The 72,089-nt window shown below is 30.6% G+C and overlaps 1 protein-coding gene, 2 long non-coding RNA genes and 1 pseudogene across 3 annotated transcripts; 1 reads left to right on the top strand and 3 right to left on the bottom strand.

Annotated features, from left to right (window-relative positions):
* Positions 1-7,855: 7,855 nt before the first annotated feature.
* LOC125608777 lies at positions 7,856-9,013 on the bottom strand. Its single transcript, XR_007339430.1, has 2 exons — positions 8,467-9,013; positions 7,856-8,210 (listed from the first exon to the last, which is right to left on the bottom strand). It is a non-coding gene; the product is annotated as an uncharacterized LOC125608777 (long non-coding RNA).
* Positions 9,014-18,273: 9,260 nt separating this feature from the next.
* On the top strand, positions 18,274-21,082 carry LOC106352822 (phosphatidylinositol/phosphatidylcholine transfer protein SFH4). The gene is given in 8 exon segments (XM_013792459.3): positions 18,274-18,568; positions 18,670-18,787; positions 18,891-18,979; positions 19,055-19,101; positions 19,196-19,287; positions 20,015-20,059; positions 20,062-20,147; positions 20,293-21,082. Coding segments are annotated over 8 exon segments (1,203 nt in total). The 5' UTR covers positions 18,274-18,493; the 3' UTR covers positions 20,944-21,082.
* Positions 21,083-27,107: 6,025 nt separating this feature from the next.
* Positions 27,108-32,708, bottom strand: LOC125575597 (annotated as a pseudogene).
* An 8,438-nt stretch (positions 32,709-41,146) lies between these two features.
* Positions 41,147-41,650, bottom strand: LOC125608778. Its single transcript, XR_007339431.1, has 2 exons — positions 41,562-41,650; positions 41,147-41,477 (listed from the first exon to the last, which is right to left on the bottom strand). It is a non-coding gene; the product is annotated as an uncharacterized LOC125608778 (long non-coding RNA).
* Positions 41,651-72,089: the final 30,439 nt, after the last annotated feature.

Below are 72,089 nucleotides of genomic sequence, written 5' to 3' on the forward strand. Positions count from 1 at the left end.
ATAGGTTATAAGAGGATTGACCGAAGGTACAAGTCGATCCTAAGAGATTGGAGTGAAAGAAAAGCGGGATGAACTGGATGTATACTTGAAAGAATGAGTTGAGAATCCAGACTTGATGGCTTGTGTAGAGTATGATGTCCTTTTATTCTGGAAGAAAAATTGTACCAAGTTTCCAATACTGTCACAGATTGCAAAGGATGTCCTTGCAATGCAGGTATCTTCTATTGCATACGAGAGTGCTTTCAGTACAGGTGAAAGGATCATAGACCCATTTAGGAGCTACTTTACTCACTTCATGGCTGAGGTACAGATGTGTACTGAGCAATGGTTAAAGCAAGACATTCATTGTGAGTCAAGGGTACTTACAAATGAATAAATCCTTGAGGACATTGAAGAGCAAGAAAAAATTGAAAGAGGTATGTCATCTTAATTGTAACATATTTGATTAAAATTTGGTTTGTTTATTGATCTGTCTCTCTTTGTCTTTGGATCAGAAGAATTTATGGCTTCTCAGGAGTAAGTTGTTCCATAATATGACCACATAATTCTTCCAAGTTCCCTCGCCACAAGCTGGTTCTAGTTTAAGTATTTTAGTTTTTATGTTGCTTTGTTCTGTTTCTTTTTGGGTTTCACATTAAAACTTTCACACATCTTCAGTTTGTCTTTTATTTTAAAACTTTGTGTTGCTATTATCGGTATTTGTGTGCTGTTAAAAACATCTCAACTAAGTTTAAGTGACATGTTTCTTATGTTTATTTGTGTTGCTATTGTCGGTTGCAACTGAATGAGTGTGTGAGAGAACTTAGAAATACAACTAGCTACGTTCATGATAAAGAGATTGAAAATATGAATGTGAATATGTGCTGATTGAACCCGTTTTAAACTTTTTGATTAAGTTACATGTCTTATGTTTCTATTGTTTTCATTTGTATTTTACTTCAGTAAAATCCGAACCGATACAGATAAAATTGAACCCAAATGATATACGGTTACTTCAGTATAATCCGAACCCAAAAACCAAACCCGATGTTGTATATCAGATCTCGATCCGTACTTAAGAATTTATTAAAATGAGACCTAGGAGGTTACAAAATAGAACTGATATCCAAAAAAATTCCACCCGAACGCCCAGGCTACTCATATGTATTATCGAAACTTCTTGTTGGAATTAGTAATTAGCGGGATTCAATCTTTTTGGAGTATTTAAATTGGTCACTCTAGAAACACTTCTGTCTTTCTTGAACCCCTCACATCTTGACTTCGCGTATTAGTCGGAATACTAGTTTATATTCGCCTACTTGTTTATATCTTCCAACTAGTTATATCATCTTTCTATTTTTTCTTATTTGAGCGAGTTTATCCATATTTTTTATTTTTAGTTTTGACATTCATATATGTTCTAATATTATGATATATTTAAACACAATATATATAACCTTATGTTTTTCTTTTAATTAATATGGAGATATCCAAGATCTCTGAAAATGCTCAGACTAATCTTTAAGGGGAGGTGCAATCTACAGATGAACCCTCTCTTCCAGTATTCAAATGAGACTTAAAATATAGTTTATATCCGCGTGACCACACATGTTTAGTGTCGTGAAATTGCTTCGAGCCTTAGTCGCTTAGTTCACTGGAATTCGCCTACCACTAAACTATCCATGTGTGGAAACTTATATCTTTTCCTTTATGTACATTTTTTTTATTTTCATCGAATATAACAACTTTTAGAAAAACTGGTAGATTGTTCTTAAAGCATTTTCATCATGAATATGTAAGTGAATATCTCATAGTAAAAATATGAAATGGGGTTCTCAAATGAGAAATCTATTAGTAAATCTAATGCTATTTTTTCACTTATTGCTAATCTATTAATGAATTAATTTTTATAAAAAAGTTAAAATTTTATTATATAAACAAAATGTATTAAAATAATAGTGTTAAATTGTTGAAATACTTGTTTTGAGATACCAAGCAATAAGGTTGCTCACTTGCTCTAACATGTACGAAGTCATAATTAATATTGATTCTTAAATTGTATTTAGAAATCGTGTTCATACGGACCCGGACATCATAGTTAGAGCACCCACAATGGTGTTATCCAAAGAGGAGTCCTTAGAAAAAGTGTATTTTGATTTTTTAAGTATTGTTATTATTTTTTCTTTTTTAGATAAAAAAAATAAATATCAACCAATCGCGGGTCGCCACATGTCGTCGGGACCCGCAGTAGTGCAAGGATTCACTAAGAAAGAGTCTTTATTTAGGAATTTTATGGACTGAATCCTTAGCTTTTGGTGGGATCCATCGATTATTTAATTATTTTTTTCCTAAGGACTCCCCCTTAAGGATTCCCATTTAGGTATGCGATGGCTGCATGCTTGACATGGACTTCATGTATAGCTTAATTGCTTAAGTAAAAGTAAGATATGTTTTTCTTTTGTCTAGCTAGAAGATCAAGTTTCATATGGTTGTTTTCCGCCGAGAGAACTGCTCCATCCTAACATTTGTTATTTTCTTTGTTGGATTCTGGGCCAACCCATTCATTGCTTCCAACGGAGGGAACCCTAAGACCATCCGCATTAGAGGTTTTAACCGGGTTCGTGGGCTCGAGTTCTTAGGCCCGAAAGATAAAAGAAAATCAAAAATGGGTTTAATTCGATGAATCGGGACTTACGAGTGAACCCGTAAGAGGCGAGTTCAAGCCACGTGTCGATCACTGACTGGCTTCTCCTTTCCGCGTTGACGACGACGAAAATAGGGTTTCCGCGTAACTCGTTTCATTTTTCTTCTCTCTGAAAAACCTAGGGTTTCTTTTCTCCGAGGCGATATTCCGTGCGACGGCGATTTCCGGAGGTTTTCTCCATCAAATCGATTCTGTTATCTCTTCTCGACGCTCTTAGGTCAGTATCGAGTAGATTCACGGTGTGTTAGCGTCGATTGTGTGTTCGAAAGGGATTTGCGATTTGGGTGATTTAAAATCGACTTGGGGATTTTTTTTAGGGTTCTTAATCGATATAGGAGTTCGATTGAGGGTTCATTTAATCATATTCTATCGTTATTATGTGCTAATAATTTCGATTTGTGGCACAGATGGATCCGGCAGAGGAGAGAAGACATTCAAAGAGGCAAAACGATTACATCAACAGGTTAGGGTCCGTGGTCGATTCAGAGTATGGGATTCCTAGAAGGTGTCCATGTGGGGGGAGAATCATTGATGAGGTTCGCCGGAAGGACGACTACGACACTCTTCCGGGGAAGCGGTTCTTCACCTGCAAGAACTACGAGGTAAGTTAGATTTTACACGCTTTGATTATCGTTTATGGGATTACGAATCGACAACTCTCTGATATTTGTTTATGTTGTAACCAAGGCTGATGGGTTCCATTATCGTCAGCCTTGGGTGATAGGTGTGCAGGAGGAGATCGAAAGGTTGACTAAGCGGCTGGAGGAGGCTGAACAAGTGATGTTGGGGACGTTGAATCTCAGTAAACAGATTGAGACACTGGAGGTTAGTCAACTTTCTTTGCTCTTTCATTCCATATACATTATAGTTTTGTAGTTTTTTTGCGTGACTAACAGTTTTTCTTTGATGTTTCCATGTCCAGGAACAGGTTAAAATCCTCTGTGGGCAGGTAGATTACCTCACCGTGCAGGTGGCTACGCTGGAGAAGGTCAGCTTCGATTGAAAAGCAAAGGTAAGACTCAACAAACCTGTAGAGGTAGTTCGTAAATGTATGCTAGAAATTCTTGATTGCTATATGTGTGTTCGATAATGTTAATGTTTTTTTAGAAGTAGAGGTAGTTCAACTTGTTTAATACAAAGCTAACCGTATGAGAAAACTTAATGAAAGCTTAAGATAACTACAATTATAACTACAACTACAAGCCAAGTAAACTACAACGAGAACTAGTAGTCTAACTACAACTTAAAAAAAACTATAATTAATTCTCAGTTGGTTGTTGGTTGCTGTGATCAATTTGCGATTGTACTTAGCTGTAGTTAATATTTGCGATTGATTTGATGTGTATTCACTACTCTATGTGAACTACTTGTTCTGTTAAAAACTTTTCTAATGAATGTTTGGTAGGTAGACTTTGTTTAATTGTTCTATCCTATCACACGAAAAACTAGTTTATAAACATAGCAAATCCACAACTAAAAACACACTAACATATAAACACCAAACCAAACCTAAACGAAAATGGAACCTTTCTCCTTTAACTCTGCCGGGTTTGTTAACCTATTATCTTCGCAGAGCAGTCCACTAATAGACGTTGACAAGGAAAAGATTGAAAAGATAATGAGAACTTGTGTCATATTACACAATATGATAGTAGAGAACGAACGACACGGGTACACTCAAATTGATACATCTGAGTTCGAGTCAGGGGAGTCAAGCAGAAGTTCCAAGGTGAAAAGGAGAACAAGTATTCATGTCGGTAATATGTTAGGCATTCGCAATGAAGTTCGAGATTCAGAAAAACATGATCGTTTGAAAGCTGATTTAATGGAAAATGTATGGCAAAAGTTTGGTAATGTAGATGAATAATCTTTCTATGTTCATGAATTTTCAATGTATTGAATAAAAAAAATTTAAAAAATATTTGGTTCATGTAGTCTATTATTAATGGATTGAATAAAAACTTTTAAAATATTTTTTAAAATTATTTATTTTATTCATGTCTTGTTAATATATTAAAAAGTTAAAAAAATATATATAATATTATTTTATTCCTATAAATTCCTTCTTCAGGTTCAATAATGCAGGAGCACAATAGATAGAGGTTCATCACTATTTATGGTCCCACCAAAAAATATTTAAAAATTCCTATGAACCCCAAGAGAAGGTTCACTAATGCGGATGCTCTAATAGGTCCGGTTAAAAATGTAAATTATGCATTCATAAATTAATATGTAAAGTATGCATGCATAAATGCGTGAGTATACACATCACGTTTTACGCTAATAAGATGCTCTGGCCTTATGTCAGAGACAACATCTCCCTGCGTTCATACTTACCAAAACGTTTTGCTGGGATCAATTCGTCGTTAGAAGAAATCTGATTCCATTTCGGGTAAACTTCTTTTGGAACCTCTTCAGACCCTGCCAATGTCAAATTATGCTACTGGTTCATGTCTTCCATAGTATGCCCAATCATCATGACCGGAGCCGAGTAAAATAGTATAACCCCAAACACTGAGTACGCCTGGTTTTAAGGGTGTTTCCACCACAACGCATTTACACCCGTGACCCAAATGTTTCATATTTTTAGCTTAAAAGGGCCTAGGTTTTGTAAAACTTGTAGTCACGGCCAGGTTAAAAATTTATAGTATATACCAAGAAGGTTTGTAAAAAATAAAATAAAAAAAAATTCAGCACAAGGCCGAAATAATAAGTTGAGCCTGATCTAATTAACATACTGGAGTGAGTTAAGGTCGTTAAGGTTGTTTTCCAGCGGCAGTTATCAATAACATTATATACGATTTTGGAACGTATATGTTAAACAGTTGTCATGTGACAGAAACTTTGGATGCAAGTGAAACTAAGATCGATGTTCTTAGACGCGATATATGTTTATGTTCCTTGTATCCGAATTGTGTTCCTAAATGAATTTTTGCAACAATATATATATATATATATATATATATAATTTTATCTAAAAATTTCCAAAAGTCTATTTTATTATTTGTATTAAAAATCTTGAAGAGGGAAAATTATAAACAAAAATGTTTTGGAAAATATATCTGTAAAAATGTAAACGAAGTTGTCTTACAAAAGAAAAGTGGGTTTCCTAAATTGTTGACTGTCTAAAAAGCAAATGACCAACCGACTTCATCAAGTAATAAATAAATAAAAGTTTAGTACTTTATAGTTCTAAAATTTTGCAGATTTTAATTGTTAAATAAAATTTAGAGATGTCGAGATCTATAAAATTTTCATCGAGCATACGTGGAATTTGTAATTGTATCATATTATATTTCGTTGCAATTTTAAAGCTCATCTAGTATTCTTTTGTGGACTCATGTTATCTCATTTTTCTTTTGAAGATTGAGAAAGAATTTGTCTACATCCAGCAAAATATTGATGCGATCTTCTTCAATCGACTGTACTTTTTATATACAGTACTCTTTCAAAAGAAAAAAGCTTTATGAATCTCAAATATTGTAATTGTCCCTAGAAAAATTAGTACTGAAAGAGATGAAGATTAACCATAGTTAGAATGCTTCACTAGCCAGTGACGACCAAACTTCAATCTGTTCTGGCGACTATCTTCATGTTCCTGCTATAACTAACTTTTTGTGTCGGCAACGCCCCTCAATGTACTGTTCTAACTTTGGATCGACCTATATTTTTTTTCCTTTTACTCTTATCATATCTTAGTTTAAAGATGTGCCGGTTGTGTCTCCATATATGATTGACGTGGGTATATTCGTCTTCAAGAAACATTTCTTTTACTTGCCGACGCTTTGTTTCGTGTTTCACATTTTCCACAACATGTTTGGTCTTGATACGTTCAACTCATGTTTCTGTAGAATCGTTAGGTTCTTAATTTCTAATCATAACACTCTTCATCGCTCTTAGAAACATGTAACCTCAGTAAAATTTAACGCATCCTGCCAAAGCATGCTCGTGTTTGGTGCAATCGAGAAAACTCATCCTACGAAATTCTTTTGAATCAAATTACCAAAACACATCCCTAGCTCCATAAATAAGTCACTTAAATCTAATTGTTATTGTCACATAACTATATATATTAAAGGGTGTATTCAATCTAAAGTTTGAGGTGATTTGATTTTTAATGAGGTTTTAGATAATTTCAGTGAATTGTAGAGTTTAAGGTGATTTTTGTTAAACTACTCTAAGATATCACCTAAAACTATGAGATTTGAATTTAAATATTTTAACTAAAAAACTTCATCCAAACATTCTAAAATCACTTGAAAATTTTAAAACTTAACAACTTTAAATATTTTCAATAACAGCGAATTTCATAATACTTTACGGAATATCAAATTCAGTAACAGCGAATTTTAAATGAATTTTTAAAATTTATATTCGAACAATAGTGAATTTGTCATTGTAATACAAATTACTTTAAGAAATTCATCTGACCCCCCCCCCCCCCCCCCCCCCCCCCCCCCCCCACCCCCCCCCAAATATTTATCTCTTAGAAAAGGATTTTCCCTAGCGTCTGATAAATAATTAAATTGTATCTCTCTTAAGTACATCTAACACATGCTAGTTTTTTTTGCTACAATTTTAAGAAATTCTCGAATTATAGCCACTGGAATGAATGTTTTGATGTAATCCACACCTTCGACATTTAATGTGGTGGCATTTATGCCAGAAGAGTGGTCTGGTTTCATTTGGTTATCTCAACCAAACAAAAATAATAATAACTAAATCATAACATTCTTTTTTGGCTTCCCTCAATTTTTTTTTCTTTAAAGAATGCTAGCTTAACTTTCAACTTATATGTATAAATTTTACCTCAAGAAAAAAACTTATAAGCACGAATAGGAAACGCAAAATAAATTCAACCGCAAATTTCCAAAGTCCAACTAATTAACGTCATCAACCGACACAAGCCAACAATCTCCATGACAATTCAACTTCTATTCACTCTCCTTTCGCCATCAACCTTAACTTTTCATGTCTACCAATTATAAGAACATATGGTACATCTTCACTTGCTTTCTTGTCACGCAGACTATTATATACAGCACATTTTCATATACACAATCATATGCTTTTAAGTCATATCTAAAGTATTTCTCCTTATAATGCAATCTATATACCAATATTTTAAGTATGCATATACGACCTCAAGAGAACCGTACATACACCAATATTGTCACGAGAGAGAATATGAACTCTCTGAACATTCCATATACCAATATAGTCGCGAGAGAGAAAATGTATAAAACCATAAGGAATTAGAATCTCTGTGTATTTATATTGTTATGTACAAGTGAGAGTAACACATATATATGAATGATTCGCCAACAATTTTCTCCTTTGTTTCGTCCTTGAGCATGAACATTCCATATATGAACTCTGAACCAAAACGAGAGCTATGCACAATGGAGGTTTTATTGTTTGGGTTGCAAAGTGTGTGGGTGAGACTCCACGAGTATAGACCACAAAACATGCACATCTTCATATGGACATGACTTCACGTCCTCGTATAATATGTATATTCCTCTTCCTGCACATTATCCATCTTTCTACTTTAACAAAATACCGCATGCACACATATACATAGGTTCATGATGCAAACAAAACTCATTTTCATAGTTTCATACAGAGAGTATATATGATCCACAAAAAAAAAAGTATACCTGATCTACTGGGTCATTAATTATAAAGATATATATGTGTGTGTGTGAATTCATATATAATGCTGGAAAATATATATAGAATGGGTAGAGAGAAAGAGATAGAGAGGGAAAGAGAGGTCATACTCTTCTTTTGAGTAGAATTGACGCGAAACCATAGTTTCTTCAAGGGAGAGAAGAAAGAATTGAGCCACCCCATTTCTCATACAGTGCCTGAGGAGGCTCTTGCAAATTATGAATATTAATGATACTATCTTTATATATATAGTTCTATAGATATATGTATAACATATATGGACCCAAATCAAGAAACAACCAATCACAGCCACCTTGGATAGTGGAGAATGAAGGCAGCCACATCAACGTGTTTTATATGTTATTTTTTTAAGTATGGCCCAAGCCACCATCTCCTTCTACATCTATCTTTTTTCTCTTTTTCTTTTTATTTCACCATACAAATTTATTGTTAAATAAGTTTCACAATACTTTTAACCATGACACATGGATACCAGCTTGATTAAATATAGTAGTTTATTAGATTTCTGTTCTTCAGTTTTGATGAAGTATAACGCAATATCGAGGAAGAATGATGAACCTGTAACTTAATGTTTTATTGTGATGGGGTCTCTTTGGTATTAGGTGTTTGTCAAACATCTTTCTCTTTCTATATCTTTTTTAAGCTCACTTGTGCCTCAAGAACAATCCCATTTCACCTATCATGTTTTCTCTTCACACTTCTTCTTTCTAGATGTATTTTAACATACATGGATTTGCCACCTTATATTTTCTCATTGAATTAGGCTTCATTAATTATATATACGCATGCATGTTTAATATTGTAATAATTTTGTTTTCTCTAGTGATTTTGGGTACCATATTTTTCTTAATTTCTATATCCATGTGTTTGTCTAAATGTAATATATATTTTACTTTGGTTAAGTAAATAAACAAGAGTTGGCCGACCAAAAGGGGTTCAGTTACAAAAAAAAACAGGGTAAATTTCTCCAAATTTTATGTCCTTAATATATGATGAGCTTCATACCAATTAATTCGAGAAGAACAATTATTTTCTATGACTCAACGCATTTCGGGGAGAACCAGCTAGCTCTGGGTTCGTATTTGGCTTTTCCATCTCAATTCTAAGTTTGGAAATTTCTTGGAGAAATATAATTTTTATCAGTGTAGACTTTCTTAGTGTACCTTTTGTAAGAATGCAAAGAGAAACAATTTAAATTTGATGTGTAATTGCATGTATATGAATGTAATTAATTGAGATGAACATTTTTGTGAAGGTGTATTTGTTATAAAATCATTTATTTTTATTCACTGAAACGTCTATTCAGGTACATGATCTATGATGTTGAATATGTCATTTGCTCAGTCACCAGTATTTTAAATATATCAGTTTAAACAATATACTTTCAGTACATAAAGGGCATAAAACCATATAACCATTATCAAATTCTTGAATAAATAGTACTAAATTTTCTTTTCTTTTTATAATAAATGTGAATATAATGGTGAGTGAAGAATTGATATCAAATGTATGTATTTTAATTAATATGGTCTTCGACCCCGCAAAATAAGTGCGTGAGCCAATCTCAGTAAGTAGACTACATAATTGTAGATTCCTGTTCAAGATACACCAGTGTGGAGTTTGGACCAACATCTAAAGATGATTATATTTTACTTAGGAGTAATTGAAATGAAAATGAAGAAAGAGTAAATATGCAAATGGAAGGAAATGACAAACGTGGAGATATAGCTGTGGTTATGTTAGGGTGCCTTAGAAGTCGTCAATCTGCTTTTTCTTTCCTTCGTTCAAAATCAATCTCACCAATATCACCATTTCTATACACACATACACGTATATGATCATTCTTTGTATATTCTAAAGATAATACGGTTTTTGCATAATAGTTCTGATATCCTTCCTCTCTTCTTTCGATTGAGGAGTACTTAACCTACAATTGATTAGATGGGTTTAGAGGATTAACAAGTATATTTATCTTAACATTGTGAGTTCTTTTGAAGAGTTGTTATGTCGTGAATGATTTGGTTAGAATATAACCGTAAAACTTTAAAATTTGCTATAAATTTGGCCTTGAATAATTGATGTTATAAATGTATATCAATTAGTTATAAAAATTAAATGAAAAATTAAAATATTTCTACAACAATATATACTATTATTTGCGAGTTGATTTTACACGTTCGAACTCTCAATTAAAATTTAGAGTGGTTAATCGTTTATACAATTAATGAATAAAAATAAAAAAATCAGCCACAAAATAAAAATAAATTTAAAATTTTATGATTTTTTATGATTAGATAAGAGATTAAAATTAATAATAGTAAGAGATATCCAAATCTAATATATATATATATATTAAAATAAAAATATAACAAATTCTATATATTGTGATATTATCTGAAAATATATTTTAATGAAAAAGTTAAAAAATTAAAAAACATAAAACACATCTCTATAATATTAATAAAATAAAATTCTTAATTTTTTATAATTGAAAGGAGATATTGAGTGATTTCCAAGATTTGTTTATAACTATGAAATATAGTGTACAAATAAATTTCAAAAATAGTACGTAAGAATTTTCAAATAAAAATATAAATAGTAATTTATTATTATAGTGTAATACATTTCTAGAAAATGTAACTTCGCTACTTAAAATATAATCAATTAATCTAACTAAAAGAGAAAATTCTAAATATATAAAACTTAATTAGTATATAATATCGAGAAGTCAAATTTCTTTCTTTTAAAAATTGGAAAAATATTTTATAAATATATATCGAAAACTAAAATTTTCTTTGAAATGATAAATTATTATAATCTCAAATTTATTAGTTTGTGGAACTTTTACTGTATATGTAACAAGATTAAAATAGTTCAAACTATATTTATTAAGGAGAAAATATTTTATAACCAACTAATTATTTGGCCAGCGTTTGCAAATTATTTGGAAGATATAAAGAATTTGAAGACAAGTTTGAACAGCTCAGAGATCATTCATATACCAAAGGTGCATAACTCAAGGGCGGACAGTCTTGCACGCAGTGCAAGAAAACAACCGTCGTTTCTTGTCCACATGGATGCAGAGCTACCAGTTTGGTTTGAAGAGTCTATATGAGTTTGTGTATGTTTATGTTAAAAAAAAAACATTACCAACTAAGTAGGATTCCGTACTATAAGGTTAATTTATTTTATTTTTCGTTGTCCAGACTGTGTTTCTTATAAGCTTTGAAATCTTATTAAGCAAAAGCAAACCAATTATAATAAGAATTGAATAATCAATTTTTGTAAACTAAAATTAAATATATAAGAGATAAAAAAGAATAAATTTTAGGTTAAACACAGTCAAAGATCCATTATTTTGGGCTTTTGTAAAAGGTACATGTTCTATATGAAACACATTTGTCGAATTTGGAATGTAAATTTTGTAATGATCAAAGAGCAAAATATATTCACAATTTTCATATTTATTTTACGTGTGTGGATTAAAATATTAAAAACATATCAATACCTCTAGTTTTATTATCGATTAATGAAATATTTTATCATCTAAAGATATACATGAATATTTGAATTTTTCGACTGGTCCTAACTCAAATGAAATTTCAGCCAAAATAATAAATGAGTTTAGCCGAAACACCTTAACTTTTTTTGTTTGTGTAACTGTCCAAACTTAGTAGTTTATATTTTATAGGATTGTGAGGGTTCGGCCTGAGTTCGGCTATAGTGTCTCTCAAGAATATATATAATGCCATAAGCAGGCCCAGTAAAGGCCTAACTAAGTAAAAAATTATCTCTCTTTTTCTGTCAACGTTAAATTATATCATTTGTGACAAAAAAGCATGAGTGCTTTCAGTTTTACTAAGGTTTGGACAGATTTGGAGTAGAAATCTGTTATCGGCATATATTTTTTTCCTGGATAGAGGGGTTTCTTTCATAGCACAAAATGTGGCTTGGTCGAATCCTACGTAGCGGCAAGCTGCCATGATTGGTTTGAGGTCTTTTTGTTAATCAAAGAACCTTGTATATGAAAGAAAAACAAGAGTTCAATTTTACCAAGGCATCGCATTATTAAACCTTTTTCCAACTTTCACTTTACTACACAACCAAATGAAAAGCTCCATTTTACTATTTTCTGCGAAAAAACCTCAATGTGTTTTTTCTTTTTTGCAATTTAACCCATGAAATCAAAAATTCACAAATTAGTCTACCGAGTGCTCTGATGACAAAAAAAAAGTCCACCGAGAGCTCTAGTCAAACCGCATTATAAACCATTTTGTGTATTGATGACGTGGCAACCGTTTACTTTTTAAAATCAAAATTACGTTGTTTTGATACTAAGCATTAAACTAAAAATTTGAATTCTAAAGGATTCGAACCTTGCACCATCAAACAAATTAACAAGCTACTTAACCATAAGGTTTATCAGACATCTCTTATATATTAATTGAGAAACACTACAACTTTTTTTTTTGTAGCACATGTTATCATTAGGATGATTCTTAAAATCATTAGAGAAATAAGTTGGTCCATCTAATTGTATAATAAGCTTTTAATTAAACTAACCATAAATTTATTATTAATGTTCTTTATTTTTTCCTTAAATAAAAGTTACAGAATTGCCTAATGTGGCTAAAATATATATGACAATTAATATTTTTGAATAATAAAGATTTGATAAAAATTAGTGTAGCTTCTATCATATTTTTTAAAATTTTGAACTATTAAAATAAACGAAACAACCACCATAAACATATAATGCTCACAGAAAAAAAACATATGATAAAATTTTAGATTTTTATGTATATGTTAAATTTTGAACTTTTAAAAACGACTATAAATTAGTAAAACTGCAAAATCATAAAGTAAAAAGTCTAATTTAATTAATTATTAAGATTATATATATATCATTTCAAATTAAACTATAAACCATATAATAAATATTTCAGTTTCAAATTTACTTTGAACAATTTTTTTGATAAAATCTTTGAACGAACATTGACAACTTAATTTTTTTAAGATTATAAATTACTAAAACTATTAATCCCACAATGAAATTTTTGTTATTAGTAATTTAAAGGTTTTGCTATTAAATATACAAATGATCAAAAAACCATATGAGTAGAAAGCATCATTTAATAGACATTAATATTAAAAATATACTACGTATGTTAATATCATTTAAATTTAATTACATATCCTATCAAATAGAAAAAATATTTTTTTGATTAATAAAATTGATTTATATGTTCGCACCAATTTAGTTATGTATGTAATATTTATTGACTTTTAATTATTCAATATATATTTATTATTTTAGAATATATAAAAATATATAATACATAAAATAATTTTTATATATAATGTTCATTCCGTGCAAGATGCGGATCTTAGCCTAGTATTCATTTATTTAATAAACGAAAAATATATATACTCTAGGTTCCATTAAAACATCACATTTTTTCATTTTAATGTTTTCAACCGAAAATAACAAGTCTTTGAGATTCTGATATTGCAATTTAGGGTTTTTAAAGTAAGGGATTGGGGCTTTCAACTCAACCTTAAAGAAATTCAATTGATTCGGCAATTAATAATAATTTAAGGTGATTCTATCAGTTATGTGCTCTGCTTTGAGAATTGAATAAGAGAATCAGCCATGACGTTAAGAGAATTGAGTAGAAAAAGAGGCCATGGCGTTGAGGTTGAAAACAATATTAAAATGGAAAAAAAATGTTGATTTAATCGAAACACAGAATATATACACACGCTTTCGTTGATCAGATAAATGAATATGTCTGATTGGCATAATGGCTAGTTAACTTGTTTTGTGTTACTAGGTTCGGATCCCTTATGATTCAATTTTTTAGTTTAATGCTTAGTGTCAAAAGCACTTGATAAATTGACTCGTGGATTTTTCATTTTGTGGATAAAACTGGAAAAAAAAAATCAAATTGAAAATTGTTTTGCAGAAAACCCTTTTACTAACATAACCTCACTGGTTGGAAACACCGTAGCCTACTGGTTAAGGTTTAAAGGCTTCTACACCCAAGTCTGTGGTTCGAATCCTAAACTATGCAATTTATTGCAGATTATATGAAATCCAGGTTTCAAGTCCCGAAGAGATTAGTTTATTAAACAATTATGGTGCAAGTAAATCTGGCAAAACGTGGATCTTCATAGGACGGCTCAGGTGATGCAGTTAGGCGTAGATCTTCATAAGACATGTAGTATTGTCGGTTGTCAAATCGTCTATGTAATCTTTCTCATATCATAATTGTAAGATCATAATAAATCAGCGTTAAAAAAAAAACATAACCTCACTTATAAATTCGAAATTGTTTATGCTTTTGTTTCTGAAGAAAAATTGGGGATATTCACTGACGGCTGGCCCATTTTATTACACATGTGACAAGTTGGAGTCAGAATCCCATTTCAACATGCTCAATTTTTGCAGAGATGGGCATACTTTGCCACCAGGCTTGGCTGTCGTTTTTTTCTTGTAACTTCATGTCTTTGCTTTTTGATATATTTTGTTGTTAAATTGTCCTCTTATATATGTATATTTTGTAATTGTTAGTTTTTTCTTTCCTTTTCTAATTTAGGGATACGGATGCATGATTGAAGGAATGTGCAATACGCAGAAATGGTCGGTGTGATTGTTGTTTGTGTGATCAAGTATAAGAACAAACGGTAAAATTAGAATATCAATGGTAATTTTTTTTGTTTATCGGGTCATATGTTTTGGGACGAAACTTGATAAAAGAAATTTTGCCAAGAATTGATCACGCCATCAAATTATTGCTTATAATTAAATCATTTTTGAATTATCATTTCAAATTGTAGTTAAAATAATATCATAATATTCATTTTTAATCTTATTAAATATAGAAAAAATAGGATTACTGTTTCTCCCAAATTAAGTTATCTTACCTTTGTTAACTTCTTAAAACGAATCATCATGCACCCAAAATTCTCCTTATGATTAAGCATCATGATTACATAATCACTTTGCATTATCCCCATTCCCCACCACTTCCACATTGTATATGGGATAGTGAGGACCATCGATGCAATAAATTATATATTCATATTTTGAATTTTGAAAAGTAGGTTAAAATTTCCATCCCAATGAACGATTTTAGAATATAATTATCTGATCTGTATTAAAAGTGGAATTAAATTGTGGCTCCGAATAGTAACAGTAGACTGAGCGGTGCGGGACAAGCGGTACAGCTGCGGTGCGGTTCTGACAGTTAAAAAAACATATAAATATATGGTATATGTAAAGATTTTTGTTATTGTTAACTGCGGTGCAGTTCATGGCGAATTAAAACATTTGAATCCTATATATCACCTCCAATTAATCTAATTTTAAAATATTGAACTAAAATTTAGAGTTAACATTTAAAACTTTGAAGCAGCCATAAATCTTTGAAACCTTCTGCTATTAGTAATACAAAAAAAATTGACTTAAACACTATTGCTGATTTTTTTAATGATTGTTAAATTTATTCAATAAAAAGCTGTGTGGTACATCAAGTGCTACATTGTTTGAATGCTATAGACTATACTGATTTTTTTGTCATTATTCCTAATAGCTTCATTGTTGCTCTTTGTCACTATTTCTAACAACTCCTCTGTTGTTCCGTGCCATTATTATTATTATTATCAACGACCACAAAGCATACAGGGTAGTTTCGACAAGAAAAAACAAAGCATACATGGCATATATATTTTAAATATAAAATTAGATACAAGAAGAAGAATTATTAATCTGAAAGATCATATATCAGGAAGAGTATACTGTATACGCTGAATATTATATTTGTTTCAGAACCTATATAGAGTGAAACTATCAACTTTTATAGTCGTCTTTGATCATTATAACAGATCTCGCTGTCGAGGTAAACTTATTTTATTCGTCACATTCTTTAAAGATTTCTTGTTGCATTTTATATGACATTTGTAGTTAATACAGAAGAGATCATCAATTGTCTTTTGACTTTCTTTGTCGGTGTGTGGACACTAGACATAAAGCATTATAAACGAGCACGTGAACTCGCTTTTGTATTATCCTTGCCTTTGACACTTGGATATAGTATGATATATTACTGGATATTTCTGTAATTTACAAAACACGTAAGATACGAGCTAGTCGCCGCCGTGACGACAACGGTCTCCTTTCTTCAAGAATATTTACTCTCACTAATTGTCTTTTGGTTTTGACCATTAAAACTAGAGTTTAGAGTTAATAAAAATGGTTTAGTAAAATTAGCCACCTATTAGCTAAACATTGCGAGGTTTAAACTAATAAATTCAATTGCTGTTGTACGGATACAATAAACTAAAAAAGTTACCCGTTTGAGTGGGGGTAAATTATGGTGTAGTAATCAACACTAATATGGGTAACTTTACAAAGCAAATACGTACCAGGTGGTTCTTCTCTGTGAGATCGCAAGTGTTTATTTTTTATTTTGAACCACCACAAAAAGTATTATAGTACATGGTGGTTTTGTAACTTAACCTGGTTAATTGTTAGAGCATTTTAATTTCTAATTTTCAAATAGGGTTTTAAATAATAATAGCAATAATAATAATAATATAAACAAAGAATAATTCATCGGTAGTTCAAAACTTCAAAAAAAATATGTAAAAATCATATGAGAATCTCAAATTTTGAAATGTTCTTATATTATTTATTATTCTGTATTTATAAATTATTAGATAACTTTTGTTGTTTATTGTTTTTGAGAGTCCTATTGAGATAAGATGTTAGTATAGAAAAAGAAATAAATTATCTTTATTTTTACCGGATGGAAACTTAACCTGGAAGAGTCGAAGAGATGGGTACCATAAGTTCAAAAAGAAAGACATGGTACAACAGTTTGGAACTGGCAGGCTATACATTGCACCTACAATCGAGTAAGAGTAAAAACAATAGTAACATTTAGTCACATCAACAATTTCTCTTTAAATTTGGAAAAAAATACAGGGGATTCTCGTTTTTCAACTAGATGAAGACTTGAATAAATTATTTAATTGTATGGAACTGTATAATCTCACTTGGAAAATATATTATATAATTTGAATGAATCAAAAACAGTTTTAAAACTGAAAATATAAATGTTAAGATAATTATAAGTCACCGTCTCTACAATATGTCAAAGTAGATGACAGGTTTACTAACGTTACCTTGCAGTTGCAGTGGATATCTCTAATGGAATTTTTTTGTCATTCTTCTTACCGAGTTATAGAAATCTTAGAGTGCGTAATTGTAGATAAGAAACCAGTTAAATCACTAATATCGGTTCATTTTAGAATCATTTGATCAGAATTGTTATTGCGGCAAAAGCATTTAATTGGCTAACGTCACAGTCGATCATTGTAAGTACGTGAGCTAGGTTATTTATAGACGTTGACTACAAAGGATCTATGTATTATTATTTTAGTAATCTACGAGCTCCATACATTATGGTGGATCAAGGCTAGAGAAACCGACTAAATTCATGTAACATAAAAATTAAATTCAATTAAAAGAAAGTTCTGAAAGAAGACATTGAACAAATTGGTTAGTACTCAACTTGCCGCAAGAGATTTACTATAATAAAACTATTTTTTTTTATTTTAGATAACAATAAAACTGTATTTTCTAAAGATTAAACCTTCTTTGTAAGTTTGAGCTCAATTATTTGTACTAATAAATGGAAATAAACAAACATTTGACTAGCGCATGCATTTTATAATTTTTGTAAAGTTGAGAAAGTTAAAAATTTACACAAGCGGAGCCATTTAACGGCGTTAGATACCGTCACTGGCGGCCAACGGTTTGTAACACATCAACGTCCGCAAAACGACATAACGGCGTCATCGGCCAATAACTCCCCCGACATTTGTAAGGATTTGGCAGAAACCGTTTCCATAACACAACGTCATACTACTCTCTCTGTTTCTTCTCTCTTTATAGAGAGAGACATACAAAGGTTTTGCTCCAATAAAGAAACTTGCGGTACACACACATATTTACAATCATCGTCAGCTTCTTCTCCTTCCTCTCCAAGAACAAAAAAAACAATCTTTTTGATTCTTTATCGAATCTTCTGTTTCGTTCATCATCAAGAAATGGGCAAGAGAGATGAGAAAGCCGAAGCTGTTCTTCGTTTACTCAGGAAACAAACTCCACTCACTCTTAAACAAGTACGTACGTCTAGTTAATATCTCTTAACAAAAAACACATATATCTTCATGTCTATCGTATGTTCCATGAATAAAGCTTCCACCTTTGTACACATGTTTAGGAGAAGTTCTGTAACAGAGACTGCGTGGAGAGGTTCTTGAAAGGAAAAGGAGATAACGTCAAAAAAGCTGCGAAGCAGCTAACTTCATGCCTTTCGTGGAGACAAAACTTTGATATTGGTATATATTTTCGATTTTACATGTATATATATAAATATGTTTGTTTTCTTACATTAAAAACTTCTCTTATGGTGTTTGTTTTGTTTGTTTTTTATAACTTAAGAGCGAATAGGGGCAGAGGAGTTCTCGGCGGAGCTAGCCGACGGCGTAGCTTACATCGCCGGCCACGACGGAGAATCCAGACCCGTTATCGTAACTTTTTTTTCGCTACCAACTTGTTTTCACCTAACGTAAGTAAATAATCACAAAGTTGAGGTTTATTTACAGATGTTCCGTTTCAAGCATGATTATCAGAAGCTGCGTAGCCAGAAACAGTAAGTTCTGATCATTTTAATTTATATATATAGTGAGCTTTTCTTATATATATATATTGTTTCTTATGTTGAACTTTGTGTTTTTGGTTTGTAGATTTACGCGTTTAGTGGCGTTCACGATGGAGACTGCGATCTCGAGCATGTCCAGAAACGCGGAACAGAGCGTTGTTCTACTCTTCGATGCAAGTAAGCAACTGTTATTACGAATTTACATTTTTGACCCTCATAACCTTCCAAGTTCGTTAGTGGGGTCTGTACTAATCCGTAATTTACTCGCCGTATTTTGGGTTTGGTTTCTTATTTTGGATTGAGGCGTGTCGGGGACCGGGTTTCGGACATGTATTATGCATTTAATTTCATGTCCGAATTGTCCCTTTTATGTGTCAACGTCAGCTTAAACTACCCACAAAGCGTTAATCGTGTGGCAATCATGACTAATCACGATTCTCGTCTTCTAATTTATTTTTGAGTAATTTGTTGAACCAAATAGGAAAATATCCCGGTTTAAAATTGTATTGCTTAAAATTTAAAAAAACATTCAAGCCTGATTGTGTTTCAAAAAAAAACATTCAAGCCTGATTATAAAATATTATCTAACTTTTTGCTCATTTTGTTTTAAAAGTATACTTTTATAAAGACCAATATTTTTACAATATAAATAATCTGTATATACGTTTACAAACAAAGAACTAATATTGTTTTGCATCACGCTTATAAAGATTTATGCTTTTCTCTTAACTGCGCAAAGTTTTAAAATTTCACCTTTTACGATTTTCATTCTTTTGAAGGAAAATGAAGTACAAATTATTCTCTGCAAATATCTTTAAACTTTTTTTTTCAAACCTGATTAGACAATTAATTATTAGTGCCACTTGATTAATATTCTCTTTGTTTTTGTTTTTTGTTAATACAGGCTTTTTCAGATCATCCTCTGCTTTTGCAAATCTGCTTTTGGCAACCCTAAAATTATCGCAGATAATTACCCATGCCGACTTCACAAGGCCTTTATCATTGACCCTCCCTCCTTTTTCTCTTACATTTGGAAGGTAAATAATGATTATACAACTAATAAGTCTAAGATTAACATTCTTATAATTAAACTCATTAAATTTAATGATTCTATAGTTAAACTCATTAAATTTAACGATCATAACTAAGATGGATAAGCTCATAATTCATACTACTCGACAGGGTGTACGTCCTTTCGTGGAGCTATCTACTGTCACTATGTTAATCTCGTCTCTAGACTACGACGAGCAGCTAGATATTAGCCACGTGTCATCATCGTCATGTCTTAGATCAGCTTCCCTACGTTTCGATCCATCGTCGATTAAATCAACGGCTAAGATTGGTTCAGCTTCTTCAAGATTCGCCTTCACCGTATCTCACAACTCAATGAAGCCGTGGTACCTTTCCTTAACCGACACATCACCGTTTCACGCCGCCGTCGACTCCACCGCTTCCAAAGTATCTCCTCTCAGCGTGCGTTCTCTATCTTTCGCGTCTCCGGCGGGGCGTGGTTTAAGAGACCCGAAACCAGCCGCATGCAGAAAGAGTTTGTTTCCCTCGACGCCGTTGCCGGAGAAGACGAAAACGGTTCCGCACCGAAAAACTCCACGTCCGTCTTTTTTTCAGTCTCCGGCGATGTTCTTTCGCGGGGAGAAAAATGTCGGCGGAGGCGAGAAGTCATCACGTGAAGCGTTCGTACCGTATCTGAAGTTTTATCGGAGACCGTACGATGAGACGGCCTATAGGTCTAAACTGCGGGGTCCACGTGGATTTGTGTCAGTCGTGTCTTCGCACAGAAGATGTCGCCACGTATCTTTATCTCAACGGTTCTAGTTATGACGTTCAAAGACCAGATTGGAGAGCAAAGTGTATATACTAGTTTTACATTTATCTGTTCCGACCACTCTCTCGTAGAGTAGCAGTCATATTACACTGGAGTATTATTATTCAACGAGCTTGTTTTATTTATTTATTTTTAGAATCTCAAAATGATGGTTAACATCCTCTCTTTTCTAATAAAATGCATGCAATCGTTTTTGTTTTTCATATCCAAATTAATATGTAGCTGGACGCAGCAAGACCACTAATCCGTGTCAATTCATGATATAACTGAATATTAAGCTGATTTGAAATTTGGTTATGAAGCGCTTAGCAAAAATATGATGGCAGTCAAATATGGTAAAAAAACATGCATATTTTGACTTTAGTGAAACCTAGACTCTCTGATTAGCCATACTCCCTATGAATTGAAAATTATCAAAGAAGAAGAACGAAGCTCGAAAAAAAAAGAGATAGAAAAGAGATTGTTAGATTTCTTGATTAGTCAATGTTTGACAACAACTTCTCTTTTATACTAGGAAAGCTGGTATCAGTATGAGTTCATCATCAATAATAATTAGTTGTTAACCACGCTTGACCAATTAATATATTTCTCATATTCTGTTACAAATGACTTGATCGGTACTAGTTATGAATTCCTTCGAAATTCGTAAATTACATTAGCTTACAATTATATGTACTCTAATTACTAACCGACTAAGAGACAAAATGTATTCTATTTCAGCCTTATTGATTTGATTTTTTTTTTAACTGAAAACATTTATTGACTTGATTTTGACAAAGCGAGTTTTTAGCGAAGATGGAAATGTGAAAACAAAATAAAAAGACCCTTTTGTATAGATTGAATTCTGGTCCCAAGGATCATTAACTTCATGTAGAATCCCAACTTGAAAATACAAAACCTAAAAATGCACGTGCGACCTTTGTAGGAATCCGAAGTCAATTGTCACATTTACATTTCTTAAGACAGCGTCGTCGTGACGTTGAACAACTAATCGAACAATATTTATATGATGTAGTAGTATATTTGATGAAAACAGACTAGAAGCCTTAATATTATTATTAAATTGTCAGTGTCGTTCTTAAAATAAATGTGATTAGCATTTAAACAAATTATGGTAACAGTATAAATATGGAACGAGCTAAGTACGGTACAGTAGTACTCCATATTTTATCTGGGTGTTTATATGTTGATTGTTATATGTTAAATGCATTATTATAAGTTACAACAGGTTAAGGAAAAAAAATGGGATGCAAGTGGTAAAGAGTCACATAAATAAGCGTTTTTAGAACACACATATATATATAAGCCTTGAAACTCAGAAACATTATGGAAAAGATTAAATATCTTATTCTCTCGTTTTATAAAGAGACTCTTTTTGGTTCCAATGTTTAATTTTGGACAAAGTTTTAATCCTTCTATATAAGTTAATTTTCTTTGGATTCAAGTCGTTATCATCTAACTAATTAATGATATACTGAATAAGAATATATTTGTGGAAACAATAATTTGTTAAATTAGTGTGAAATAGGTCAAAACGAAACTCTGTAAAATGGAAGACGGATCTATTATATAATTTGGAAACAATCCATGCAAATGATAAATAAGGCAATTCTTTGTTGAATGAATTTAAAAACTTTGTTAATGATAAGCCCTTTGTCAATTTTTTTTGTTAGTGATACTTTTGGATGCCGATTAAGGGTTTCGTTTCTTGGGCCGTTAAACAAACCCAGCTTTTGGTCTATAATCTAATTATATAAAAAATTGTTCGAGTCCCTCCCGCAGTGTCCACGTGGAAACTCGCTGCTTTACAAGGCGACACGTGTCTTTTTAAAAAAATCCCCGGCCTTTTGACTTCTAAAATGGACTTAGCGATACTGTCTCTTTTTTGATATTGGGGTTCAGTTTCGAATACGTACTTTACAGAATTCTTATTGGGCGAGATCTACCAAAATCTAAGCCTATCAAGCCTTAAGCTTCCTCCTGGTTCTTAAAATTTCTAGGGTTTATCGGCGCATCCAAGATGCAACCATCAACCAACAATGGCGATTCTGACGTTTCTGTCTCCATTCTTCACATTTCGATCGTTACAAATCAAATTAATAGACCCCCATGAACCGAAACTTAAATCTTCATCACCACTACACCCACGATCTTCCATTAAATGATTATTATTCTTCGTCCAGTCGGTGATTCTCAGCTATAAAAAGGTATGGATTTAATCCCTTTAGCATCATCCTCACAGTTCCTACTATCTAAAATAATTTTATTTTCAGTATAATGGCTGCCTCAACTATTTTGCTCTCCTATTTGAAGGCTCGACGGTGTTCTTCCACGGTGGAGGTGCGGCTTCTGAGACTCTAGGAAGCAAGAAACGCTAAACTTGGTGGAAAGTTGATAAGGTAGACATGAGCCGTCTAAACTTTAAAGTTGTTCCATGCCCGTCCATTTTAAAACAGATTCCGACGCAATTTTTTTTTTATCTCTTTCTGTCTTTAAACTTATTTCATTATTTCGGAGATAGATTCAATTTCGTTTGTTGATTAGGTTTTTCTATTTACATGTGTTTCAGGCGACTCTCATACATGCCACCGTGAATGTCCACTTTCAGACATCGCCTCACGGCGGGTTCCATGTTCTCCGTCAGCGGATTTGATGTGACTGAGTGCAACCAGAACTTCATGCTGTCAGACTCTCCTCTGGCAATCCGATTCAGTGATTCCACCACTATGGATGAGATGACTGAGCCGGTGAACCCCATTCCTGAAGAACGGTTCAGGTTCTGCAATCACAGTGAGTTGCTTGGTCTAGCCAACACCAACACCAACACCCACCTTCCAGGTAAATTCTTCAGCTTGCTGTTTCTCCCACTCTCATCTTTGTAACCAGTGCGATATTCAGTTGTTCCTCATCTTGCAGACATAACTGGTGAGCTCACTGCTGTGAAGAGCACTGTATGTGCCAACCATCAAATTCGATATGTAACTTAGGCCCTTAGAACTTTCATAAATGATGGATTTTAGTTTTAAAAATTGAATATGTGCAATTCATATTCTGTTTTCTCCTTGGCAGTACCTCTATGTGACACTTAGTTTGTTTGACTCACAATCTGTTGCGTTTCGCAACAAAATAGAACGTAAGGTAAGGTTGTAGTTGCAACCAGTATAAACCCGAAGATTGTAGGAGGTGTTTATCTTCCGCCTAGCACTAGAATTTTCTTTCTCATTATAATGGCTTACTCCTCTGTTCTACTTGCTGATTTTAACAGATATAGATGTATCACTTGGAAAGATAGTTTCTTCCCTGAAACCAAAGCTTATCACCTCTACTTTTTTGCAGGAGTGGTTTCCAGAGGCTGATAAGATCAAAGATTCAACTAGACAAAGCAATCAGCTTGAGGAACTCAAAGTATGTATTGGCGTTGTTTTCTCGGCTTTTAGTTTAAGTTTATTTTGTGCGGAAGAGTATTTGTTGCTTTGATCATCTCCTTGCATTTTCATGTAACTAAGTTTGTAACTCTCAGGAGCATCTTTGCGATTTGTTTTTTTATGGATTGTACCGTTACATAATTGCAATGCTTAATATATGGATAAGATGTGACCAAATGAATTTTTAAAAACGATTCAATCTTCTCCATATTTATTTAAGGACTTCGACTGTGAAGTTTTCCTGAATTAAGCAAGAAAATTGAATGACCATAAACAATCTATGGTCTAATATATAATATGCTAAAATCTATACATATTGACCCAGTGAATAGTTTTTGTTTTTTTATTTGCCACTGAGTGGACAAAGACAACATGGAAGAAGAAAGAAATGTTACCCTCATCTCAGATGCCAGGGAAAAGTATTTTCGAGACAATTCCTCAACGATACTCACCTAAAGTTGGTGGAACCTGTTCTTTAGTGTGGTGAGTTGCTGTATCTGGAATCACATTAATATTTTTCCTAAAGTTATGATGCTTATATATTTCTTTACAGTTAACAACTCTCTTACTCTTCATCCCTAAAGCTAACTCTCTTACTCTTCATCCCTAAAGCTGAGAAGAATATGGGCCTACCAAAGACGTTCAGAATAAAAGGTAATTGCCACATTAGCACTTATTTTAAAGCATTTGACACTTAATTTTGGACTTTTCAGGTGGGTCTTATGTAGACAATAATGACTTGCACGATTCATACAAGCAAAGTAAATTACTGACTTGGACTTTTCAGGTGGATTTTAGAACACCTCCAATGGTTAGAAAACACGAAAGGTTCCAAAATAAAAAAAATTATTAGTATCATAATCATTTATTTATTTTTTATTTTCTTTAAATAAGTTAAGCTTTTATTTGAATGACATGTGCCCTTTTTAGTATATTAGGGATTCTTAAAAATTCATAATTAATAACTTTTCTTTCTTCTCTGTCCTAATTTTATTTATTTTTCTTTTTTTTTAATACTCAGAACTCCTCCTAAAACTACCAATGGAATTGATCTTATGTATATGTATCTGGAAATACTTTGTGTTTTAGTGGGAATAGAGGATGTGCACTTAGGTTATAATTTTGAAGTAGGTATTCAATTTTTTTTTTTTTGAGAAAGTGGTTATAATTTTCTCAAAGATGAAGCAACCAATCCAATTGATGGTTCTTGAGGAACTCCGTATCACTAATTACAGAGTGATTGTGGAAGGAGATTTAATCATGATCGTTGAAGTCAGGTCGAGACGATCTAAGAATTTTGCGCTTGAGAAATAATATACTCATCGAAGGTGGTGAGAACATCGTATTTAACCATTATCTACCGAGCCGATTAATTGCTATTCATGTCTTTCTCAAAAGAGATGTTCCCTCCGAGTTTCTTTCTGCTCTCACTTAGAGTTCTTTTTTGCTACAGAGCCTTACTGAACTGAATGTTCGAGGTCTTGCCACAACACTCCAGCTCCATGGAAAGATAATAATAGTTTGGCCACCATAGTTGTAAGAGTATAGTGCTTTTAGGTTTTCGTTTTTATTGGCCAAATGGTCTTAGTTCTGAATTGTCATTTATGATCTTTTTCCTTGCTTTCTGACAATTTAACACTTTAAAAGATTTTCTGTGTAGAACTGTGTATCAGAGTTTGAAAACCTGTTATGTATAGTCGTGAAGCACACAAATCCTTTTCGTGAGGCTTACCGGTTTGCTGTAAAAGCTGCCCTATTATTGCCTTTGGTGGCATTGTGGCCTTCATTATCGTGGTAGATGAGGTAAATTAAAGTCGTAGTGTTCTTTAGTGTATTCAGTTCAATTGTTTAGTGAAACTTGAATGTCTTATAAAATCGTGGTTGCTCCAAAGTATACTGCTAAAGGTCTTGAAATCTTCAAAAAAAAAAATTAAAAATTTGAGGGTCGTCAAAGCAAACAATAATATTTTTTTGAATGAAACAAACAATAATATTACCAAGGGAATCTACACTCAGACAGGTTGGAGTTGGCTGGTTAGCTCAAGGCTCGGACAACATAACTCCAGAAGACTTCAGTTTCAATTTTGTCTGGGATAAGACTCCGTGTGAAAGCTAACTTGCGGATAAAGTCAAACAATTAATACAACAGGAAACTAAACAATATCTAACAAACAATGATTTTACCATTCTGCCATTCTGTTCAAATGGAAACGACACAAAATCCAAATCCCGCGCGAAGCGCGGGCTGACCCTAGTTGTTATTATTGAATTGTACAGTTGTCATGTCAGATTTCAAACGCGATAAAATCATTGGAAACAAAATGCGATTAAAAATGATTACCAAAAACTACTTTTTTTTCGTACGTGTGCCTTAGAATGGTCCTCTTCATTTGATGTTCTTTCCTCGAAAATAAAAAAACTTTATCGAACTTTAGTAGAGATTCTTTAATTTTAGCTTTAATATCTTATCTTGTGAGATTTTATTCCTTGAAGATACTACATAAACCTTTTTGTATAAAAACGTATATTATACTTTGTACCCTGACATTATAAAGTTGTTATATTAAATACGAATCCCACATACCAATTAGTACATTACCACAAGCACACAAACCAATAGAAATATAATCACCTTGAGCTACCAGGTGATTGGTATATGACATATGAACAATGAACAATGGATAGTAACATTAGTTAGTCTACAAACGACGCAAATCCAGACACATAATCGTAATTAAGAAAATAAAAATAAAGAAAGAGTATAAATCTCTAAATAGAAACACTGTTTGGAATCCCTTTACCAGTAAGTCCACCCTCTCTCGTGTAGTCCGTAGTATTCGGGTACAAGAGAGTGTATGGTATGTTAACCGGACCGGTCCGGTTCTTGAACTTCTTGTCATTGTTTCTTTGTATAATATTGTTCTCTATCAATTCCAAACTCTTCCCAAACCGCTTGAACGCCTCTAAAGGCTCATCATCTACCGTCCAGTTGGGTGAGTCTCTCTGCCCTAAGTAAATTTCGTCCGTTGAATGCATAGACAAAATCTCGATGATGGAGATACCAAGCAGAGTTTGTAACTGCGGCGTGATCGTCTTTAAAAACGCCACCTCCTCGTTTTCCTCCAGTTCTGTGTACTCTTCCGTACCGGTTCAGGCATGAACCGACGGCTGACGGTAGGCCGGTTTGGGAGAAACCCAGCGTAAGGGTATTGCCCGAAGTTAACTGCTGCGTGGAGAGCAGAGGCGACCCAGATGATGATGGTGCAGGCTTCCATGAGGTCGTCGCAGGTTTGCATCGACGGCCACCATGACTCATGTTGTAAATCGCCGTGCCCTTCGGTTCGAACCTCGTTCCACCATTCTTGGATCTCTGTATCGTTTTGCACAGCTTTGTCATTCTTGTAGTAGATTGTGCAGTACTCTTCACCCACGTCTTAATCGCTGACCATATCTCTAAACCATCGACTGCAAACGGGTAGTCCTCAATCAGAAGCTCAATCCCGTTATCACTGCTTGGATTTTCAACGGCAACTCCACTGCGAAAACATGATATTTAATGTTACTTGTTACACAAAAAATTTAAAGGTTACTTGTGCATCGAATAAAGAAAAGGGGAAATGACTTAGATAGCACAAAAAACATTACGATAAAAATTAGCAGAAATTGAGAAAAATGACTACATTAACACTAATTAAAAGATAAAAATGATTAAAATACTCAAATCCTATTCTCTTACCCTAATCCCATCCTTTAAATACTAAACACTAACCTTAATCACTAAACCTATTCTAAATATAAAATAAAAATGTATCTTTAACTTGTAACTAATGCTATTTATTTTTGGGAATTCGGCCAAAAAAAGCACGAACTTTACACGAATTGCCAAAATAAACATGTACTCGAGAAAAATCAAAGAAAATGCAAAAAATTAAGTTACAATTATCAGCTAAAAATTAAATTTTTTAAAAAGTTGAAAATTTTGGAAGATTTTTTTTAATAGAAAAATAATTATTTTAGTTTCAAAATTAATTTTGTAAAAAATTATTTATTTTTTCAATTTTTAATTTAATTTTAAAAATTGAAAATTTTGGAAGATTTTTGTTTTTTTTTTAAAGAAAAATAATTATTTTAATTTCAAAATTAATTTTATAAAAAAATTCTTTATTTTTCAATTTTAATTTAATTTTAAAAAATGAATTTTTTGAAAATGTTTTGATTATTTAAAGAAAAAAATATTTCTAAGTTCAATTTGTTTTTTACAAAATCTTTATTTTTCAATATTCTGTAATTTTAAAGATCTTTTATGTTTTTAGAGAACTTTTTATATTCAGTGAGTACCAAATAAAGTTAAATGTGTTTGGAACTATATTGAAAACGCCTTTAGCCCAGTGGTTAAATACATTATCATTTCACCCAAGAAACCCAAGTTCGAATCCAGGGTTCTATTTGTTTTTATTTTCAGATCATGTAAAACAAAAACGACGTCGTTTCAGTTAACGGAACAATAAACGACGTCAATTTTTTTCTGTTAAGTTACTAACGGCGTGCTAAATTGGCAAGTCAATAAAGACATTGTTAATAAATTTTAAAGTCAATGAAAAGTTTAGTATTTTTTTGGTCAGTCCAAAAGTTCAGGTTTATTTTGGCAATTCGTGCAAAGTTCGTGCTTTTTTTGGCCGAATTCCCATTTATTTTTATTATTTTGTGTGTTGATTTTGGAACAATAAAGTGTTTTATTGCTATTTATAGGGGTATTTTCTAAAGAAAAAGACTTGATATGCATACCGCTTGAGGAGATCTTTGGGGAGAGCCTGATCAGTGAAAACCCAATTCTTGTAAATTGAAGAAGACATTTCCATTGCGTATCGACCAGGGAACACCGTTCTCTCCAAAACTCCATCAGAGTTTATAAGGACATGTCGTGCCAATGCGTTGATGTTCATCGTGTCACGGAAATGAGGATGAAGAAGCTTATAGATCGGATGGACTACACTTAGTTGCCTATTCGACGCGATTATGAACGGTTCAATTACTGCATGCGTCTTCAACCTGAAAAAGACATGAAAATAACCGGTTATGTTTAGGTCCTACCCACTTAAACCAAACACTAATTGTTTTAACAACGTCTTTGTTTTTTCCTACCAGTGGCTTATAAGCTGGTGATAACCGGAATCATTAACCGCGGCGTAAGCCTTAGCAAGCTGCCAAACCGATCCCTCCACGCCTTTCTCTGCTGGTGTGAAAATCTTGCTCACCGCTCCGTGTGATTCACCTTGTGCGTGAGGAAGACTCAGCTCTATGGCTAGAGGCTTCAGTGTTCCGTCTTCTTGAAGCAACAGAAGCGTTCGGGTCGCATAAGTTTTAGTGTTTGTCGAGTTTATCCGTGTCAAGTACGGCATCAATGCATCATGATGATCTAATATATATAGCTTGTTCTGTCCCAAAGCCTTTTTTATATAACACAAAACAAAAGTTACGATATGATAAAGAAACTGTTACTTGCTAAACAAGGATTTGTATATTATACTTACTTCTTTGACACTGAGACCGTTCATGTGTGGTTTTATGTGCTCTTCTCGTATGGAACTGTGTTGGTTTCCATACCTTGTAGAGTCTAAATTGCTCTTTGGAGGAAACTCCTGCAAATTTGTTTTTGTATAATCACATTATGACTAATCATATAAATATATAACTTGGACCATTTTATACAATTGAAAGCAAAAATTGAATGATTTGATGAATGGTATGCCTGGAGACGACTTATAACCACTGGATTGAGTCCAGCCAACATTTCTCTCGCAAACTCTTCATCAGTCCTCCAAGCCGATCTACTTTCTGTAATAACAAACGTATCATTTATGTCAAAATCTATATAAAATTTTGCTCTGAATCCAATCTCTAGTTGCATCTTTATTTAATTATATACTATTTAGGTTTACCTTTAAGGACGTCAGGCAAAGGAAACTTCAAGAACCGTTCACCATCATTGCGAACGAGCTCACGAAACATCTCCCATGGGATAACATCACGTAGCTTAGATATGGTGTGACCATTGGCGAGTTTAATGCTACCGTCATAGAGATGGAAAACGTCTTCGAACGAGTCAAACTCGTTGATGGTCTTGTCGCAAACTGAGGCTATTTCAGGGACGAGCACTTGAGTCACCGATTTGAGTGCGTACGCGAGGAAATCAGAGAACTTAACATGGCTAAACCGCTCGTCCCTCGGCACGTAGATGTTCAGGTTTAGTAACGCCAGCCTACTCTCGGACTTAGGGTCTGATCAAAAAACGGTGACGTGTATGTCAAGTAACCCATTGAGTTTCGCAATATATGTGATGGTTTTTGAGTGTTGAGGTTACTAACCGGATTTGGTGGGTTTACGACCGGTTTTGCCGCGGCGAGGATAAGGAAAGTCAGGTGAACCGCCGAGAACCGGACGGGCTGAGTCAGGACCTTTGTCGGGTGCACCTAAGTCGTTGTAATAAGCGTAGTCGTAAACTCTGTCCCATTCTTTGAGTTCTCCTCCTTTCTCGTTGTCTCTTAGATTCTTTAGCTCTTCCTTTCTTAGCTCTTTGAGTAGCTCTGGTGTTTCATTTGGAAGATATGCCTTTTGTGTTTATGTAAAAGAAAAGAAAAATAATTGAAAATTAGTAGATAATCACCGTCTATACATTAATCGTTTGTTGAAATTTGGGTTAGGTACTAAAGGATGTTTAATGCATTATGCTTTTTGAGTTTGACTGTTAGGTGGTCCAACCTAATGCCTAGTTTAATAAATTAACGTTGTTGTAAAAATTAATAATGATAATTTAACTTTTAATAGTTGTCCCTATCAAGTTATAGAATGATTCTCTAAATTATAAAAAAAAATCGTAATAAAGGGAGAGTGCGACTTGTAAAGAGAAGACAGCAAGGTCCGGTTTCATTCCTTGGTACGATGTGTTAAACACGCACACGAATATTCCAACCCTCTATAATAAACATTTATAAAGATCATGTCATGTGGATTACGAATATGTTTCCTGTACTATATAGTAACCACTAATCAGTACCCATTAATAAAATGAAAGTATTACTTACTCCCCTCTACCTATCCAGACAATAACAAAACCAAAACAAACTACAATCTCAAAATTGAAAGATTAAGAATGACCTGGGGTCAAAGATTACTTTTGACAACTTTTATGCACATGGACAATCAGATCAATCCAGATTAGTTATAAATCATTACACAAAATGCCAAGTAGGGTATTAGAAAAATAGTATCTCGGTCAAATTGGTGCGTTACATACTCCCTCTAATTTTTTTTTTTAAATTGATGTTTTAAGATTTACACACCTATTAATAAAAATTTAATACATATTTTATTTATTAGTTTTTGTTATTTTTATTTGCTTTTTAATAAAGTTTTACCACTCATATTTTTAGGTTTTAATGTATGTTTTAGTTTTAAATAAAATACATTAACTAAAACTAAAACATCAATCTTTTGTGTACAAGTAAAAAATTAAAAACTACTACTAATCTCCATTCGTTAATAGCGTTTACCTTGTTAGAGAAGAAAACGCGGTCAGAGCGGTACCGATGGCTTGGATAGATCCAAGAATTGCAAACGAAGTGTATCGGACCGCCTTCACCGCCAGGGAAGTTGCGGAGAGTGAGGGACTTAAGGTAGAATTGGCTATGGTGGTGGTTCTTGATCACAAACGCAGCCGGTGGTCCCATTGACTCGTCCCAATCAAACGTCACCGCAAACGCGGTTTCCTCCGCGGTTACAGACGTTTTTATTTTTGTCACCCATTTTTCCAGATGTGCTGCTTTTCCAAGTCTTCCTCTCTTCTCATTGGCTGATTTATATTATAACAAAAAAAACATTACTATCTAAATAAAACAGAGTATCCTCTGTTTCTTTAGTGAAAAATGCAGACTTAGTAGTACGAGGTGGATCTGATGAAAAACTTAAAAGAATGAAATACCAGGGTCGGGTTGGAGAGAGCTGACGAGGTGGAGAGATACGCGACGACCAAGAAGCTCATGGACTCGATCGAGAAAAGAAGCCATGGCGTCTTTGAAGTCGAGAAGGTTCTTCTTCATCACAACCACTTCTCCTTCTATCTTCATCGTTTTCTTGTTCTTCTTCTTCTTGACGTCTTCCTCCATCGTCTTTGTCCTTTTTTCCGTCTTGGACTTCACGCATAAGATCTCTGCGATGTCGGTGTGGATCATGGCGTTATATATTGCAGAATTTTCTCTGAGTGAGAATGAAGAAAAGGGAGAGAGAGAGAGAGAGAGAGAGAGAGATTCTATGCTTGGAGAATGAAGAGAGAGATGTGTGATTATAGAATGTTCTTTTTCATCTCTTACGCATATATTTATAAGAGTATACTAGGTTTTGACCCGCGCTTTGAAAAGCACGGATTTTGTTTTTCATTTACTGAAATTAATTTAAAAATTAATATTATCTTCTTTTCATATCTTAACAATAAAAATTTTTAAACTTTTATCATTTTCATTTTTTTCAAAATATGGTATTTTTCGAAATAGATTTAAAGATGATATGTGTGATTTAATAGTGTATATATATATAGAGTAATGATGTGAATTGTCGATTTTACACTGAAAATGAGTTTTTCTTGTCATATATTTGTATTATAGTTCTAACCATCAATATACAAATATTTTTTTTTATCTTTATTAGATTTAGAAGCTAATAATATTTTTGAAAGCACACTATTTTCATATCTGATCCAAATCAGTGGTTGAACCGATCAAGATGAAACCATGTATATAATCTTGTTCGGATTCAATGAAAAAATCTTTTATTAAAATCTGATTGAAAACCTTGGTAAAAACCCAACAACTTGTTATTAACCAATTATGATTTTGCTGTGACAATATTAGTTTATTGATATGATAATATTAGTTTATTTTTTATTAATAACCTATTATAATTTGTATTTTTATTTTATATTTAAATTTAATTTTATAATAATTTTAAAATATTCTTACACTTATAATTGCTATATCAATATTATGGACAAAATGACATAATAAATGATTTTATGTTAAGGTACTATATAATATAAATATTTACATAATTGTTTATTTGTATTTAACAATTTGAAATAAACGATAGAAAATAAATTATAGGTTAGATGATAAAATCAGTATTATAAAATATATTTTTGTTTAAAAAAATAAGATTGGGCCTTAAACTCGTTAGATAAGTTAACGGAGGCATTTTGGTTGGATTTTTTTTGGTTAAACGGTCTAATGAAATCGTTTCAATAATAATAGGCCTTAATTAAATAGATTAGTATGTAAATTTATTATGGTTAGGGAATATAGCATTTTTTTAAGGAAGTAAATATCCAACGTATGCCTAAATGTCCTCAGAATTATAGCATAACTGATTTTGTTTCTTTTTTCATTTGATGTTAAATGAGGCAAAAATAATTAGAAAAAATCTAAATAAGGGAGTGGCATACATTTGTAAATAACTTGAAAAATTAAGGGCAGAATCCTAGTAGGGATTCTGCTTTAATAGTATAGATAACACAAATCTGATGCGAATGTCATATTTGTATTTATACTAGATCCAAATAACAAGCAGTATTAGTTTCAGAATAAAACAATTACAACCAATAATATTGGCAACGTCAATCTTTCGTTTTTTGAGATAAAATATAGCTTTAAATTAACTGTAGATTTCGTGTGAATATACTTTTGTTTAAATTAATATTCTTTCCATTTTTATTATAACTTTTAGAATTAAACACATAACTTAAGAACATTTATTTTTACCATTTTAAACAAAAATATCATTAGTTCTTGATCTATACATATTTTGACCAATAATAAAACAAAAGATGCCATGATTATAAAACATAAAATTTATGAATTTATATTTAAATAAACTTCATCTAGTTTTAAATAACATAAAATTTCAAAAACATCATTTAAAAAAAAATGGATATAGTAATTAATTGAAATCAAATTTGTTTACAAGTCTATTTTTATTATTGTAAAGAATAAATATAAACAAAAAATTATATGTACGTAAAATAAAAAGTTGATAAATAATTATTAGTTTTTGGAAATAATTATTTTAAAAGCATTTGAAGTCTTAGCCATTTTAGTTTTCATGTATATATGGTTGCGAATTTTGTTTTATATTAAACTCCAAATATTTTAGAATTTACATGGCTTTTCCCTTGACTAATTTAGTAAGAAAACAAGATAGTAAGATACAATAATTACAAATGAGAAACAAGTGTATATATTGTATATAACTAATGGTGTTGGAATCAATTTTTGAATGCATGTATACACATATAAGTATCATACATAATTTAGAACATCATGATCCTCTAGAGCGAAATAACATCGCAATTTCTTCTCCTTAATATCAGCACACCTTTTCTATAATAGAGGAAAATAATCATATGAAGTATTACCCCTTATGACTTACCTGTGAAGGTTGGGGATGTCCTTTTCTCTAAGTCAAGGCCTTTACAAAAGTATTTTCTTTGTTCATATTGACTTGTTTACCTACTTTCTGCAAAACTCGACGTGATGAAAAACTTTTATATTTGGGAGAGAGCCTGGCAGATAATGAAATGGCCACCCAAATCTTCTCTTACGATTTGGTTATAATTTTAAAATAGAATTATTTTCTTAAAAAATATTATGAAAAAGAAAAAGATATTGTTTAATTTGTAAAAATATTGAGCTCATTTTACTCTTTTGTCGGCTAAAAATATTATTATTGCTTTTAAATCTTTTTTTTGTCAACCATTTATCTATATTCTATTAAAAAAAGAACATAACCAATTGATATAAGTATGATTCAACTATTTTAATACAATTATTAAAACATTTTATTAATCATTTAAAACAAATACTATACAAAGAATAACATAAATATGACTAAAGCACACACAAATATAAAAATTAAATTTCTAAAAAATGTAAAACAAAAATATATCCACCTCTTAAATCAATAACATGCATTTCAAGGACTTTGAACAAGGGTTGTAACTTGTAAGGAATGGGAGCATTGTACTGTGGTGGTTTTCAGCTTAGCTACTCAGTCAATAAAATCATGAGTCAAGCCTTGCTCACTGTTATTTTAAAACCAAGGAGGCCTCGGGCTTGGACCGAAGAAAAAAGTGACACAATAATAATATTATTATAAAGTTATAAACCACGTCTTGGTTGAATATCATCATCTGGGGATCACGATGAAAGATCATCTGGGGATCACGATGAGGAATCATCTGATTCAAATGAAATAGTTTTATATAAGAATGTGCATATATAACCAAGAGCTTTTGGTCTAGTAATAAGGGAACTTCAGCTGGAATGTCCATTCTGAGTTTAAGTCGTCTTGGCCATCTTCCCATCTATAACCGTGCGTGTCTGGATGGAATAGCTTTGTGGGGTACCGCCTGGGATCCCCACGAAAAAAAATGTGCATATATATTTAGTTTTTTTCATATTCTTATACGTTGACAATGGCACCATTTGCTAACAATATAGAGTTATGGAAATATATTGGCACATGAATAGCTACTATCCTACTGGTAACCATCGTGAATCAAGCTATGAACTACCCTTATACTTTAGTTTCAAAGGATTCTCATCCATAATTACTTTCATATAAGTATATTTGAACGTGACTATAGTGTATTGAAAAAAACATTCGCTTCAGACCCCCGATTAATATGATTGTTTTTAGGGCCTCAAAATTTAAAATAATTTCTAGTTTAGTGGTTTAGACTTATTTAAGAAAAAAACATTTCTACGAAAATTAATTAACTCACTTTCTGAATTTATGTATTTTTTTTCTATATGATATAATATACAACATATTTACGTTATAAACTTATTCTTTTACAGTATTAGACTTGTGCATTTAGTGAAAATAATATATCATATTAGAAAATTGTTTTCATTATGGTTGTAAAAAATTTATTTTTAAAACTTGCCTTAGGCCCCTAAAACTTTTCGCACGGCACTGTATTTGATATGCGTGAATATACGTATACGAAATATTCTTTTGAACCAATTAAAATAGGTATAGACCATTAGTTATTTGTTTCTTTTGCTTATACGTTCACGTTTGTTTTGTTTTTCTAATAATTCACTAATCAAGATGCATGTAACAATAAACCCAGTTGTAATCTGTAAACCATGACCAACTAAAACTAATCTCATAAGAACACAAGAAAAGAATCGATCTAGACAGATCACCTTGCTAAAGGATTCGAATTTGAAGTTTCTAGTTATATCATAAAAAAAGAACATATAAATATTGTGATATTATTGAAAATTTCCCTGATTTTCATCCGTAACTTATAATATCGTCGATTATCGTCTTTACTTTTTCCAGTAGATATCAATTAAATATTAATCTTCTTAATTAGGTGGGAATATTATCTTTTTACGTGTTAACCGTGTTTGGAATCAAGACACCCACAACACGTTTGAAAAGTCCAATACTCCAATATATAAATAAAGAAAATCCCACAAAAATGGTTTAGCTGATGCTTATTTTTGCCTTCAGAGATGGTATTCATTGCTCACACACATAGAAAGCTAATAGTAATGGATAACAACTTTGAAAAGACACGAAAGGAATATTGAATTTTTAATTATCGTGGAAATTTTAGGTACTCGCTCTTCATCGCATTGAAATCAAATGAGAATTCCTTTTTGATGCCTATCAGTTAAATGAAGATTAAAGTGAAATGTGAATCACATGCACCTTGATAAGGACTGGCGGTGTGGATTTATAGCTGTTTGCATTATTACTTTACTAGGGAGCGTCCGCGGTTAGCACGGAATATTGTTTTATTGTTATTAAAATTATGATTTTTTGGATAATGTAATTATGTGGTCACTTTTATTTATTAAGAACGTTATTTAGTGTTTTTATTGTGTTATGTAGTAGTAATAGTGATATGTAAATATATTTTGTCTTTTTTTCTTTCAATATTGAGTTTTGTCTGTATAGTATTTGTTAGTACTGAATTGAGCCTATCAGTAAAAATATATTGAATTTTAATAACTTTGCATCTATACATTTGTTGATTCTAAGATTAACACTTTCAGCGTCAAAATTGTCTTTTTTTTCATATTTTTTCATATTATAATTTTCAAGATGTTTTTGCTTTTTTCCCATATTTAAACATTGATGAGTCTTCAACATCTATGTATTTTGTTTACCTTTCTGGTATGTGGTGTTTCTCATCATCACCGAAAAAGACTCACCTCCTGCTCTTGTTCTTTATCACCTTCTTCACCTTGAGATTTCTGGTATTTGTTGTAGATCGGGTTTAGGAGTTCCCAGTTGTGCGGTTGTTTCTCGCGTCGTTTTAGGCTGCTCCATTCAATATTGGATGCTTCTCTTCTTCCTTAGATTTCAGCTGATGTTAGGAAATGCATCTCTTTGGGTTGAGTCATAGTTTAGTCGTCATTAAAGTTGTTTTCCTCGTCGTTGGCTTACCATCGATACTCTCTTCTCGTCTTGGTTTTCAAGATATGATTTTTGGTGATCTGACTTCTATAACTCGAGGACGGTTCCACGATTTGATGATTTCGTTTTGTCTACCCTTCCATCTATGTTCCCTCATCTCGTTGCAGCTTTCATCGCTGCTTGCGTCTATGTGACTCTCCCTTTCACCATGTTTGCCACTCCAGGTTTGGATAGTGTTCTCCTCCGAGTATGCTCTGTAGATTTGGAAGATTGTTAATGGTCTCAAGTCTGGGCTCATGTTTCTTGGGGTTGGCTTCCGTTCTCCCTCACTCATATTGTTCTCTCTTCCCTTGCTTCTTTTAGTATAAGTGTGCAGTATCAGTCTATTAGAGCTTTGGTCCTTTTATCCAGAGCTTTGTGGTGCTTCACCGGTATAGCCGTCTTGTTTGTGCTTGTTTAGTTTACGAGGTGCTTCTTACATCTTAGCTGGTGGTTGTGCTTATCGTTCGTTATGTATGTCTCTTCCTGCTTCGTGGTGATTTTGGCCTTATGTTGATTATTCTTCCTCTAACCCGCTTTCTTGGTTCTTTGCATTGGTCCTTGATCACACTCATTTGTGTTTGACGGATTGCTTTATCTCAAGATTATCTTTCTACATTTTACTGATTTTTGATTGTTTTGGCCAAGACACTCTATGATAAAGTGGGGTAAGTTAGTTTTCGTTCTTGATCGCCTTTGAGCTCTAGACCTTTATTGAGTTAGTGTTACTTTGGCATTTTTTTCTCTGTGATTATGGAAGTTTTATGTTTAGATTACATGTTCTGCTTTAGTTTAATTAATATTAAGATAAATATATAGTTTCAAATAAAATAATAGAAAATAGTAAAAAATAATAAAATAGCAAAAGTTTATGTTATTTTTAGCTGTGAATAAATTAAATATTTAAAATATATTTATATTTTTTACTTATTTCTTTATTCGTTTTGCAATTTTTTGAACAATAAAATAGATTAAAATAGATTATCAAACTTCAAATGTTCATGGTTAGTGTAAGAAGGATTAGAAAGTGTATAATTAGAAAATAGTAAACCAAATTACATTAATCTAAAAGAAGAAAGATCTAAAATGTAAAAAGACAAAAAAAAAGAGGACATATGTCAACAAATCCCCTATCCACATGTCATAAGAAGAGAGAAAAATCTACTTTATATATATAGATTTATTACTAGGATTTAATTTGTGCTATGTGCAGGCTATTTTGATTTTTAAATGTTAACTATATAGCTATTCTTTTGGACGTTGTATTTTGAACAACAACAAAATTTCGAATTGTATTTTTATGTGAATACATATTTCCTTAGAAAAAACCAGAAAACTGGGTCTGACTGGTGACCATTCGGAAAACAAGAGGAACGAATAGAAAATGAATATACAGGAATAAAATAGCAGGAATGAAAATGAATGGTTGTTCATTCTCAAATTTAACAAGGAATAATTTTGTTCTTTAATTCTCTACAAAAAAAAGGAATGAGAGGGAATTATTATTCCTTGTGAATGATGATTTTTTATAGGAATGTTAGGGAATGCATTATTCTTCATCATTCCTTGGTCACCATTCATACCCATATATTTTTCAGATAGATGTTTGATATAGTTTTCCATTTTTTATATTGTATATTTACTTATTATTTATTTTTCTTATATTGTAGGGCAATTCTCTCAAATAGCCATTTTAAAGTTTTTGTCAAAATAACCTTCAATAAAGAAAATGACCAAAATAGCCATTTTTATTTTTAAAAATTTAATTTAATTTTATTTTTTAAAATTTGAAATTCTATACTCAAAACTCCACCCCTTAACTCTAAACTCTAAGTCCGGATTAGTTAACCCTGTGGTATAAATATATTTTTACTCTTTAATAAAATTTCTTTTGGTCATTTTTCTCATTGATGGTTATTTTTGTAACAAAAACTAAAAAAAATGCTATCCTAAGTAATTTCTCCATATTGTATATTTATTATTATAATTTTCTTTCTCTTATATCAGATCGTAATATTACGATAAATGTTTAATGTAATGTTTATGATTCTTATATTGTATATATGATTATTATTTATTTAACTATACATTTTTTAGATAGATGTTTAATTTAGTTTTTCCATTTTTATATTGTATATTTACTTACTGTTTATCTTTTCTTATCTTGTATGTTTACTGATTTTAAATTTCTTGCTTTTATATCAATGATAATATTACGTTATATATTTAATGTAATATTTTTGTTTCTTATATACTATATTTACTTATTATTTATTTTTTCTTATATTTTGTATTTATTTACTTATTATAATATGTAACATTTATATTTCTTATATTGTATATTTACTTCTTCCTATATTGTATATATATTTACTTATAAGATTATTTGAAAATAATAAAAATGTAAAAAATAAATTTTCAGATAGATTTTTAATATAGTTTTTCTATTTCTTATATTGTATATTTACTTATTATTTATTTTTTCTTATATTGTATATTTACTTATTCTATTTTTTTGTTTTTATATCAAATGGTAGTATTACATATAAATTTTTAATGTAATATTTATATTTTTATATTGTATATTTACTTATTATTTATTTTACTGTATGTTTTTCAAATGTTTAATGTAGTTTTTATAATTCTTATATTATATATTAACATGTTTATTAAGGTTTTCTACGCTGAGTCAAGATATGTAAAACTCATATTTTTAAATATGTTTTTTGTCTTTGTTTTACTAAATTTGACTAAGTTTTTAACACAAACTTGTAAAAATTGTGATATGTTTTGACTACTTACTATTGTTTGTTTTCATCTCTTAAATATGCACGAGTGATGATTATTGCTATGTGTGGGTAAAATATTTGTTTCTTAAAAATGTTGTATCAATGACTTTAGTATCATTATTGTTATATGCATTAATGATGTTTTTTGCTATGAGTGAGTAGAATGGTTAAAATAATTCTTAATATGTTATATCAATGACTTAAGTATCATTATTGTTACTAGGGCAGTTCCCGGGCTACGCCCGGGTTATTTTCTATGAAAATATTAAAATAGAATATTATATTAGTTTAATATATTTTTGTTTAAATCATGTTTTAATGTAAAATAATGTTTGGATTAAAATAATCATTGAATGAAAAAAAAGTATTATCGATGGCTTTTGGAACTTAATGATACAATGTTTATTTTAATTGACATAGGAAGCAGTAATGTAAATTTAAAAACAGTTGGTAGATCAGTTTTAATATTTAAGTTTGTTATAAATCATATTTAGAAGCAGAGTAAAGTTATTAACATTATTAAGAGCAAATGCTAAAGTCTTAAAACAAAGAAGCAGAAATTATAAATAAAATGGTAGAATTTTTGAGGGAGAGGGTGGCAGATGTGATGGAAATTTCTTCAGTTAAAGAGCCTGAAATTTATTTTGAAATAAATCAGTGAACATAACTTAGTAATAGGAATCAATTTACTTAACTAATAGAATATGGAGACGTACTTGGAAGTAGCGAGGTATTCATCATAAGGGAATGAGTTTTAACACTGATTCATTTCTGTTGATAGCTCGAATACTGCATAGGAGATAAATGTAAATTATTAGATAGATAACCCCTAAAGAAACTTTCAATGAGATTCTGAGTTTAAATTTTACTTACTTTCATGTGAACGAAGGCGGTTGAAGATTTCTTTGTAGACTATGTTCTTCATTTTTTGTTTGTGTGAGTCTTCGTCTTTGATGATTTTTTAGTCATGCTTTGCTTGTTACACGTGAGAGGGCCACGTAGAGTTGACCATGTGCGAAGACCGGTCTAGGTAGATATATGATAACCTCTTTTAAGCTTTGCGCCTGGCTTTTGTTGATAGTCATTGCATAACACAATCTGATAGGGAATTGTCGTTGACGTAAAGTGAACGGTAGTTTTGTTTCACCATTCAAGAGGACAATTCTTGGGATCAAAACTTCTTTTCCAATGTGTGAGCCAGATATTATATTTGCCTTAAGCACTCTTTCGCCTATATGGATTAGGATCATACGGGTACCATTATATAATCCTTTTTTCTGATTTATGTTTCACAGAAGCATAATCGGGACCCCAACTTTGAGAGTGAGTTTATGAGAAGGCAATCCTTGAAACTCCATGGAATTGAGATACTCAATCGCGTATAAAGTATCATTTTGATTAGATTGAGTTTCCGAAACCTCAAAGCTATCGTAACTGTAGTAGTCTCTTGACTCCCCCTCGGTTTTGGAGATTGTATATGCATTGATTTCATCGACTATATCATTTTGGAGTGTAAGTATAGCTTTATCAATGTAGGAACTCTGGGAGGCCTTTATTTTGTTGACATCACCAAACGCAGCATCAAGAACTTGTTTTAATGACTCATCCTTAGTCTCTTGGACCAATGAATTGTCGACGATTATCATTTGGTCATGGTAGGCATCATCCTCATCTTCTTGTCCTGATTCTGGACGACCTTCTCCGACTTTGAGAAGCCACTCAGAGAACTTTGTAAAATATCTATAGACGGTTAATAAATAATGTATTCATAATATGTGAGTTTAAAAAAAAATTAATACAGTAATAGATAGTGCAGAAAATTATTTAAAAAAGTTTATCATATATTAAAAATTAATATTTAGCTAATTATTAAATATTTCATAAAAATAAAAATAATTTATTTTAATGGTTTTTGAATTGATGATATATGTATATACTATTTGAAAATTATTAGGCCTGCGAGTGCAAGCAAAACACCTATCATTCATACAAAGAAGAAGAAATTCATACGATATTATAGTTGTCTTACCTACAAAACTTCTAATAGTATAGTTAGTTAACTTTTTAATAATATATGAGAACTCCAGCTTCTATTATATGTAGTAAATAAAAAAAATAACTAAAATACAGTTCTTTTTATAAAATCAATACACATGTATAAATTACTTTTATGATAATTTTTGGAATCATTAATTAAAAAAAATACTAAATTACAGTTCTTTCTATAAAATCAATACTTATGTATTCATCACTTTTATGATAAATTTCATAATATGTGAGTTTTTATAAAATTTAATACAGTAATAAATAGTGCAGAAAAATATTTTTAAAAGTTTATCATATATTTAAAATTAATATTTATTTAATTATTAATTATGTTTATAAAAAAAGATTATTGTAATGGTTTTTAAATTGACAATATATCTATATACTATCTTATGTTATGTGCAGGGAAAACACTTATCATTCATACAAATAAGAAGAAGTTCATATGATATCACAGTTGTCTGACCTACAAAACTTCTAATAGTAGAGTTAGTTAACTTTTTTTAATATGAGTTTTAGTTTTTTTACTATATAGATAGATTTTTAAGTTTTTTTTACCACATTATTAAAAAAAAAGAATTATCTTATTTTTATCAAACCATATCCGTGTTTTTTCCTTATTAATACTAACTCTTATAAAAAATGAAATAGTCATATATGAGATTCCAGGTTCTATTATATTTAGTTAATAAAAAGATACTAAAATATAGTTCTTTTTATAGTATACAAATAAGTCCACTACAAATAATTTATGGTTTTTTAATAACTGATTACTAACCTTACTAAGTTTTAAAGGATTTTTTGAGACCAGTTGCATCCCATCTATAATTCAATTCTCAATATTATAGTCTATATGTAATTATACTACAATATGATTGAATTCTATTTTATTAGTTTAGTAAAACTGTATCTGAGTTTTTAATTTAAAAATATTTGCATCATTAATATGGTTTTAGTAGAACCATCTAATAATACTTCCCAAATTCTCCAAACTCTTTATTGTTTTAACATTTTAGAAAACATTAATTTGTCTAAAACAAATCTATCAAGCTGATCAACGTTAAGAATTTTATTTGAAAGCTAGGTTTGATAAGTCCAAAATGAGAAGATAATGGCAGTTTTGTGGTTAGATTTATGTGGCATGATTTGAGTCACATAATTGATAAGTTTGGAGTTTTGATTACCCGGAGGATCTAAGTTTAGTTTAAAAGTTTTCTGGCAAATTAAAATGATAATATTATAAGTTAATGTTCTGGCTTAATTTAACTTCATCTACATGTAACTAAATTATAACTACAGTTTACCTGAGCGAGAAGAAGATGTTATTTTGTGGTTAGATTGCTGTGGAATGATCTGAGTTACATAATTGATAAATTTTGTGTTTTGAGTACCGGAAGGATCAAAGTTTAGTTTGAAAGTTTCCTTTATTTATAAATAAATCCTTTATTTATTGCCTTTATTTATTGCCATCTTTTTAAATTTGTAAATATATTTCTAAACTTATGTACGATTTTATATTTGTGATTTTAAATTTTAAAATAAATGTTAATGGGTGTCAAGTTGCATTTGCACATATAACCATTAATAGACTGAAAATATATTCATACATAAGAGTAATTATTTTAAGCATAGACGTGTACAACAACGATTTCGAAATCCTTTTTAAAAAATATAAGTCTTTCAAATTGTTTCACATTGCTTTTAAGATTTAATTAGGTTAATATTATTAAAAATAATTTGATTTTTTCTTATTTTTTTTTATATTTATAAATATTATGTATACTTTTATATATCTTGGTTCGGTATAAATTTAAGTGATAAAAACTTTAGGTTCTAGTTATTCAAGAATTACGTAATATATTCTATTCTATAAGTTTGACACTATACGGTTTTGTAGTTAAAGATTTACAATATAATCATATCACATCACATATTTATCCAACATAGTTATTTGATGTTAACATAAACAAATAATTTTGACAGAAAGAAAAAAGATGATATCAAATTATCAGACTACATTAGAATATCTGTATTGTATAAATGCAGTCAATTTACAATATGCATAGGTTCGTAGATATGTCACAGTCAATATTACATAAATATCATGTGGCAGAGTTATTATATATTATTATAGATACTACGGAAGTAAATGTTTGTCATATCCAGCCCACTGCAAATGAAAGAAAAACGTGAAGCCTAGATGTGACTGAAGCCCATCTGATATGTAAAAACGAAATGAGCTGATTGGTCGATTATTTTTGATGATGTGGACAGCCTAATTGCTCACTATATCTTCCTTTTAGTATAGGATAGATATGCATCAATGATGTTTACTATGAGTGGAATATTGTGGAATATGAACATATTTACCAAAAAAATTATTAATATCTCTTCAAATTCACAAAGAAAATCACAAATAAAGGAGTACACATGCAAATCAAAAAACAGACCAGAAACATAACTATTATAGATCATTTCTCTGTAAAGACAAGCTTGGACTCCACTTGATATGGAAGAAGACTCTGTCAGAAGAAGTTTTTTAGAAAAATTATATTTTAGAACACTTTGGAAGACTTATGGGAAGTCTTTTCGGAAGTCTTCTAGCGTATTATATTTTAGAAGATTTCCCATAAATCTTCCAAAGTCTACAACAGATCTGAAAAACATACATATCAAAGAATGTTCAAATGGCTTAAAACAGAGAAAATGAGTGAAAAATTATATAGATATACTTTTATAGAACACATAAAGTATATATCCAAGTGGAAGATGAGAACCATCTCATTAAAAATCTGCAACAAAAAGATAGATTAGTGAGAAAGACATGAGCAAAAATGAAAAATTTATATAAAGTTTGGTGTTTTCAAGCCAAAGAGACTAGAATGGATTTGGTGAGTTTTAATTTGAGAAAAATGTAGGAACTTTGTGCAACATGAACTTACCAAATGAAAAAAAAATCAGATATAAAAACTTGTCAAACACTCAGATCTGTTATGAAAGGAAGACATGTGAGAAGACTCCGTCAGAAGACTTCCAGGTAAGTCGTTTTGGAAGTATTCTAGCGGATTATATTTTAGACGACTAACAGGTAAGTTGTCCCAAACGTCGTCCCAAAAGTCTTCCAGATCTAAAAAACCTGCATATCCAAATCCAGATCTGAAAAACATGCATATCCAAAAACGTTCAAATAGCTTAAAACAGAGAAAATGAGTGGAAGATTATATAGATCTACCTTTATAGACCACACAAAAATACATATTTAAAATTAGTAGATCTACCTTTAAATAAGTGGAAGATGAGAACCATGTGATGAAAAACCTGCAAAACAAGATAAACTAGTTAGAAAGATATGAGACAAAAACAATAAATTGAAATAAAGTTTGGTGTTTATAAGTTTAAAGAGATTATAGAGAGTTTGAAGAGTTTTAGAATGAGGAACATTCCATTTTTACTGCAGCCATTTGAGAGGAGAAGATAAAATGTTTAAATTTTTCTTTATATATGAAGACAAAAATTTCAATTAGATTAAATATTTTCGATTCAAAAGACTTTCAAGTAAATTAGAAGACTTACTAGACGACTTACTTGTAAGTCACCCAGAAGACTTCAATATTTTTAGCGGGATACTAAAATATTTTTAGCGGGAGTTAGAAGACTTTCAGAGAAGTCTTCTAATCGCCAGCCTATTTACATGTTAGTCCTCTAGACCCTAAACATAACCCCTAAACAAAATAAACTAACTAAACACTTCATAAAATCAAACTAAACTTAAAAAGTGTTCAATATACACATAAATAAAAACATATAGGTAAAATTTTAATGTTTCAAAAAAACATTTAAGCTTTCCAAAATCTAACCCTAAGAATACATACAATACTACAACATATATTGTCAAACCCTAAGCCAAAAAATATCATGATTAACTATTTTCATTCATCTATGTTGAAAACTATTCAATTTTATTATATCTTAATTTATATTATTTAAAACTGTTTATAATTACATGATCTTAATTTTTCACTTGTCAAATTTTTTTTTCTTTTAATTATAAATTATTTTTAAGATCAACTACACCAGGAGACTTATAGTATCTCAGAAGACTCATACGACTTTCCGAGGCTATATTCGTAAAAATGAGTTCTATTTTTTGTTTGGTCAAAAGGGGCTGACTGTAATTTCGCAAGGCTTTTAGGTTAGTTTTGCATTTGATTCAAGTTTGGGTATAATTTTGTATTTAAAATCAAGTTTTGAGTCATATTTGGCAAATCCACCTATTTTTATTTCTTATATTCTATATTTACTTATTATTTATTTTAGTATACATTTTTAGATATATGTCTAATTTATTATTTCCTTTTCTGATATTGTATATTTACTTATTGATTATTTTTCTTATGTTGTATATTTATTTATTCTAATCTTTTGCTTTTATGTCAAATAATAATATTACACTAGATGTTTAGTTTAATATTTCTATTTCTTATATTATATATTTACTTAATATTTAGTTTTTCTTATATTGTATATTTATTTATTCTAATATACGATAAGTGTTTAATATAATATTTCTATTTCTTATATTGTATATTTACTTATTATTTATTTTTTCTTATGTAGTATAATAATTTATTCTAATTGTTTTGATTTTATATCAAAATTGTAATATTACGATAGATTTTTAATGTAATATTTCTATTTCTCATATTGTATATTTCCTTATATATATTTATATTAAATTATTTTTTGATTTTTTGGTATTAATGCCACGTCGGGGTGGACACTTTACCCGAAATCCGAAATGTCACCCGAACCCGATCCGAAATATCCGAACCCAAAATTGGTAATATCCGAACCTGAATGGATATCCGAAGATAACCGAACATATGTATAATTAACCTTATATTTCTAGTTTACATCTTTCATTTTATATAAAATATTTATATTGATATTACACATACTTTAAATTCATATGATATACATAAAATTACGTAGAAGATGATTTGCTATTCACTTAAAATGTATGTCAAACTTTTTATTTCAACAATTAGCAAAATGTTACATCCAAATTTAAAAACAATAACCAAATTAATGTCTTTTTAGTTTGAAAATGTTATGTACAAATCTATTAACCATTCAATCTATTAAAAATAAAAAAAAATAGTTAAGTAAAAGTTATATATTTAAATACAAGAAATTTGAGAAATGAAAATTTTCATTTTTTTTTTCTTCAAAATCAAAATATACGAACCTGATCCGAAATAACCGAAACCGAACTAAAAATACCCAAACCCGACCTGAAGTACAGAAATACCCGAACGGCTTTTACACCTCTATACCGAAATACCCAAAAATCAAAAATACCCGATCCGAACCCGAACGGGTACCCAAACGCCCACCCCTAATGCCACGTGTCATCTTTCGGAAAAAGTTTTTTTCACTGATGTGGATGCTCTATGGAGCCTCAAAAGGTCCCTTTTATAAGTATAGATTGTAATATTACGATATATGTTTAATGTAAGTTTCTTATATTGTATTTACTTATTATTTATTTTATTATATATTCTTTCAGATAGATGTTTAATGTAGTATTTTTTATTTCTTAAATTGTATGTTTACTTATTATTATTTTATATATATGTATTTACTTTTAATTTTTTTTTACTTTTTTGGTAATAATGTCACATATCATCTATCAGAAATTTTTTTTTTTTGCTGATGTGAACGCTATATAGAACCTTAGAAGATCTCTTTTATTAGTATAGATTATCGCATATCTATTCTATTAAAGGGGAAGCAGTCTTAATAAATCTACTTATAAAGGTTGTTTGGACTCTTTCATTTTTTAGTCCAACCTATTATATATAACTAAATCTTATAACCAACCTATTTTATAGCAACCAAATAAAAATCTCCTACATTTAAATAAAACATATTACTGTTTATTGATTTTAAATATTATAATCTAAACTGTCGACCTATAGCCTTTTAAATATGTGCGTAGGTTTTGTATGAACCATTGTTCTATTAGTAATGTTTATATAATATGTTTGTATCGAATGATGGTATGACATTATTATAAACCAACATTATACCTCATATAACAAAACTTTAATGAACCATATAGATATCTATTATCTAAATGAGTCAGTGTTTTCATCACAAAAATATAACAAATTAGTGTTTTCATCAAAGCATTTTAACAACTTATAGGTTTGGTAAAATGTTCATACCTAAGAGAGAGTTATATAAGAGTGTACATATATTTGAACAAAAAAAGAATACATACAAAATCTTAAATAAATTAATTCATGAATTAGTAAGAATACATACAAAAAGAATACATACAAAATCTTAATAGAACAATGGTTCATACAAAGAAAAACGCGCTTTCAAAGCGCTTTTTCTTTGGATTAATACAAAAAGAATACATACAAAATCTTAAATTAATCCAAAGAAAAACGCGCTTTCAAAACGCGGATCAAAATCTAGTTTGTGCGTTAAGAGTACAAATAAGTCAATACCGTCACTCCACTAGTCCACTTCCCTTACTGAGGATTCAAGATCCAACTCGTACGAAAACATATATTTTACTCTTCATATTTATTTTATTTATTTAATTAGGAAAAGTTTGGATCTTCGACCCTAATTTACATGTGGTATGGAATTAACATGCATTAATATCATGAACATGTGTTTTTCTCTTTCATTTTCCCGTGAAAACCACAAAAACATATTTTTCCATCAAAAAACATTTTCCGTAAAACTCGAAAAACACATTTTCATGCCAAAACTACAAAACGCGTTTTCACGTCAAAAATATTTTTTCACGCCAAAAACGAAAAAACGCGTTTTCCTGCCAAAATCGTAAAAGGTGTTTTCTCGACAAAACCAAAAATTATCATTTTCCTGCCAAAACCAAAAATCTTGTTTTCCCGCCAAAACCGATAAAACGTGTTTTCCCGCCAAAACCGAAAAACGTGTTTTTCCGCTTAAACCGAAAAATCTCGTCCCCCCACCCCCATAAACTGCAAAAATGCATTTTCTCGCCAAAACCAAAAAAACTATTTTTCCGCCAAAATCTTGTTTTCCCGTCAAAATCAAAAAATTTCATTTTCTGCCAAAACCGAAGTTACAGTCGATTTATTATTAATACTCTTTTAGTTTGAAACTCTAAAGATTTTTTTTTCAAATGCATGTTTATCAGTTTTTTTGTTTATTAGAAGTTATTATTGAGTAAATTTTAACGTGTGATTAAATCAAGACAAAAGTATTTTGGTAGTTTGTTTACTAAACTCATTTAGATGGAAATAAAAATAAAGAAACAAACATAAAATTCATTTAGATGATTCATCGAGATGAACCATCTGCATGAACAAATAAACAGTCCCATAAATGTGAATTGGTCATCCGAATAGATCATATAAATGGATTATCTAAATGAAGATGACAGACGGTGAAACGAACAGCCCTTAGATAGATTGGATGCTTATCACCATGATCTAATATTAATCCCTGGTCAACAAAACATGATGATGATGATGATGACGACGACTTCTTAACAAAGAGCTTTCTGAGCAAAAATCCCGAATGTCTGTTACGTCTGCTCGGTTTAATTCAATACAGCCCATATATCGCACGGTCGCGTTAAACAACACAATTACTAAAATCAATTCTTCTCTCTTTTCCTGCCGAACTAAGCCATATATATGTTTAAAGCCCATCTCTAATTCTACCCGACCCATGTTCTAATTCTTAGAGCACATCTCTAAACTAGTTTATTATTAGTACAAGGGGCAGAGGTCCGCGGAAGCGAGGGGTTGGGTCCATGATAGTTTTTTAATCGATATTGCTGTAGGAGAAACTGATGTTTGTTTAGATGTTTTTATAATTGTGCTGCTGCTTTGCAGAATTTTAAATTTTAAGAGGCGTGGGGTGGTGGGATTTGCTGAGAGGTTTACTGTGTTAGCCTTGTGTACGTTTTGTGTGGGGACTGTTGACCTAGTGCGTGTTTGAGGGGGTATATAGTGTTGGAACTTGTTTTTTTGACGAAATGGTTTTAGATTATCTTTCGGTATAAATTTTCGGATGAAGACGTTCATCGGAATAACCAAATGTTTGATACTATGAGTAGTGTATTTGTATGTCAAAATCGGAGTTGGTTTTGAATGAGAAATGAAAGTCTAATGTAGAAGTATTCGTAAAATATCCATATTAGAAATATGAGGTGAGAGTCCTATTGTGTATAAAATGGAAAAAATAAAGCAAAGCTTAAAACTTTGTTTATACTGAGAAAGAAAGATATTTGGACCGAACCTAAATTTCAGGTTTTGAATTTTGGTAAACGGGTCAAAAAATTAATAAAGAAGTTAGACTTGTTAGTCTAGTCTTTACTTAATTTATCTGTCTTTATTTTTAAACTTTGTGGTAAATAAAGTTTGAATAAAATAAAGAAAAAAAAATTTGCTAATTAAATGGGTCAACGTGAAGCAGTGAAGGTATGAAAGCAAAATTGATTCTGAATTTGTAACCTACATCTAAATGCACATCCATATAATTATGATGAGAATCTCCATTTTATTGCCAACGTTTACGGTTTGGTTTATGAAAAACTTAAGGTTTGGTTAGTGGACTATATAATAGTCATTGCTCTTCTCATTCTATATATAATTCTTACAAATAAGAAAACAATTCTTCCATGTTGAATAGTGATGCTTTATTTTTATTTTATTTTTGTGTTCGAGAGTACAACACAAAATTAGGTTCGATAGATTTTATTTTTCGGTAATGGTAAACAGAAACAATACTGCAGTTGTATCATGGAAATCTGAGCGCTATGAAACTGTCACACTACGGGATATTTAAAAATTTAAGGAAAGAGATTAATTATCTCAGTTATGTAATTCTTCTTTATTCTTATATTTTGTTATTATAACTTTAATTTATGTTCTTATTATTCTTTACAAATATCAGTCGTAATAAATACTACGTATAGTATCGGTAAATTACTAAATTTGTAGTCCCGTACGCTGGAATATATTTTTTGGTTTTCCGATAACGTAAGTTTAGAAGTTGTTATAAGGTTAGTTATTGGTTTTGCTGGGCCTTAATGAGGCTTAAAAATATGAGTTTAAAAGTTTTGCATTGGTAAAGTTTGAAATGGGAGGAATGAAAGTGGGCCCAGTAGCCCACTTATGAGGAGAAAGTGATTGAACAGTGTTCGGTGACCGCTAGTCGTTGCTCCGTTGCGTCTTCTTAATTGACCTGCAATGTGTGGGATTCTTTTTTTTCCTAGGAATAACACATAATTGAATAAGATTTTAGTTTGATATGTGTAGCATTTCTTACCTCTTTTGTTGCGTGATGGGGACGTTAGGTATTGTTGACGATGTTGTCGTTTACTATGTTTACAGAGCCGACATTTATGTCGTGTTTACGTGAAGGCCATGTTTACATGTACTGATGCATTTAGTTTAAATTAAGGTTATTCTTCTCCTTAGGAGAGGGGGTTTGTAGACAATAGAAAAACAACCCAAATTCAAATAGGAAAAAAAAATAGGAATTTAACATTTATAAAAAGACAAGAAATGAAGGTTGGGTTAACGGTTTGATGGTCTTGAAACTATCACTAACGGGGGAGTTTGCCTTTTTTTCTTTGCCTTCAGAGCCGAGAGGTTTTGCTTAATCAGCTTCATTTGCAATCTTAGCCGGTTCAACCGCATCTGGCGCTTGCCCACATTCCACGTACATGACTGGAGACTGATTGTTGCTGCTAATCTGAATCATAGTTGCCTAAGTGAGAAAGAAGCTATCATCACTAACTGCAGAAACGGTAAAGGTACGGTGGTTGAGGGTGATATATTGTATGGAGTGAAACGAATTTGAAAAACGTAGTCCTTTCCAGCTAGCTCTTTCAAGGCAGATGGGTAGGTCATGCCCTCCACTGCCATTCATCTGTAGTACGTTTGAGGTATGCATGCATTGAGAATTTTAAACGTAGAACAAATGGAGTTGAGGAGCGACAAGCATACCTGCTCAAGAGCCAGAGTAGCTATCTTTCTTGGTTATCTTAGTCATATCTTAGTCAGCAACTTCTAGTTCAACACAGAACCTGGAATAAGAGAAAGCTTTTAGGTGAGCGTATAGGTAGAGAACGATGTGCCTTTAGATATGGGTCAGGATTATGCACTTCGTACCTGATAACCCCGCGGGCCTAACTGGCTTTAGTATAAACGGACGGACCCGTAACCCGTTTATTATGATATAATTTATACCCGTTTAGGCCCGTCTCGTTAACGGGTATACCCGCTAAATAAACGGGTATCTGTTTAAGCCAGTTTATGAGTTTTTTTTAAAAAAAATTATATTTAAAAATTATATTTTCAAAAATTACTTTTTATAATTTTTGTTTTGAAACAAAATAGTAATATTATATGAAGTTTGTGTTACAAAACAAATATATATAGTTTGTGTGTTTTTTTTCTAGGAAAAAGTTTAGGTTATAATTGTGTTTAAAACCTACTAAAATTTGTTGATGTTTTTTATGATATGATGAATTGATTAATATTTAATAAAAGTAAAGTATTTTTTCCAAATTTTGGTTTAATTGGAATTTCTATTTATTATAAGTTTTAAAATCAAATAAAAACTATTAAAATTATACAAAGATATGACAAAAGATTATTGACAAAAATAGAATTCACAAAAAAAAAATTAACGGGTCTAAACGGGCTAAACGGATACTATCAACATAAATGGGCTTAACATTAAACGGGTTTAAACAGATAACGGGTCTAAATGGACTTGACATTAAACAGACCTAAACGGGCAGTGTCTAATCGGACAAGGCCTAAACGGACCCGGGTAGCCCATATTAACATCATACCCGTAACGTTGGGAGAAGAAAATCTGTTGCACCAACGGAAAGTGTCAGATCTGTCCAACTTCCTGCTGCATCCGGTGCAAGCGACAGATGACCATCCATTATCTTGGAGGACCCAAATAAAACCAGCTACATGTGTCTTAACAGAGACAACAAAGTAACCATTTACTGTTTCTATTTTTTATCCACATAAGCCGCAAATATGTGTTCAAAGACTGAGTAGTGTTATCTGGTCGTTAGAGTTGGAGATGTACATGTTTAGTTTTCCAATTAACACAAGTTATTTCTTTTTGATCCCTTCTATGGTATCTACACAAGGTAAACCTCTGTTGCTGCATTGTCCAAACTGCAAGAACCACAAATGTTAGACAAATATTAACATACCTTTGGAGATGAGTTTAAGCCAAGACAGTCTGTATTGCCACCTGCTTATGAACTCTTTGATGGCAGAAATAGTGGCCGAATAGTGGCCGAAGCAAGAGTGTTTCCTAGTCTAATTGGTATGAAGACAGAACAGTAAAATCAGACATGATTTTGAGGCTTTCATGACACATGTTTGGACTATGTGATTCGTGAGAGAGTAAAGAGTATGATATCTTTTCATCAAGGAAGAAGAACGGTGATTCTCATAAATTAACCGTTTTTCTTCACGTTAAGCGAATCCCAGAAGCTGAGGATGTGAGATACGGTGAACTGAGAAATCCAACCAAGTGGGAGGGCGTCGTAGATATATAAATGAGGAAAATAAACAGTTTATGGATATAATTTGAGAAGTAGAAAGAGTAACGTATGTAGTGCTTTGATGGATGAACCCTAAATCTAAACTGGAGAGGAAGATAATGCGACTAAGACCCTGTACAATGGTTTCAACATCCATATCATTTTCAACTCTCTATTTTTCTCTTTTTAACATTCAACATCATCTTCTCTTTCATCCACCTAATTTATTAAACATCCTCTTCATTTTTAACAAAATTTCAACACTATACCCCACCATTTTTAATTCATACTTTTATCTTTATAATATAATAACTATATATAAATAATATTTTTGATTCTAATTAACTTAAAAACTAAAATAATGTAACTTTTAAGAAGAATTTTGAATTTTAAAAAGGTTATTATTAGGATTTATTTAACAAAAATAGTTTAAAACAATAAAATAGTTAATTATAGGAACAAATAACGTTTTTTCTGTGTCCAAATGAAATGAGAGTAGTATTTATTTATAGATTGTAAAAAGTTATGAATTTTGACATAATTTTTATTATTCAAAAATAAAAATATTATATGATAAATGAGTTTTAGTTATTGAAAATAAAAACAAAATAAATCTACACAACATTTTTATCTAATCAATTTATGCCAAATGACAAAACTGGCCCACATAAAATTTTATCAACATGTTCAAATTTTCCAACGAATATTAAATCTACATAGATAAACATAATATTCCAACACCATCATTGCATGGTATTCAACAGTTGAAACCCACTTTCAGCACTCCCATTGTGGGTGGTCTAAGAGATATTTTTTTCTTCACGATTTGGTCCAAGTAAAAAGCGGACTGGGCTATACATATCCTTTGAAGCCCACATTACATCAACAATGAATCCTTTAAGCATTTGTTAAACATTACGATGGATTCACGACTTAAATTTCCTGCGGGACTCACTTCACTCCTAGGTGCTGACGTGAACACCTTTAGTAGAAACTAAACTGTCCCATTATAATGGGACATTTGCTAAAACCAACCCAAATATTCAAGTCAAATGTAAAAGTGTACCCTACTTTCAGTCAAATGCAAAACCAACCTAAAGGAGTAGTGAAACTACTATTTAACCCTTATGACCAAACAAAAAACAGAAATGTATTTTACGTTTCTATCCTTTGGAAGTCTACACGTAATAAAAGAAGTCTACATATATATAAACTTCATACGAAGTCTACTTTATAGACTTGTTTTGTAGTCTATACTCTAATTTGATCTAATAATTTAATTTTGAAAATGTATAAAAATAATTATTGTGATATTTTTAACTAATCATCAATATAATGGATAATATGAAGTAAATAAATTAAAATTTCATATAATCGAACAATTTTGAAGAATATATACTAATTTGGTTATCATGTGTTAGACTATGTTCATAGTTTAGAAACAAAAGGTTCTAACTTGTTATGTCTTTTAGTAGTTGATTTCATAGGGTTAGATTTTAGATTTTTTTTTTTGTTTTATTAACTTAAATCTGCAGATTAATGTTTAGTAGTTTATATTTTGTATAAATGAGACTTTTTGATTATCAAGCAAAACATTTAGGGTTTGAGATTTGTGATTTAGGGTTTCGTAGACCTACAATAAAGTCTATTTATCTGAAGACGTCTTTTTCAGTCTATATTTTTCAATTTGTTTTACAAAAAATCATTATATTTAAACTTAGTTAAGTTCCTTACGAATAAAAAAGTGAAATCATATACTATAACTATTAAAAAATAAAGAAATAAATTTAATAAATCATATATTAAAATTATTAAAATAATAAAGAATAAACAACAATAATTAAATTATTATAGTAGACTTCCAAAAAGGTCTACTATGTTATAGTAAGATCTACTCCAAAATTTTAATTTTAGTAGACTTCAAACGAAGTCTACAGTATCGTAAATTTTAACCTAGTTACATTTTTGTCTCCCTATATAAACAAAATTTATACAATCTCTCTCTAAAGTGGCTGCACAAGTTTTTAAAACTCTCTCCCTTCTCTCTAAAACTTTCTCTCTTCTCTCTAAAATTCTCTCAATTGTTTCTAAATCTCTCTCATTATCTTCTTTCTCTCTAAAATTTTCTCTAAGTCTTTCTCACAATATTATCTTGTCATTTTAGATATTATGATTCATGGATTTCATCTTCTCCTTTAAAAAATGTAAGTTTTAGATCTATAGATTTTAACTGTGTATTTTTATGTTTATTTCTCACAATATTATCTTTTTCTGGTAGGTATTATCACTCATGGATTTCATCATCTCCTCTAAAAATGTAAGTTTTAGATTAATAGATTTTAAATATATATTTACATGTTTATATTCAAATAAATTTATAGATCAAGCTCTCTACATTAATTTGCTACTAGTTTACCTTATAAATTCTATTATGTAAAGTATTTTCAGATTTTAAATTATTTTCACATTTCAAAATATATAGATTTTTTCAGATCTGAAAATTATCAGACAGTGTAGACTACTAAAGAAGTTTACTAAAGTTTGCAGACTTCATATGAAGTTTACTAAACCACAAAGTTTAAGCAGACTTCATTGGAAGTCTACAAAAATATGACTTTAATTTTTTTCTATGTTTTTTAATAATTTTATCTTATTTTTCAGGTATTTTCTTCCATAGTTGTTCTCTTCTCCTCCTAGAAATGTAAGGTTTACATCTATAGATTTAAAATATGTGTTCTAGTATTTATATTCAAATAAAGTTACATATTAAAATTCATATTAATATGTCTTTAATTTATAACTATTTCGTCTATTAAATCATATTTTTAAAAGTTTTTTAGATTTAAACTTATTTTATATTTTTAATAAATTTTTTTTTCAGATCTATTTTTTTTTGATAGAGTAGACTTCATTTGAAATCTACTTAAAACTTACGGCTGGTAGACTTCAAATGAAGTCTACTAGCCTTGACTTTTAAGCATATTTCATTAGAAGTTTTCTCAAATATGATTTTAATTTTTATCTTATTTTTTATAATTTTATTTTATTTTGCAGGTATTCTCTTCCAATGTTTTCAAATCATCTTCCCAAAAATGTAAGCTTTCCATATATTCATTATAAGATATTTTGTTTATAATGAACTAAATTTATAGATTCATACATTATCTTTTTGCTTTGTTACAAGGATGACAAAAAATCATTTTTGAAATATTTTTCAGAACAAAGTATTTTCAAATTTTCTAAATGCACACTTTTAAATATGAAAATTTTCCATTAGTGTAGACTTCAACTAAAGTCTACTAAAGAATAACTTTACGTAGACTTAATAAAAAGTCTACTAAAATATGATTTTATTTTTTATCTTATGTTTTTCTCATAACTCTATCTTATTTTGCAGGTACTTTTTCCAAGACTTTATTTGAAGCATCAAGATTATAAAAAATCAAACATACTCAAGAATACTTTTTAATATATTGCTCTGTAATAACTTTCATGATAAAATATTAATTTTTAAATAATTGTTTAATGCATAATAATCATTGTATTCATTTTTAGTTGTTTTCACTTGTATGATATTATTAATTTTTTGTTAGATATCAATTTTTTCACAAGATCTAACCAACCAAACAAGTAAAACCACCATAAGCTAAAATAATAACTAACACACATGTGAGAAGAAGAAAATCTATACAAAATGTTTCCAAACATTTTGAAGAATAATACTAATCAAAACAATTTGCAATAAGTATCAAGTGTATAATTATAACACATTAAATTGTGAAATTCATCCAAGACCATTAAAATTTTACTAACATACACTGTAAAATAATTAAATCATGAAAAAATATGATGAATAATACACAAATACACTTTTAATAGAATTTACGACGTAGACTTCAACTGCAGTCTACATTTGTAGATTTACAAAAACGTCTACACTTATTATCTAACATATAGTCAATCCAAAAATTTTTAGTGTTTTTGGCGCATGCTTGATACACAAAGGCGTACAAAGTGTGTCTTAGATAACTCGATCAAGTTCCGTACTTGTCGATTATTCGTGACAGGCATAAGAGGAGTATTTTCCTATTCGGAGTCATTTGTTTTAAATGATGTTTGGTAAGGAATAGGTTAGCACCATCTTCTCAATTTTGTTGTCCAGATCATAATCTTCTTGTGTTATTTCAAGAAGTTTACCATGTGTACAGCCATCATGCATAAGGAACATTCTTCAACCTTTCCGATTCTTCATCCTTTTCGAATATTTTATCACCCAAAATGTCTTTGGCCCATGCTTCACACTCGCTCTAAGTTTCCAACCACATCCTTGAACACGACACTTAGCCAAATACAGAGTTTTCGTTGTCTTATATGCTGAGAATGTAAATTTATATTCCACAGTCACTGACTTCAGCTTTGAAACAAGCTCAGCCTTACTAGCAAAACTATAAACGAAGACATACAAATACGTCTATAATTATTAGCTAACAACATTGTCAAATCAAATGAATTATACCTTCATAATTATAAAAACCATTTATTTTCAAAATCACTCAAACCCATTAGGATTAACTAACACACACTGTCAAACAAAAAAACTAGAAAAAATTTAATGTATAATACACAAATTCACATTTTATAGTTTTTTCTATGCAGACTTAATATTTAGTCTCTGAAAATGTAGACATTCTTTTCAGTTTACAGACGTAGACTGTCAAATAGGTCTACTCTTTGGGTTGGTTTTTGCAATTGACCATTTTACGGGTTGCTTTCTATAGTTGAATAAAATTTGTGATTTTGTACATGTAGACTTTCATTTCAGTCTACAATTTAAAAAGGTTACTTTTTGCAATTGACCAGAATTCATCCAAGATTTGACTTTCAGAACTAGACTTCATATGCAGTCTACATGTTTGAATTTTTTTGAAAGAGGTTAGTTTTGCAATTGACCAAGTTTGACTTCAAATTAGTAGATTGAAATGAACGTCTACGGGTGTGTAGACTTCTTGTGAAGTCTACTCTCAAATCCGACGGGTTGGTTTTGCATTTGACCAAAATAAAAAAAAGTAGACTTTATATGCAGTCTACATTTTTTTTTAAGATAAGAAGACTGCATATGAAGTCTACAATTTAATAAATTTTTGATTGCTTTTTAAACTTTTTGGTCAAACACAAAACTAACCTATTCCATGAAGTCAAAGTTTTGGTCAAATGCAAAACTAACATTTTATAGACTTCGTTGGTAGTCTACATTTTGTAGACTTCCGTTGAAGTCTATTTTGAAAAGTCAAAAGTTCGGTCAAATGAAAATCTAACCTCTTTTAGGTAGACTTCTTAGTAAGTCTACCGAAATTTTTATTTTTGTTGTCAAAGGTAAAGACGGAGACTACTGGGGAAGTCTGCGTTAGAAAAAAAATTTGTCTGGTCAATTGCAAAACTAACCCGTGCGTTGACAAATAGACTGCATCGTAAGTCTCCACGGAGGCGTAGACATACAAAACAGTCTACCGTCGCGACACAGATCTGAAAAAGAACGAAAACCATGTAAAATTTGTTACCTTTTTCATGTGTAAAGCTCGTTTCCAACCTTTTCAACCGTCCAAACTCCAAATATGAGCAAAAAGAAGCATCTTTAACGATTCACTAATGAAGAAACTCGAAAATATGAAGTTTGTGATTATGAAAATGATAGTTATGAGAGTTTTTTAGATGGAAATGTAGAGGAGATGAGAGGAAATGAAGTTTTTTGGGTTAGAATGAGAAAAAAAAGTGGTTGAGAATTGAATTCTAGAGCTTTAGAGCTCAAAAATGGTGGTTCATGGTGGTTGAAAAAATTGATGATGATGGCATTTTTGTAAATAAGAAGAAATGGTTAGGGTGTATTTGGTTTTTTGTTAATTTCGAAATTAATAAAAAAATAAATAAAAATAGTAATTTTGTGAATAATTCAAAAACATAAGGATAGTATGGAAATTTTATTGATGAATAGTATGGACAAAAAAAAAAGGGTTGGTTTTGGGTTTGACTTGAAAATAGGGGTTGGTTTTGAAAAACACCCCATTATAATATAGATTTTCATATAATTTAAATGCTTTTAGAAAACTAAAACCAATAAAAAGAATACATGCTTAAAGAGAGGGTCCTAAGAGTATATAAAGCTATTGCTCTTTTTCCTCTATTGTCGATTTATAGTATCTACTTTTGTTCAAGAAACAGCTAAATGATACTTAAGTGTTTAATATGTGACTAGTTTAAAAAGCGCGGAATGAATATTTTATATACATATTATTTTATGTATTATTATTTGCTTAACATTTTTTACATATTATGAAACAAATTAATAAATATATATTGAAAAACTATTAATTGTTACATGAATAATTAAAATGATACAAATACATAAATAAAGAAATCACTTTTATTTATTTACTATCATTTTGTGGTAAATAAATTTAAACAATTATGTTTTTCTATTTTGTTTTGTATGTAATTAAATATAAATAATATTAACATGGAGATATAGAATATTTTTAATATGACTATCTATTAAACAAAACTTTCTAATCATATGATTTTATTATCATTTGCATTTTAAAAAAAAAATTAAACCATTAATAAAAATAATGTTAGTGCGGGATTTTAAAATTTTTAATGTTTTTAATAATTTAATTATCTTTCAAAAAAATTCAACGCAAATCTTGAAATTAAAATATTAACCTCTCAATTAAAAATAAAAATAAACCATTAATCACAAAATTTTCAGTGTGAGACTTTTTGTAATTTATAGTCAATTTTAAATATTCAAAATATAACATATACGAAAAAATATAAATTTTTATTAAATGATAATATGTTTATTTAGTTTATTTTAATAATATAACATTAAAAAAATAATTGTGGATATGTAAATTGTTATCAAATCTTTGTTCTTAAAATCAGTAATTGTCAAATATATTCAATTCACTTTTGGTAATTTCATAACTTTTATTTAAGGAAAGAAATAAAAAAAAATATTAATTTTGGAATGTTAATTAATTTATGGTTAGTTTAGTTACACATATTTTATATGTTTAGTTGACCAACATATTTTTTTAAAGGCTTTGAAAAACATTTTAGTGATGCATGACACATGTCATAGCTAAAATATTGTAATAATTCTCTTTTAATATATAAAGAGATTAGTGCTTAGACAGACATGTATACCGATTTTTTTAAAATATTATTTAAAAAATCTTGTTTATAAACGATTTACCGCTTATAGATATGTTAAACCTATAGAAATTTTCTTATATCTGATCAGCATAAAAAAATTTTAAAATATTATTTAAAAAATCTTGTTTATAAACGATTTACCGCTTATAGATACGTTAAACCTATAGAAATTTTCTTATATCTGATCAGTTTAACGTATCTATAAGCGGTAAATCGTTTATAAACAAGATACATTTTAGTGATGCATAACACATGTCATAGCTAAATCTTGTTTATAAACGATTTACCGCTAAACAGAGCCATAGCAGCTGATCAGTTAATGTATGCTTATGTATAACTAGAATAAAGAACTGGTTGATAATGGTCTGCTTACTGGGATATGAGGAGTCTCTAGAGAGCAGAATTTTAATATAACAAATGCAAAGACTGAAAAAAGGTTTATACTTGCAATCAGTGAAGCAGTTGTAATTTGATTGTAAATATAAAAAAACCTTATATATATAAAATATAAAAACCCTTAGAGATTGTGCTTTCTCCTTACATGTCTTATTTCCTCACACAGAGAAAAACTGTATTTTCAGTATATGATAATGTTAAAACTTCGAGCTACCACCTAAAATCCCATATCTATACTATACTAAAAGGAGGATATAAGCTCCATTGAGCCTATCCACCCACGTAGGATCATAAATTCAAGCCAATCCAGTGGATGCCATGTCAGCTTAGTAAACAAAAAATCTAACTTTAGGATGGCGATTCCTTCTTCCTCTTCAACGCCTTTCCAGTGTTTCTATCCAACTTCTCAGCCGTTTCAAGTTTTCTTCTATGATCTTTATTTCACGATTCTGTTCAAAGATTATATGGACCCCTCAATATATTCAAGTTAATTCAGCCTAAAGCCTTAATTGAAACCTAAAAGCAAGATGTGTTCACGCCGTCGTCTTCCTCGAACATCTTCGCTCTAAGCTGTGATTAAGTTAGTCGCTAATAGAGGTTGTTCAAGTTTCATAGTCTCTTCCGTCTGCAATCATGGAGATAATTACTTTCGTTACATTTCTATGTCTATGTCGGCGTCGTTTTGTTTTCGATTCATCTCCTCTTAGGTTCGTATCCCTATTCCTAGCGGTGGATCTCCCATTATAAAAGGTAAGACTTCATCTCATGAGAATCATCCTCACAACTCCAATTGCATTCTAAAATTCCTTTCTATATATAATGACTAAATTCCGTTTTACTTGCAGAATTGAAATTCGGCTGTTGAGCTTCCGTCGTCAAGGTGCGGCTGCTCAGAAACTGAAAAGCGTGACGAGTTGATGGGAGTTGACATAATCCTCTTCGATGATAAGGTATTTCATTCTTAAAACTCTTTAACAGCTTATTTTTAAACTACATGGACGTTTTAACTCATAATTATCCAAACTTCTGTATTCAGATATTGATTTAAACTCTTTTGAATGAGAAATCTTGAAACTGTTTGGTGATTAGGCTTTCTTTTTCACATGTGATTCAGTCGACGCTCATGCCAGCCACCGTAATGTCAATATCTGAATACCTTCCAGCACCACCGTCTCAACCGTCTCACCACCTTTCACTCTAACCTTGTGCTCCATCCTCCTCTCGAGTTCTTGCTCATCATGGTCAATCTCTCTTCTTCATCTTATGATTTGAATCAGCTTTGAAACTGAACTTTGATATTGGATTACAGATTGTGGAGTTTTAGTTCGTCTACGAAATTAAATTGTCTCCTTGATGTTATGTATGTTGTTTGATTGTGAGTAAAGTCTAAATGGTGTGTCTTTTTAAAATAGAAAATTTAGATCTTGGATTTTTTTGGGTTTAACCACAAGCGCAACATTGTTCTATAGCTGTGTTTGAGAGAGATTTAGTGTATATAATGTGTTTTCGATGCAAAAAACATAAATTCTTTTGCTATTTATCTGTGTTTAGATAGTGGAGCATTACGTGGCTCTAAGGTGTGAGTATTGTTGGGTACTTTCACACTAACAAGAGGATTGATGATGTGGAGCTTTGTGGTGATCACTTCTCTCGCTATTTTCCTTCCTCACCAATTCTGTAAAATTTTGTATCCTTTGCACTCGGGTACATTAGTTGATTGAAGCACTAACTAGGTAACCATCTTATGCTATTTTATTTTTGAACAACAAAAATCTTGAAGCCTTATCAAATGGTAAAAATCGAAGGAATGTGATGCAGGTTGGTATTTTAACGAGGACAAAGTTTTGGACAACTTAGTATAGCCTTTTTTTTTGTTTTCATACAGTTTTTTTGTGTTCAGACAACTTAGTATAGCTTGGAAATGAAATTTAGAATTAGCCAATTATGTAAGGAATATTTATATATTAAGGTCACTCTACACAAGTATATTGTTATTGCTATATAAGAAAAATGTAGTTAATAATATATGAAGTCTTAGAAGCTCGAATTTTTTAGTATTTGCATTCATTATTTTTACTAGATCCTCTGTTCGCGCTACGCGCGGAATATAAATTTTAAATATATTATTCATAATTATTATTAATATGTGAATATTTTTACTTTGTATTTAATTTAATTTTAATGTTTAATAGTATCTTTAGCAGTTTTCTATTATTTTTTCTACGTTTTTGTTTTCTATAAATTTAGAAATTTTAAAAAATTTGATATATGTACCACTTAGCTTTGGTCATATGATATGTCGATATTTTATGAACACACTGAAGATGGTATTGAAATCAGCTTATCTTTTATGTCATGGAGGAGCGAATACAAAAAGAAATTTGATATGGAACATATAGCCATTTTCATGTAACTAATATTTGATTTAAGTGTATTTATATATAAATTTAGCGCTAACTATAATGGAAACAAAAAGAAGCCACACCCCCTTTTGCAGGTGAATACTAATTTTTATTCATTATTTTCGATTGGTTTTAAAATATGTAGTAGATGGTAAATTAAATTGGATTTTGTGTGTGTCTTTGTTGTAATACTGGTTTGCAATGTATTATTATTTGTAATCATTTTATTCTCATGTGTCAGATATTCGTGTATCCTTTTCGTTTTAAATGTTTATCTTTTGGTGAATAAAGAACATACACTTATTTATAAAGAGGATATATATATTTTAACAAAGAGTATTATTTTTATTTGAATAATATATGTTTCTGGTTGCAAGAATACTATAACATATTTATGTATATGAGAAAATGCATTTTTGAAATCAATAAATGTAACATTTTATTTTCTTCTAAAGTTAATGTCCATGTACAGTTATGTATTGTATTTAAATATGATATTTATATTTCCGAAGTTCATATTCTTCTAAACCACCGGATACAACTTATTGTTTGTAGAATTTTGCTCCTACTATAAAAGTGTAGTAATTTTTTTTGATTTCTCATTTTTAAATGTGTTGTAATTGATAGTTTTTTTTTAATGTAATGTAATTGATAGTAGGATTTCATTTGCTGTGAACATACATTTATATATTGTTGGATTAACGCTTCTAAACAGCCGGTTAATTGTTTCTTAGCTTATTGATTTCTCATGTATCACATAAGAATATTTGTCAAGCACTCTTTTTCGACTGCTTGTTTTATGTGTTTATAGTTCAGCTTTTTGTGGATACATGTCGTTGTTTAATGTTTCACTTGTATATTAACGTTACTTTTGTTGTTATTGTATGTAATTATTTTGTGGGAATGATTGATACAACAATGATTAATATGTGATTATATGATTTTTGTGTTAATTATTGGTGTTAACTTTTGGAGTATATTTATTGTAGTTTATTATTTTGTTGCTGTCATTAATTGTTGCCTAAATTCTTTATTTGAACCAATTTTAAATGTTTTTTTTCTAACTTTTGGTTCATCTTAGTTTCAAAAAAAAACTTTTGGTTCATCTTATTTATTTCTTTTTGTGTTTTGGCCATAATATTTATTTTGTATGTATGGTTCCATTTTTTATTTTTTTAATTCATTTGTTATCTTTTTCATTTCAGCCTCGTCTATGTAAAGACAGTTTCCAGGTCTAGCTCTAGTATTTGTTTTAGTTTTTGGTATTTTTGGAAAAAAATGTTAAGGTAGTTATTTATATTTATTTCTGAGTTTGAAAGATTCTCTGTTGATTCCAATACCATGGCGTTAAATTTAAGCCGATTGTCTTCATGGTCATTGCCGGAACATTGATTAGACCTTGATTTTGTTGTAATATTAAATTCAATTTTTTTCAATTTATGTAAGAGAAGAAAACAGAACTGCTTGCCTAAACCATTCAAGCAATTAGTCCAACTTCTGTGTCTAATATATATAATTAGTCATGTTTAAGACCAAACAACAAAAACGATTATAAAGTAGAGCACATTTGAATATGGTTGAATGTGACTATACTTTTTGAAAACTAAATAAATATACATTTTTAAATCTGAAAACTAAAACAAAGTTTTATCTAAACAAAATGAAAATCAATACTATGAAATTTTTGTTACTTTGAATCAAATTTATCGTCAATCTAGAAATATGGTCAGAGAGTTTAATGACTTTCTCAAAACTTTTCATGGCTTCCCTTTTCTATGGATACTGCTCAAATCCAAACCTTCTTCAACAAACAGAGCATAGAGCTCTTGTCTCCCAACAGTGAGTGCAGCTGACACTGGGATCAGCGAAGACAAAAAATAAACCATGAGCACATCCAGTGGCTCGATCCTTCATGAGCATCACTTCTAAACCTCACCGAAACTCTGAAATGTACTCTCGATCTTCAGTGCGTCTTCCAAGAGAGATGACCGATGAACAGCTTACATGATTCAATTTTCATTCTGCAACAGAATTTGTTCCCGAGTTATACATCTAGTAAACATCTCGATCTGACTGAAAAAATCATATATGTCTAAAAAAAATATAAAACTCAGAATCATCTACTGGAAAAATCTGATTGAAATAATTGAATCGAACAAAACTTTACGATCAGATCGAGATCAGCTTTACTAAGAGGGCCGAGACCAAAATCCGACCCGACGCTCTCAAAGACGATGTGGAATTTGCCGGTGTTGCGGTCCTAGAATTTTCCGGAGAAGTGGAGCTAGCAATCGTAGTTTCTGTTATATTAAAACTGCGTAATTGGTCACCTGCGGTCCATGTTCGAAACTACGCTAGGAGTGAGTCGGGCTGTTGGTTGGTGTCTAGCGAGTTAACGAAAAATCGGAGATTAAGCTGGAGTACGTGGGGATTAGTTTTCAGTGGTTTTCTTAATTTACGTATAACTATAATCTATTAAACATTTTTCTGCGTTTCTTTTGAAAGACGACGTGGTCCAGTGGCAAAAGACGGTTTTATGACGGAGGATGTCACGGGTTCGAAACGCAGATCCTTTCTTTTTGTTTTAGATTTTTTTTTTCATTAATGGCAAACTTGTAATTAAATCGTCTTCTTCCTTTTAGGGCTTTCACTTCTACTGCGAAATTTGCATGGCCGCCTCGAACTTTTTTAACATAAAACATCATTTTCTTGCAATTTTCTTATCAATTTTTGCATAAAAACTGTAGATTTGCGACGTAACATCAAATTCCAAGCGTTTAAAATTCAAAAGCCTGGACTTTTTTGATGAATCCGATTTTTTTGTCCGATTTTGATGAAATCGCGGCGGTTCTTCACCGCCGAGCGTTGCAAGGCCATGTACTCGGCCGGGTTGCCGCGTTTTCGAACATGGCCTGCGGTTGATGAACTATACTATTCGTCGGTTGAGTATTCCCGAGTCAATGTGAATATTGAACTGAAAAATTGTATTTAGAACTGAAGCCGAGATGATGAAATCGACTCAAACAGACGAATCAATCTATTATTAGTGACTTTATAGGTTGAATCAATATATAATTATGAGTGCTGGAGGAAGGTTTGGGAGATAACACAGTCCTCTCAAAAAACGTTTTTGCAAGAGGAAAAAAGATGAGAAGATCAATCGAAATAGGCCCGAAGCTTTTTGAGAAGTTTGATGGTGACGTGACCAAACAATGCTCTCTGATTGGTTGAATTTAATAAATGACGTGGACAGCTTTAGAGTGGAGTATATCGGGCTTTTAGTATAGTAGTATAGTATTTTAATCATACTCTTTAGTCATGTGAATTAAACATGCAATTTATGTGTATAGTGTCTAATTGTGCTATATACATTAGCAAAATTCTTCACGTATGATTATTATTTTTTATTAGGTATGAATATACTAAAATATAATATTCAGATTCTAAATATCACAATAAATATTTGATAAAATTTTATTTTAATATAAATATGATTTGTTAAACAATATATAATGATTTTTTTATTAATATTGACTAATATTTTTTACTGAGATATGAATAATCATCTAGTAATTTTAAAATGATAAAAAATCTAAATAATTGACATGATCAATAATTGTGAATAAGTAAGATAATAAAGACTGCATTCTTTAGACACGTTTCTAACATGACATGTAACTTTGCATATTAATCAGTAATACAGTTAATTTATAATTCTAGAAATCAAATCTAACCTGTAAGTTTGAAAGCCAAATAGTTCGAATTCGAATACTTAAATATATGACCTACAATAGTTATTCAATGATTCTTATTCTTTGAAATATAATTTTTATTTTCACCCTATAAATTTAGGTAAAATATTTTTTTACCAAAATTGAGACTGTCATTATTTTAAAATTTACTTTGGTTTAAACTTTTTTATTTGTATGGAAAATTAGTGATAGTCTGCTTACTTTATTTTTCCAGTGAAATGGAGTATACTGCTTCTATTGCTTGTCGCTATAGCTTTAGTAACAAAAGACTATACCAATAGGATTTAGTCCTCATCACTCCATACTCTATATACAGGGTGATTCTCAAATTTTGGGGATCACAGACAATTAGTAAAATAAATTTACTAAACAAATTGAAAACTCTATGTTTATGTATTTTAAGTTTAAAATTTTATGAGGTATATACTCTACGTCCAAAACGGTTCTGTCCATGTGACTATTCAGTGGAGGAGCTTGTTTAAATTTGATCTGTTTTCACCTTAAAACTTTGATATTCTACCATTCTTTGATAGATAAATCCGAAAGCGAAAACCATAAAAATCACTAAAACTAATCTTCTATGGTCTAATATTTCTTCAAGTCAATATAATATTTTAAATAGTGATGCTTCAATGAGCAAAATTATATCTCAATCGATTAACCTAATCCATCGACTCGACTAAAACTAAAACATGCTTGAGAACATCATAGTTTTTTTTTTGCTAAAATGTTAACATCATAGTTGACAAAGGGTTTGCATATTATAGAGTAGGTTTGCATATAATAGAGTTTAAACGTCACACTAAATGAAAAGAACATTTATTGATCATTTGGCTAATCAGGTTGATTCAGCAGACACTAATCAATGCAAATTTAACTGATAAATTTCCTGAAAGAGTTCAATGTTAACATGAGAAATTGTAACGTTAGTAAAACTTAACGTAAATAACATGAAAGGTTTGTTATAACTTATAACATTCACTGAGGTCACAAAAGAAGAAAACAAATAGGTAAAATATGTTAACATGAAAGGTATGCTATAACTTCTTAAATTATTAGTATCTTATATGAAATTTAATATATTTTTGTTGAATATAATTAGTTTTTTTTTATGAAAGAATATAATTAGTTTCTTATTTGGAAATGGGGGAACAATTATTTTTTTATTACAACTTGATAAGTAATGGTCAAGTAAATATTCATCTGAACTTTACTCCGTAACCGTAAATAATAAAAACTATATAATCTCACCATATATAGAAACACAACATGCATGTCATTTGGTCTCTTATTGTTATTGCTCACTTGTGACGTTGCTATTTGTTGTGCAAGTCGAAAACATAATATCTACTACACTATACTCATGAGGAAAATGATTCAAGAAAAGCGAATAGCAGTATAAGGTTCAGACTACACTCAAAAACTCATCGAGAAGAAGTTAAACACACACAGTTCATGAATCATAAAGTAGAACAGAACATAAGAGTTATTTTAACCAAACAACCTATAAGTACTTATGACATCAAAATCATATTCAAAAGCTTGAAGCTTTTTTTAAGACTTTAGTTGCTCCTTTCCCTTGTAGAGAGTTGAAATTGAAACATCAGAAACCTTGACAACCTTGTACCTAACTCCAGGAATATCTCCCACAACATGACCCTCAGAAATAAAGAACTCGTCCTGCAGACATTAACAAAAGATGATTCAACATTTCACAAAACTAATCCACGTTTAGTAAATTGGTCACAGCATAACCTTCTTTCCGTTCTTGATAAGTTGTACTCTAGCACACTTACGGATGACAGAGTTAGGCTGCTTAACCTCGATTCCGTTGCATATTCGAACACTAAGACTCACGCATCAACACCACTGTCCACACTAAAATTAAGCAGATAAAGAAGCAAATTCATATAGCTCTTACGTTTTCTGATGGACGATTCCTTTTGCATGAGAAGGACCCAACAAAAAGCTTCTTCCTTTCATTTCCTATGGTCAATAGAAACGGAACAAAGAAAATAATCGTCTACCTGCCTGAACCCATCTTTGTATCTCTGTCCATCTAACACTCGTTGTGCCTACAAAATCACACATGAGATTAAATGTCACATCTAAGCACAAATACAAAATCTCAAATCTTATCCATATATGATGAAGTTTATAAGTGAATTATACCTCACACAAAAGCATATCTTCTTCAGAAAACCAACATCTTCACTTGAAATCTGAGTTTAAATATGTATATCATCTGTTAACAAAAGATCCATAACTGGATTTAAGAAAAAACTCTTGTAGTTCTAACACAACGCATAAATATTTTGATTACGGAAACAGGTTAGCATAATCATTTATATCAGTATGATTCAAACTGATTGACCCACCTTCTTCACAATCTCTCCGTCACGGGAATTGATTTTTTTACCGGAGATTCTCGGAGGGTTGAAAACGGTGATAGCTGTAACCTGGTAAGAACCTGGATGATGATGATTCAATGGTGAAGTAGCTTCGACGGCGGTTGTGCTTAGAATTCTGGTGGATTGCATGGCCATAGATGTAGCTTCTTCAGAATAGGTTTTGATTTAGATTAAGACATATATTTATATAAGAAAGGATCAAGGGAGGTGAAAAGAAACATTCAAGGATTGTTTTAAGAACATTATTGATTAATGATTGAGAAGGTTATGCAAAAACAAATCAAATCGCAGAAGACGAAGTGGAAGAGTCAAGAGACTCGAAGCTTGAAACAACGATACATGTTTCTCTGTTTTTTCTCTTCATGGGCTGGGTGGGGTGGGCCACACTGATAATTTTCATAAACCCACACGAAAGTTCAATCTATATCAGCAATGGTGATATGGCAAAATTAAACTTTCTCATTGGTTGATTAAATTTGCCTACGTCGATAGTTTAGATGTTGATCTTATTCAACTTTTAGTATTACTAGATCGTTTTCCGCGCTACGCGCGAATAGTTGTTATTATATATTCCAACTATTTTTATTGTATGAATATTAAGAATTTTTATAAATTAATATTGGATAAATTAATAATCTCTATAACTCAATAAATTTTGCCGGTCCCAACTTGGACCGGGTCAAAATTTGACACAAATCGATAGAATAATAAGTTTCTAGAAAATTCTATGTAAATATATGGTCCCATTAAAATTATAAATTGATAATTTATATTTATACATATTTTATATAAGTAAAAACCTATTATTACATTATTTGTTTTATATTCACAATGAAATTATCTTTATATTCTTGCCATTTAATATATTTTTGATGAGATTTAGTAATAGTATATCTAAAACCACATTTAAATTATGTGCAATATATATTATATACACCAAATAATATAATAAAATTAAAATGTCAAATTTCAAAAAATAACAATTAATATATATATACTAAAATCAAATATATTTTTATCTTAGAATAAAAAATAAGAAATCTAACTAAGGAAACTTTTGTAAATTAATATCTCTATAAATTAATAAAATTTCAAAGTCCCAACATTATTAATTTGTTGAGGTTATATTGTATTGTAGAATTGTCTGTGTTAATAAACTATTGAGTGTGTAGGATATATTATAAGAAAAGAGACATGCTCTGAATTTTGTTATATGTATATTGCATATAGGTTTTTTTCGTCGCATTTTTTGTAATAACTTTTTTTTGGTTAGTTGGGCCAAAATATCAAAATTGAATTCATAATACATAAACAGTTCTCAAGATGCCGGGAATTTATTCTTAATTTTGTTTTCTTGATTATAATCTTAGGAGTTGTAGATTGGAAGTTTATCTCTAACTAATGTATTGAACTTTACTTTTATTTTTCCTTTAAAGTCTTTGATGTTTTTATTATTGTGTCAAGCTAAAACTGTGTGGCTGATAATGAAGCGAATAATAATTTTCATGCAAATTATTAATCAGAGTATGTATCAGACTTTTAAGTTTGTATTTTTTTTATATATATATTTTAGGGATATACTT

The sequence above is a fragment of the Brassica napus genome, chromosome A5, assembly GCF_020379485.1.
Source record: "Brassica napus cultivar Da-Ae chromosome A5, Da-Ae, whole genome shotgun sequence".
Taxonomy (NCBI): Eukaryota; Viridiplantae; Streptophyta; class Magnoliopsida; order Brassicales; family Brassicaceae; genus Brassica; species Brassica napus.